This window comes from Lissotriton helveticus, chromosome 10 (genome assembly GCF_964261635.1).
Source record: "Lissotriton helveticus chromosome 10, aLisHel1.1, whole genome shotgun sequence".
In the NCBI taxonomy this organism is placed as follows: Eukaryota; Metazoa; Chordata; class Amphibia; order Caudata; family Salamandridae; genus Lissotriton; species Lissotriton helveticus.
The window spans coordinates 650,281,909-650,353,997 of NC_136071.1; positions in this window are offsets into that span (position 1 = coordinate 650,281,909).

Genomic DNA, 72,089 nt, shown 5'->3' on the forward strand with positions numbered 1-72,089 from the left:
CTGTCCTGTTCCTGTCCTTTATGCCTGATTAAAGCCTGTAAACTTCAGCTACCTCGAATCTTGACTCTTATTTATTGAGCTATCTGTTTATATTGTATCCAGTCAAAAATAGATCCGGTAATATTTATTTATTTACCACACCCGCCAGATAAATGCATTAAGAGCCTTTTGTTGGGTAATCCTAGACAACTCTAGATAACTCAGACATTTCATTAAGGCCTGTTAGAATGCTGTTAAATTTCATGATCAGGTATGCTTCTTTAGTCAGTAATATGGAGTCGATGTCTGCAGTAATTGTAGATGTGTTTACCGCCATCAAGACTGTCCATTTAAAATCATGCTCATAATGATTTTCTTTCACGAAATGGTCAACCATCGGGGCTGTAGACACTTTCTTTTTAATTCTGGAACGATGTTGTGTGATTCTTTGGTTAATTTGTTGGTTGGTTTTGCCAATGTAGATTTTTTGGCATGGGCAGACCACAGCATATATGACATTTCTTGTCTTGCAGTTCGTGAATGTTGAATGCTTCCATTTGACATTGTCATGATTAAAGACTGTTCCTTCTATTGTACTTGCGCAGGCAACACACTTTCCACATTTGTGGTGTCCCTCAACTGGTTTTAAACCCCATTTAGAGAGTAGATCTGTTTTCACATCCCTAGTGAAGATGTCAGCTCTTACCAATTCCTGCCCAAAGCTTTTGCTCTTCCTCATAGCAAACATTGGGCGCGGTATTTTGACCTCCATGTTTTCCAAGAGGTGCCAATTTTGCGTTATTATTTGTTTGAATTTGTTAGTCTGTGGTCCAAATGTGGTCACACAGACTAGCTTATCCAATGGTGACTTCTCTCTCTTTTCTAACAGTATCTCTCTTGGAGGATTCCATGCTCGTTTCTTTGCATGCTTAAGCATTTTTTTAGGGAAGCCCCTCATTAACATCTGGTCACAAAATACATCTGCATGGTAGTCAAAGTCATCTCTACATGAACACTTCCTGCGAATAGGCAGTAGCTGGCCGTAGGGGAGATTTTCTTTTAGACCTTTGGGGTGTGACCTCCCAAAATGTAGGATAGTGTTTTTGTCTGTCACCTTCCGGTGTAAAGTAACCGTGAGGTGCCCTTCCCTAGGGGCTACATCTACATCCAAGAATGTCAATTTAGTCTGGCTTTTAGAACAGCAAAATTTAATGCCCTTGTGTCGTTGTTGTTGAATTTGAAATAATTCATTTTAAGGGCAAGTGTTGCCAAGCTGAGAATGGAATGAACTCTGTTAGAACACTGTTGGAACTCTGTGGGGTCTTTCTCTTTTGTCCAAATACAATTCTATAACTTCAAGAGCCTCGTCTTGTGGTATTTGAGTATACAATGAGGTGACATCGAAGGTCACCATCCATGGTTCTTGGTCATTAAAGTCCACCGTTTCCACTTTGTGTATAAAGTCAGTGGTGTCCCTTAGGTACGAACGCACCCCTGTTAAAAAGGGTTTTAAGAAAACATCGACATACATTGATAAGGGATCTAGGGCGGAATCACACCCCGAGACGATAGGTCGTCCAGGTGGATTATTTAACTCTCGTGTATCTTTGGGAGGAAGTATAACACTGGCCCTCTGGGAAACTTCTTTGATAAATACTCAAATTCTTTGGGGCCCAACCAGCTTTGATCTAGGCCATGCTTGACAATCCCCGAAATCTGCTCTTGTATGTCTCTAGTCGAGTCATCATTGATTTGTCTATAGCACTCCTTGTTCTTTACATGGGACATCCCTTCCTTTATATAGATTTCTTTCGGCCAGACAACCAAGGCTCCCCCTTATCTGGCTGTTTGATTACGACAGAGTTGCCATTCTTCAGATCTACGAGTGCCTTTTGCTGCCCTGCTGTTATATTTCTCTTTAAATATTTAGATCGTTTCTCTAGTTGTGTCAGTGATGACATCACTGCTTGCTCGTACGCTCCAACTGCTTCTGGGACACTAGATGCAGGGGGAATGAACTTAGATTTGTTAGCCAGCCCTGTTGTTTAAGGTGTTGTTTGCATTCTTTATCCGCAAAAAAAGCCTTTAAACGGACCTTGCGGCAAAATTCTAATGTTTCCAATTTCAACTTTGTGAAGTCCATCATTCGATTGGGAACAAATTTTAGACCTAACTCTAACACTAAACGTTCACTTGGGGTCAGTATTTTTGTTGAAATGTTTACAATCAAACTTTTTTCTAAGATTTGTAAAACTGCCTCCTTGTTCGCATCTCCCACGGGACTTGCTTGTACCTCACTTTGTTTTTTTGCTGGCCCTTTTCTAAAAAATCAATTACTGCATAGTCGGCAGGTGTTCGCGGGTTGCACCCTCAACCATGATCGGCGGTTTATAATTGCTGGCAGTATTCCTAGCCTGCATTTTATGAATTTTACTTTTTTCTTCCTAGAGTATCCCAGGCTAAAGTATGCCTGTGTGCCAAATGAGTTGTATCCATTGATTGTCGTCCAGGCATGGCTTCTTTGAGCAAAGGCTGTGTTGTCTTCCCCAAAGGAGAGTTTCCTTATTGCCTTCTTGACTGCTTGCTTGAAGACTATATGAGTAGGATGAGTTTCCCAAAGGTCGGAAAGACCAGTGGTAGCCAGAGAGTCCTTTAAGAATTGTCTGGCTAGCGATGATGCTCTGAGCCAAAGCTCTTGCCAAAGCTGGTGATTCAATGTATTTGGAGGTGCATTCCTGCTTTTATGACAGCATATTAAGTAAGACCCTTGCCTTGCCAGAAGTTGTTTGGTTAAGGCAAACTCTAACAGGATCTGCACTGGAGAAGCGTAGGTTGGGATGTTAAACAAGACTCTGTAGGCCCTGGTCACGGTGGAATCCAAGATTTTTGCGTCCCTTCCCCTCAGGGCTTCACTCCCATTGGTGATGGTTGGTAGGATATTAACTCGGGCTACTCGGAGCAGAGGGGAGAAAATAGGGCCAGTTAGATTTGACTTTAACTGCCTTAGTGTTGTTGCTATGACCACCCCCTTTCTTCCGATCGTCTTGGGTTGGCTGGCAAATTGACCTCCTTGATGAGTACCCCTAGGTATTTGTAGACTGTGGTGTTTGTGATTGGAGTTTTTTTCAGGTGCCAGGTGAGGTTTCATAGCATACCATTGTTTTATTGCTAGGGTTTTTGTTTTCTCGTGGTTCACTTCTAGATGGTTTTTCACTGCGTATTCTCAATTTTATTGAGAAGGTGTTGCAGGCCCACTAGGGTGTGGTTTGCCATGACCACATCATCCAGTATAAAATACTTAGAAGTGGCTTTTCCCCCTAGTCGAGGGTCATGCGCATTGCATGAACGTAGGGTTGATGTCATGTCTGCCATGTAAAGATTAATCAGGGTTGGGGCAAGCACACAGCCCTCTTTGAGCCCCTTGATGGTTGGAATGCGCTTTGAAAGATGTGTGCCGTTGCCTAATTTCATCTGCACCAAAGCCATCTTCAGCCAGGATTGCGTGAATCCAGTGGCAAAGTGAGCAAGAGACTCACGTCTGAGCATACCCTGCTAACTTATGGTGAACAAAGCGGTACAAAAGGGGGTGGGGATGGACGGAGCATCTGAACGAATCAAACACTCACACCCAGTCAACAGATCTGGGTTTAATCCATCACCGTTCTTTAGCCCACTCTGCCACCCCAGTTCAGACATGGCCAAATGCAAATCAGTCTGGCCCTGTGCCTCATGGGAACATTCCAGCCCGAACTGCCACGCCATGCCTTCCCTGGACCGCTTTGTTCATCATAAGTTGGCAGGGTATGCTTAGACGTGAGTCCCTTGCTCACTTTGCCACTGGATTCAAGCAAGCCTGGTTGAAGACGACTGAAATGCCAGAAACCAATCCGAGGAAGATAGTTTCCGGTCCAGGGAAGGCATGGCTTGCCAGTTCGGGCTGGACTGTTCCCATGAGGTACAGGGTCAGACTGATTTGCATATGGCCATGTCTGAACTGGGGTGGCAGAGTGGTCTAAAGAACGGAAATATGGTTTCGCACAGAATTTTTTCACCTCTCAGTGGACCCTCAGGGTAATATACTTCCAAAGAGCACTATTATCTTTACCATATCAGTAATTCCAGGTGTAGGGAAATACCTCTCTATTGCTAGGGCCACATGCCATGAGGACCTTATTGATGTATCCATAGTTCCACTTGTGACAAACTGAAAATGTTTGTTGTGGTGGTTAATACAAGATCCTAGACATCAAAGTCTGCATCCTGGAAATAAGAGTAAGTGGAATATAAGGGGACAGGAGAACTACTACAGTTTGTAGACCCAGTCTGAGCTTCATGTATCTGGGGCAGGTACTTGGATTGAAACTCGATCTAGTCAATTTTTTCAAAAAAATTGTAATGCAGGTTTAAAACAAAAAATGTGGGAAAATTCAAAATATAATTATGCAGTCAGATCACGCCCACTGAACACTGTGCACCCATAACTGATTTTTAACAGACTTGAGTTGACAGTGTTAAACATTTAAGCGAGGAGCATGTCAAATTTGGTGCAGATTTTTGAAGGTCTATTAATACATTTAACAAATATTTCCACAGTAAACCTTTGCTGTATTGAATTATGAAAATGATGGCTGAATGTAAATTGCACGGCTGTTTTCCCAACATGTACTGCCTTATTTTGGTCTGGCAAATTATTCCAGTCATTTTAGAGATATAAGAAAATTATTAATTGTTTAATGAGTATTCACAAGAGTTGCATTTCTTGTAGAATGTTCATGATGCCTAGAAACAAATAGGTTAAAGCTCATTGCATACACCTACATATCTGCACCTAAACCACCAGACTTTTTTCATCTCAGCACCCAGGAACAACATCCATGTATCCAGTAGTACCACCCCAATGCTGCTCCAATTTAGAAAATAGTTAGACTAACCTCTCTAGATAACACCACATCACAAAGATGCAACTGTACACAACCTGCTTCCTTTTCTAACTCTTGTAGACCTTATGCTTGTAGTTGACCCTATACAGCTCTCAGCTGTCTTTTGGCTGGGATTACACTTTAGAAATACCATATACATACAAACATAAGTGCTGCATGTGCATTTCAAAACATAATTCAAATTAACGTAAACCTTATCATACACACACAAAACACATGTGCAAAAAAAAAACACACCCATAATGTCGGTGATTGCAGACAAACAAAGATGTAACATACACAAATACAAACACATGAATAGAAATTCCCATACATAGAACATAGTTACATACGAATTGCCACTAACTTTACTTCTAAAAAAGAAAACATCTGCACACAAAAGTCATAATGTGCACGTTGGATGTAGAATCATTGTACACTAACATTCCACAAATTGAGTCAATGTTGTTCATCGAACAAGTACTCATTCAGCGGCCTTGCCCGCGCGCAGTACCCACAATATTCATTTTACAACTTCTAGAAATATGCCTAACCAAAAACTTCTTCCTATTTAATGAGCAGTTTTACCGCCAAGTGCGGGGTACTTCAATGGGAGCAGTTTTTGCTCCCAATCTAGCTATCCTGTACATGGACGACCTCGAAATGAGAAGCATCCTTCATTCAAATTACCCCTTCCACAGTGGCATTACCCTGTGGAAGCGATATATAGACTACATATTTATGATTTGGAATGCCTCTACTGAGACACTTTTTCAGTTTCTTCACTGGCTCAATAACAACTGTAGCAGACTTAAATTCAACCTATTTGAAAGTAAGACCAGTATTGCCTTCCTGGATCTAAAAATTGAACACCATGATGGACAACTGACTACTAGTTTGTACTGTAAACCTACTGAGCGCAACACTTTGCTTAATTACAGCAGTCACCATCCCCGCGCCTTACATGACTCACTTCCCTATTCACAGTTCCTCCGAATTAGAAGGAATTGTTATTATAAAGAGGATTATTTTTGTGAAGCAAAAACATTAAGTGATAAACTGTGTAGCCGTGGATATCCACGCAAATTGGTTCACCGCTCCTTAAAGAGGGCTTGGTACTGTCCCAGGGATGTCCTACTGACACCTAAACCCAAAAAAGCCCAGGACAGACTGGTATGTGTCACCACCTACACCCGTGCATCCAATGCCATACGAAAGAGTGTCCTAAAACACTGAAAGTCTTAAATGCAGGGGTCCTGAACATTGAACGACCAATGTTTGCATTCAAACAAGCAAAAAATATCAAGGACCATCTGGTAAGGGCTGCTCTCCCCACCAATCCCCCTAAAAACACCCTCAATGACCTATGGGGTCTTCCATGCCTCTCGGGCCGCGCTAGATGCGGAGAGTGTATTGCATGTGACGCCACTGTGGAAGGCAAAGATTTCACCTTCAACCACATACAATTTGAAAGGAGGTACTTTTCGAATTGTAGCACTGCAAATGTTGTGTATGCCGTTTTTTGCCCCTGTTCAAAAATATATTTGGGACAAACAACTCAAAAGATCAGACTACAGATTGGACAGCATCGCAGCAGAATCCGCTGCAAAACTCCAAACGCACCACTTGTGGATCATTTCATGGAAACTGGACATAGCAAATTGGATTTCACGTGGACAATCATCACTCTAATCAAACCCCCACCAAGGGGTGCGGACATCAACCAACTACTTAATAAGGAGGAACTTAAGTGGATACTAAGAACTGACAGTATAAATAATGGCCTTAACCGCCTTGAGGATTGGACTTCACTATTTGTAGTACTGTATAAATAGTGGACCATCTTGGAAAATTGCCCTCTCTGAATGTATTTTCTGTTTTTAATCATGTCACTTCACTAATTTCACTGTTTTATAGCACTTTACTGCCTAAACGTCCATGCACTATTTTTCATAATACCCATACCTTCGGGTTTTCTAACACGCTTTATACCATGCCCTGGATGCCTTGACACCCCCTCCCCTTTCTTGGTATAATTTTATTGTTCACCTTCGCATCCTTATTGGAAGCGCTATGTAGTACTCCTTGCCCATTGTCCTGGATTACATACAGCTCCCCTACAAGATGGCCGCCTCATTCTCTCACCCCGGCCAACCTCTTCTCACCACATCATGTGCTAAGTGCCCTGACTTCATCATCCGGTTCGCCCTCCATGATTCACTCCCAGATCGACATCCGGCTGAAGTAGTCACTAATGGAAGTTGCGCAAGTATTTACTCGATGAGTGGTCAGATGCCCCTTTTGGCAGCCCCTTGGCCATGAATTTTCACCCGAGCCCTTAATTAATTCATCCCTTGTTGACCCTTAGGTTTGCCGACATCACTCTCTAACGGAAGCGGCAACCAACATCTAACCGTCCCACCTTCATTGTTAAGGGATCATATACTAACCTTTGCAGACTCCCGTTTTTTCTTCTTTATTTCGGCACCCCGGTAAGATTTACTACTTCGAATCTTGGGCTCCTTATTCTGAATGCGCCTATTCCCCTCCCTAACCGCCCTAACCTTGTAATTTCAGGCTTCCGATTCAGGCTTGGGAAGCTTCATTTTCCAATTGTTTTTACATTAACCCCTGGATTGACACGGTAAATTCCAAAGTTTAACTCTTAGTTTTTCACACTTGCCGTGCATGGCCACAATACACTCTATAGGCATCACCATGCTCTGTAACCTTTCCCGCGTTTTGTTTAAAAAACCCACCACCCGTCCTTTAAATACCACCACCACTCCTCACAATCTGTTCAAGGCTATCTCCCGCATCACGCACACTACTTGACTCAAGACTGCATGAATTGAAGTATGGTTGCTTCACTTTAGTGCCTCATTTGTTGGTCTCGTGACTCAGCTCACCATTTAGACTATTGACATCACCCATTGAGACTATTGACATCACCCTGTGCAGATGCCATTTTGTTAAATCTAAATCCCAAGTAGCTACCAGGCTTGCAAGAAAGGATTACTATCGGACATTGAAGGTAGCGAAAAAGGAGTGGGAGGAAAAGTTCTGGGCGGAACTTTTGCCAGCTAGTACAAGAAGGGATGCCAGGGGTTTTTGGAGCCTGGTCAGGAATAGGGATATTCCGGCAGCCACGTTGGTCACATGTACTATTCCAGCCCAGAGTTGGTACAACCATTTTGAGGCCTTGTATTCCATACCTGGCGGGGCTAACAATGATACTTTATCCACGGTGGTCGAGGCAATGGTTGACCTCCCCGATGCCTTTACCGCTAGGGAGGTCGAATCCGTAATAAAGACCCTGGTCCCGCTAAAAGCTGCAGGACCAGATGGGATTCCTGGAGACCTGATACGAGCCTTCCCCAAGGAATGGGGCAAGCTGGTTGCCTCCCTACTAAATGCAATTCTGGGGGGAGGTCCTGTACCCGACTCCTGGAAAGTGGCGGAGGTTGTCCCGATATTCAAAAAGGGGTGTCAGGACACCCCCGCCAACTACAGGTCCATAAGCCTCATAGACTCCTCCCAGAAGGTGGCAGGGAAGGCGATCCTGGGGAGGCTTCTTCAATGGGTAGATGATAATAAGATCTTGTCAGACCTCCAGGCGGGTTTCCGGTCGGGAACTGGAACCATCGAACAGGCCTTCAGATTAATGCTCCTGCACTGGAAGGTGGTGGTGCTGGGCAAGGGCAGTCTTCATCTGGCCTTTATAGACCTGAAGACTGCCTTTGACCTGGTACCTAGGGAGGAATTGTGGAGGGTCCTGCAGAAAATGGGGTTGCCCCCCTACCTTTTGTTGCTCCTAACCAAACTACACTCAGGAAACTATGCACAGGTGCGATGGGGCACAGGGGGGGGGAAAGACTGATAGGATCCCGGTGCGCAGGGGAGTCCACCAGGGATGTGTGCTAGCCCCCACCCTATTCTCTTTGTATGTGAATGGGGTGGTGGAGTATCTACAACAAGAACCGGCCGATGCACCCTCCCTGGCGGGCAAATGGATCCCTACCCTGCTTTTTGCGGATGATACTCTCCTCATTTCAAAGACCCCCCAAGGTCTGCAAAGGCTTCTCGATCGCTTCCAGGAGTTCTGCTCCCTGAGGGGACTGGTGATCAATATCGACAAAACCAAATATTTGGTCATGAATCCCCCCAGGAAATTAGGGCGTCCACCGGTGTTGAATAACTGTTCATTGGAGAAGGTAGCAGAGTTTGACTACCTGGGTATCCGGCTTAGAGATTCTATGAGCTGGTCCCCGCATATTAACAAAATGTTACTTAGCCACAAAAGGGTGGGTGGTGCGCTACTCAGGGAACACTGTTCTTCCCCCAAACATTGTTTGGCCCCTGTCATTGACATATATAAAGCCAGAGGGGTCACTGCTGCACTATATGGGGCTGAGCTGTGGGGTACTTGTAATTTGGAGGTACTAGCCAAAGCGGAGAGCAAATTTTAGAAAGACCTAATGGCTCTCCCTTTGAGCACACCCACAGTCCCTGTATTACTAGACCTGGGATGTAGATCGATTGTAGATCAGGCACGACTACGGCCCCTGTTGTTATGGGCTAGATTGTGGAGGGTCCCAGAACTCGCCTCATATGCTGAGGGCCTGTCCGAGGTGATGGCCATGGGGGGTTGGCATAGTATAAAGTGGTTAAGGGACGTCAAAAACCTTTTGGGGGAGTTGGGACTGGCCGAAGCTTGGGTTACTCGCTCCGCCCCACCCAAAGCCACCCTGAAGAAAGTGTACTGGGAGTGGGTTTCTTCTAAACTTATTAGTAACCCACAACACTGTAATTCCACTGCAGTTTTCTTACGAATCAAAGACGTGGTGGCTTATGAACCCTATCTTGATTTGATTTTCATCTCATTTGATAGGGGTCTGTACTTTAGGTTTAGGGTGGGTACCCTACCCGTAGGCCATTTGACATCGAGATGGAAATCTACCTCCCAGCTCTCCCCCTATTGTGCTTTATGTCCCTCGAGGGTGGAGACGGTTGCCCACATCCTTTTTGAATGTCCAGATTATTGTAACCCAAGAAAGCGCTGGCTTAAACCTGTGTGCAGATCACTTGGCACTCGCCATTATTCAGTAGCCCTACGCATTTTATTAACAGATACATCCCCTCTTGTAGTTTGTGGCGTCTCAAAATTTTTAAAATGGTCTTGGTTGATCCGATCAAATAGGCTTTCTGTATCCATTTAATTGCTTTTTAACTGTATATACTAATTCAATTCCTTTTTAATTGTACATATCCTAATGTTTTATTGTCCTTTTTATCTTATGGATGTATTGCTATGTGTATTTGCTGTATATCTTTTTTAACATACCTATTGCATGTATTGCTTTTAAGATATTTTCATGTATCGAAATAAAGCATATCAACCAAGATGCCATTTTGTAATGCTGATTGTTTGGTATGTCTCAATTGTGAGAAGTTGGCCTGGTATATGATGCTCACTAGTTCTAGTGATCACCTTGTACCATGCCAAGCAACCCTTATGGTGCAGGTTGTAAAGTCAACCTTATAGACAAGCTATCCTAGGGGTAGCATGGACTAAGCAGTCTTAGGCTAAACTCTGTAAAGGCATGTGAAGCAAGCTGTTTTACCATACACAATCCCTTGAATACCAAATGAAAGGACACCACACAGATATATATTGAAAATATATATAGATTTATTTCTACAATTAACCCTGATACTCTTTATGAGCACAGAAGCATATGCGTTAAAACAAAACACAGTTTAAATACACAAAAGTTGCACAATTATGGATGAGCCCTAGGGGCCACCTAAACCATATACTAAAATAGTGGTATAAGAACCAGTATGGGGAAAGTGAAGAGGCCTAGGGCCTGGGGAATCGCTGGAGCTGTTCGGGACTAGCAGTGAAGAAGTCGGGAAAGGCCCGCGGGACTCGGGTGCAGTGCGGAAAGTGCACGCAATACCAATGCAATGTCAATGGTGCGTAAAAGTTACAAAGTTAGTTAAAAAGGAACCTTCCGAGTGACCTAGAAGGATGAAACTTTAGACACAGACCCTAGAGGTGTGTACCAGTGTGGGAACACTGGCGGAGCTGAGTTACCTCACCCACAGGAAGCGGGTGCATAGGGTCGAAGTAGTGTCGGGTTTCGTCACGCAGGTCGATGGTGCTTGGAGCTGAAGATGCTGCAGGCGACTCGATGTGAAGAGTTCCGGTGGATCCAAGGGTGGATCTGAAGAGGTGAAGACCTGAAAGCAGAGGGGACAATGTTCAAAGTCACTAGCCAGTGACTACCAAGGAACCAGAGTGGAACCAGGCGATGTCGGGTGCAAACAGGCGTCGAGGTGTAGCTTCTCTCTGCAGCCACGTGGACACGAGGGGTCGTGGACGTCCAGGAGTCAATCACGAGCTGTCCCACGCAGGCTTCTCGCTGTTGGCGGTGTCAGCAACTTGATTGAAGCAAACAGGCCTTGGCTAAAGCAAGCCACGCAGGAATCAAAAAAGTCTTGTTACTCGGACCAGCAAGGTCAGAGCAGGGGCTCCTTTTTACAGGAGCGAGGGCAAGTCTGGAGCAACCAGACCCGCAGTGTAAGTGGAAGGTTTCGTCGCCAAGATGGCCGCTAGCCACGTGGCAAGTGGACGGGATGGCGCGTCGAGTGGCACGATGCAAAAGGGCCCCACGCAGATCGTGGAGATGCTGGGTGGCTGATCTTCGGTGCAAGGGCTGCTCGAGGTTGGGGCTTCTTAAACCCCAAAGCACAGCATCGAGGGTGCCTCTGATGCTGCGCAGTCAGCGTTTCGGGGGTCTTCCAAGAGGTCCGGTCCCACGTCTCTCGGTGCCTCCACGGGTCCCTTCTTTGCAAGGACTGTGGATCGGGTGGTGAGAAGTCTGGGAGTCTGGGTCTTGTCAGGCTCTGGGCTCGGGCTCCGACGGGAGGTGGCGGCAAAGCAGACGTCGAGTTGCTGGTTGGTGCCTGTGTTCACAGGGTGGTCACTCCTTGGCCACAAGGGAGATTCTCTTCCGTCTTCTGTGCAGCAGAATGTCGAAGTCCAGTCTTCTTCTGTATTTCAAGTTGATTCAGGATGATCTGAAGTCTCAGGACACAGCTCCCACTCTTATTCGAATCTGGGGGGCCGGATCACCTACTAGGTCCCTCCTCTGGGTGGAACCAGGAAGGGGGGTGGTTACACCCCCTTTCCTTTGTCCAGTTTCGCGCCAGGACTGGGGCTGGAAAGCCCCAGCACCGGTTTGAACTGGCCTATGCACAGGGACACCTTGTGTGCCCCAGGCATGTCTGATTCTATTCAGCCCTGTCCTACCCAATACACAAAATCCTGTCTGGAGTGGTGCTAGCACCTCCCCAGGCAGGAAACCCTTTGTCCAAGCTGTCCTCGCTGGAAGGACTCCCAGCAGCAGGAGGTCAGACTTGTGTCTGTGGTGGCAGCATCCATTTTGGGATGCTAAGGCTCTGTTTAACTTTAACCGGGGTTCAGGCTAGGTACATGTCGTGTCCCTCTAGAAGGGTGGAATGCTACCCCCGTCGCCAGAACTGGCGAGGGGGTAGTATTCCAATTCGTATGACACCTTACTCGACATGTTTTGATAAAGCCAAACCCAAGATAGCATTTAACCGCGAGGTTCATAATGCACTTAAGAGTATATGGTATGGCAGTATCATGAAACAGCTAAAGGACATGGTTCCGAAAGCTGCAGACAGGCTCAGCTCATGCCAGAGCACCATCTCACATGTTTCCAAGCACTCTGCCTCCAGGATTGATGAGGCCTTCCATAGGAGTGACTGATAGGAACATATGTGTCCATTTTAGGTTAGGTATAGGCATACTACACGTAAGTAAGGGGTGGTTACACCGACTTACCCCAGCTGAGTGATCAGCCAGTTGTGTCAAAATATGGAGGCCAGGCCAGGGGTGGCATAATACATGTTGCAGCCCCTGGTAGGCCTTGGAAGCACCTATGCCCTGGGTACCTGGGTACACTGTTACAGGGGCCAATAAGGTGAGCCAATTCCAATTGTGTATGTACCTAAGGTACATGGAGTCCATTTTAAGGAGAGAGCAATTAGCCTGGGGCCCTGAACAGCAGGATCCCAGGCCAACTATGTCAAAAACCAGCTAAACACCAGGCAAAAAGTTTGGGGGTAACCATAGTCAGATATCCACCTTCCTACATCAATGTCCACGCCGCCCTTTTTAATGGATTGTCAGTCATTAATTACCTACATGTTATTGCTGAACTGCACTTGTAATGTCTAGATGATTGTGTAACGGATGTTTGCGACACTGCGCCGTACTTTCCACACTTTCGTAAAAAATGGTTAGCCCTCACAAAACGAACATTATGAAATGTACAATGATTGAGTCACCTGTTCCCAACACTACGCCGCAATTTTTTCAATTATTCGCACTATAGTCACAGGAATTGTAAATATATGACATGCCCATAACATGCTTTAATGTATTATTTCTTCTACGCTTCTCTCCCCCTTATTTTTCCCTCTGTTTATAAATTGTATTTGCTGTCACACAGTAATTTGACAAACATGAATTACAAAGTTTGCACAAAGGCAGGTTTATTTTCACTGTCCTGAAGATGATCCCATGATTCTCCTTTAAGGAATCGAAACATCGTCGAGATCATATGTACCATATGTTTCCAATAGTTCTGGATTTCAAAATGCAATGGTACTCTTCTGTAAATTAAGTCTAAAATACTAGAGTACAGAGACTTTTCGTTCTTGCCTCAAACCCCACCCCTCCCCTCATTTTATGTTCCCCAAGTATGTTCTTAAGGTGGATGCAGGTCGCGTGTTACTTGATCCTTTTGTTTAAACAGTAATTAATGAATAACTACTGTCTGGCTGGACAAACAACATATTGTTCATTGAGCGTATGTTAACCGAGTGCACTTTAAAACTCTTTCCTGTCTAGGGACCACTGTCCTAAGTAAAAAAAAACACAAAAGTCATATAGGCACAAAAAAACATACACAAGCGCATAAATATGCATTCACCAATTGAAAGAATACACAAGCACAGTGACACACATACTGAGACATACAAAAACCCACACACAAAAGCTAGGCCTGGGCTAATTTGCAAATATGGTGTAGTATTCAGAGAGATTTAGGAAAATCCTACTCTAACAGCACATTTATGAGCACACACAAGTGGCTGCTCATGCTGTTGTGTTCTGTTTCAATTAGCACTATTTTGGGGGGCATTTCTGTGCTCAGAAATACAGCTAATTGCGGAATTATTCTTCTCGCGTAATACCGCAGAATCTTGCAGAATTCCAGGGGAATTCAGCATGATTACGCTACAAGGAATTGCACATGTAATGCATACCCCTAATAAAAGTATAAACCCACACAAAAACACAGACACAAACACAAAAGCATATACAGATACACGTATACACAAAAAATATACATAGAAGTACAAATGCATGCAGCCAAAAGAACATATGTGTATAAGATACACACTCCTCCACATGCGTTTACTCTGAACGAGCATGAATATAATTTATTTTTTAATAATAGACTTTACAAACATTAGAAACAATAACAAGATTTAACACATACATAAAATATAACAACTGTCCAGGGATAACAGGGTAAATGTGAAATTACATAAGGAGAAGACAGAACTCAGGAATGTGGCCCATATTCACTGTTACTGCATGTAGGGCACAAGAGCCAATGCCTGCCCAAAGCACTTTCACACATATTATCATTTTCAGCTGCTGAGCTGAGCTCAGTTTTGCAGATGTCGCAGACACATCGAAAATAGGCATCTTGGTCATCTCTACACCTGCAAGGTTCAGCAGAAGGCGTCACTGGTGCTTGGTTCACTGCATGTGCAGTTAGACATAAGGGGGCTAAAATAGAAGAGAAAGGACCCGCTTTTCTCTCACAGTTTGATTTGATTGGCCTAAACCAACCTGACAATTTCATTCAGGAAGAACCATCCTCTGCCCATTTGATAGCTGTAAGGATACATTATGTGTAATGCTGTTAAGCATTAAGGCATTAAGCAATGCAGTTTAACAATTCTCCACAACTGTCTTCACAATTGAGATACTCTTCTGCTTTGGTGACTGCCTACCATCAATGTCCCGCTTTCAAAAAACGCCTATACTTCCCTCTTCAGATAAGAACAAAATAAGTATTCATTCCTATTGTGTGCTACTCTAAAATTGACAAGTCAATTCGATTCAATTTCAATTTCAAAAGGCTTTATTCGGTTTGTGTAACAACCATAAAAGCAAAACAACATGATAATATAACATGCATTTAAAACGTTCATTACATATAGTGGTCCTCTAATAGTGCACTATATATATTCTAGCAGCAAATTGTACATAAAAATAATACAGGTAATTGTCAAGTATAATGGATTTCCTAGCAGAAAACTGTTAATAATAGTCTCCGGTTCATAAAATATTACAATTAATTGTCAAGTATAATGGATTTCCTAGCAGCAATAGATTTTAAAATATAAGAAGCAGTATAAAAACATACACCCGAGTTATTAAGCATCGCTAATAGATTCATGTCAGCGTGCGATGTTCTCACATTAAATTTAAAAAAAATTGGTTTTAGATGAAAACGTCTTAGATAGGAAGAGAATTTACAAAATAGTAAAAAGTGAAAAGTGCTTTGTTTAGAGATCCCGTTGCATGGACATAAGGTCTGTGGACACATTTTAAAGGTGGGAAAGGCAACAAGGTGATGGACAATACTTAATCTCAAACAAATCAAAACAAACCGATGAGATGGACTGGTTACTACTGACAAGTAATCTTGAAAGCCTCTTCTAGTCTCCAGCTGGTGATAAAATACAAAAGTTGGTTGCTTCCCAATTACTTTGTAACGATCTTCATTTTGTTGGGGTAAGAAGGAACTTTTGATCTCCTGTTTGGATACTAGTGCAATACACCTGGGATCATCCTGGTTTGGAAAATTAAATCAATTATTACACCAGTTCCGAATATTCTTCGACCAGGGGATCTTGAGACTTTTATCCAGAGATAGACAAACATTAATGATAGATTGGGTGAATTTAGTCTCCTCTTTTGCCCAAATGGATCTCCATAAAAGTTGTGGTCGTAAACCAATAAGATCTGATAAATAATTAATACCTACTTCACTGTGAATAATTTCAGTTGATGCTGATGGGGGTAGGCACAAAAGGCGTTTTAGAAACACATTTTCTTCTAGCTGGAGTGTCTGTACATGATTGTGGCCCCAGACACCTGCGCCATACAGGGCTATTGCGACACATCTGGCCTTATATATGTGACCATATCTTTAATGCGGCGGGAACCTACCTTGGCTGCAAATCTAAAAATCCCATGGGCACTCTTGACCATCTTAGAGCATACATTCATAAGTTCGTTTGACCAATTCCCATTTCCTGAGAAGGTTATGCCCAGATAACAAAAAGTATTTACCAATTCCACTGGAGAATTATTTATATAAAAAGATTTTTTTTTCTTTGTTTTTGGGCCACATACCATAACAAAGGTTTTGGTCTTATTTATTAGCAGCTTCCCATTCTTAATAAAGAGGTTAAACCTATCCATTAGGCGTTAAAGGCCAAGAGGGGTTCTGGAAAGCAACACCGCGTTGTCCGTGTAAAGCAAGACGGGAACGGGGTTTTCCAGCTATATGTGGTGCATCTGCCTTTATCAAACTTAGGGCTGTGTCTATTTCATTAATAAATAAGGAAAAAAGTAACGGTGCCAACACACAGCCCTGGCAAATGCCTCTTTTGACCTTAAAATATGGGGTACATTCTCCCCGTTGCCCATATCGTACCTTACTTGAGAGTTTCTGGTACAACCTGGCTAGGAAAAAAATGATTACTTCAGGAGCACCTGTAATAAGTAAAGTTGGCTATAAGATGGAGTGGTCGACAAGGTCGAACGCACAGATAAACTCTGCCCTCTTTGGTCTGGGTGTATTTCCCTATTAGGAGTTCTAAGTTAATGCATTGCTCCTGGGTTCATAGCCCTTTTCTAAAGCTGCACTGAACTGGGAGAGAGAATCTCTTTTTCAGTGACCCATTCTTCAAGTCTTAGCAAAAGGATTTTACTCATCACCTTGGCAGAAGAATCCAAGAGTGAGATGGGACGATAATTGTTTGCCTCGGTCTTGGTGCCTTTTTTAAAAATGGGGATTATAACAGAATGTCCCCATGACGACGGAATAGACACTGTTGCTGCAAAGTTAAATACTCTGGTTAAAATGGGGCTCCATAGAGCTATTTCACTTTTAAAAACATCAATGGGAACCCCATCAGGGCCAGGTGCTTTTCCTCCCTTGCTGTCAGTCAATCCTGCTCGAATTTCCTCTATAGTAATATTTAATGGCATCACCGGCCACTGGCTTCTATGTAAGTCTTGCGAGCAGGGTGAATTACAATCAGATGGATTAAAAATGCTAGAAAAATGTTCCACCCATGCCTCACAACTAACATGTGAGACTAATTCTGGGTAGGAATCATTCTTTAGGAAAGATGAATTAATAGTTTCCCGGAATAGCTTATTATTAGCTGTTTCAGCTGCCATGGCTAAATTATCCCAGGCTAGCTATTGGAGCTTCTTTTTTCTAGCCTTAAGAACCACCTTAGAGTATTATTCATTGTATCAAAATCTACAGTCGATTTTGGGCCCCAGCAAAGTGTTGACATAGAAATACTGTTATGGTAACTTAGTATCTGATTTGCGATCCATGGGGTGGAGCACAAATAATTGAAATGAAATAAGCATCTGATCAATAATAGAAGCAGCATTTCTACCAATAAATGTAGGAATTGGTACTCCAATTAAATCCCGTACACATGACAGTAATTCTAAATCATATTTAGCCATCATTAAGTTAAGAGCTACCCCATAATTGTTATGAATAAAGTGCATACTTTCAACTTCATCTCCATGGGAGTACCCACATACCTTGGTCGGTGAGAATGGGCAGTGTTGGATGTTAAAATGCCCTACCCATATTATAGTTATAGATGTTCTAATAATGCTTGTTAATTTATCCAGCTCTTTATCCAATTCCAACACCACATTGCTACGAGTAGAATCAAAAACATTATTATAATAATTGCCCACAATCGTGTCCCTTCCATCTTTACAATACAACCATAAAATCTGGGTGTGAGTTCCCAAAGCAACAATTCTTTTTACTCCGAGTACGGTTATTTTATTTGAAATAAGGGTCAGGAGCCCCCCCTTTTGCTCGACCCGCTGGCGAGGGTACAGCCGGTAGCCAGTATTTATTTTTATTTATTTATTTTGGGATTTGTAAAGCGCGTAGCTGCCACAGCGACGAGGTGTCCCAGCGCTATCAGAAACCCCAAAGGACCCGGGCCAATCAGTAAATGACAACAGATTAGACTACTTACAGGGAAAGAGCCAGGTCTTTAAGGCTTTACGAAATGCCAAATGATTCAACATTACTCTCATGGTGAAAGGGAGTGTATTCCAGAGTTTTGCGGCAAGATAACCGAAGGAACAACCACTGGCCTTCGCTCTCCAGATGCGTGGGACGTGGACCTAAGCAAGGTCAGCAGACCAAAGCAAGAGGCCCGGCTCATAATACTCCGGCAGATAGAATATCCCTGGAGGGGCCTGTCGTGACAAAATCTTGTGAGAGTAACAAAGTGCCTTAAACTCAATATGCTGATCAACTGGCAGCCAATAGAGTCTAGGAAGCACATGGGCAACTGAGTGAGATCTAGGCAGAGCAACCAAAAGCCGAGCCGCCGCATTCTGAGCCCTCTGAAGGCGTTTAATGCTCACTTTATTGGCGCCCAGGTAGAGACAGTTGGCGTAGTCCAATCTGGACATGATAGATGCCTGGATGATGGTCTGTTGCACCTTAGGGGGAGAGAAACCGAGCAGTGGCCTGAGAACACGTAAAAGTCCAAAGCAAGTCCCCGTGACAGCCTTCGACTGTTTATCAAAGGTCAGATTACTATTGAACCATATGCCAGGTTTTTCACTGCCTCTTTAGGGCAAGGGGGGGGCTTAAGGCGATCTGGCCAGCACTGGTCAGACCACAGCTCACGATCCCTGCCAAAGAGGAGAATCTCAGACTTGCTGGGGTTCAACTGTAAACAGTTAGCCGCCATCCAGTCCGAGATGGCCAGGAGGTCGTCCTTAACCTTGACCAAATTGAGAAAGCAAACACCAATTGGGTATCGTAGGCGTAAGACACCAGGGACAGCCCCCTGCTCTTAGTCACCTCGGCCAAGGGTCTGACGTACAAATTGAACAAGAGAGGACTCAGAACGGAGACCTGTGGGACTCCCCGATGTAGAGCATCCTCCCGAGAGTGGTATGGAGGAACTAGGACCTGAAAGGTCTTGTCTTTAAGAAAAGACCGAAACCAGGCCAGAGTCAGGTCTCTCAGTCCCACTTCCTTAAGACGTTTCAAAAGGATCTCATGGGAGACCGTATCGAAGGCGGCACTAAGGTCCAAAAGGACCAGTGCCGCAGAGTCCCCCACATCCAGACTACCTTGGATGTTCTCTAACACAGTGAGTAGCGCAGACTCAGTACTATGCCGCGGCCGAAAACCATGCTGAGTTGTATCAAGAATAGCATTCTGCTCAAGGATTTCGGACAGGATAGAGTTCACATAGGATTCCACCAACTTGGCAGAAAGGGGAGCTGGGAAATCGGTCGATAATTCCCAGGGTCACTCGGGTCCAGCAATGACTTTTTTAGTAATGGGACCACTTTAGCATGCTTCCATGCCCGAGGGACGAAAGCTGAGCTCAAGGATAGATTGGCAAGATCGAGACATACCGGGGAAATTGAAGAGTGTAGTTGACGAAGGAGGGCAGGTGGCAGAGGGTCCACCGGGGAGCAAGATCTAATTTTAGAACTCAAAGTCTCGTATCCTGGCAGGGTCAGAGGAGGGGAAGAGGACAGACTGACTGCCCCTGGGTTGCCAGGTGTATTTAACAACCCACCTTCCGAAGGGAAAGACATCGTCGGTAGCCCCCTATAGATCAACTCCACATTATTCAAAAAGTACTGACATAAACAGTATGACATAAACCCATTAACATAAATTGGTTCGGTACACCACGTCTCTTGAAGACAAACTATGTCTTGGTCGGAAGCTATAGAATCCTGCCAGGATGGTAGGTCCAGTTTTCCCCTTAGGCCTGCGATGTTCCAGGTAGTAATAATATACCCATTTTCTAGACTTTTACCAATGTTACCTCCTACTGGCTTGCTATTACTTCCTTTCATTATAGTTATTGGGGCAACCTCAGAGGACATAGACTCTATATCAATGAAATCTATGTACTCATTCTCGGGAAGTCGGGTATTACTAGACACCCTGCATAGTTATCTTTAACACATTCTTCATTAGGCATTGTTTCTAGTCTAAGATGGTTAGTACCCTTATGTCAATCTTTCTGGTCAAATGAACTCAGGGCTTGGTATCTGTTTCAAACTGGTAGGTCTTGATGGTATAGGATTGGAGTAGGTGAATTTATACTCCGGGAATTTATATCTTCACTCCTATTTTGTCTGTTCCTTAGATGTCTATAAAAATAGCCAAGTGGTAACAGTGTCATACTTAATTCAAATGGTAGCAATGGGGGTGTTCATGCCAGGGAATTTTTAGCCCAGCTAGGTTTTCGGAAGTTAATAATTATACAATCCCCTTTCAGGTTCTTAGAAAGGGGGCCAATCCAACCCACCCTTTGTGTCAGGAGAATCTCATTTGCACCTACCACAGGGAAATCGCAGTTCTTGTCGAGCCAGTGTACAATTTCGTTCTTTAAGGTATCACTGCTCTCCGTAAGTCCTGGTTGCAAGGGTGGTACGTTCACCATGACTGCGACATACGGGTAGCATTCTGGGGGGAGGTTAATGGGCGCGTCTGTTCTCTTCTCTTGGCTGGGGTTATGGCGTACATTATTTGTGGTAGCACTTGGGTGCTCTACCCCCGACCCCTTATTCTGGGCCCCACGGGATGAACGATGAAGATTACTCGGGGCTTCCGGACTTAGCGGTAAATGTGCTCCTAATTCTTTTACTCCTAAGCTTGTCATGTCCTTACATCCCCCATGAGGAACACGTCCTGATTCATTCATTGTACTATTTACACAAGTGATGGCCATCCTATTCTCCACCTTTATAGTTCCTCCCCGGGAGGCATCCTTCCTAGTCCTGTCACTGGTATTAAGATCCATGAGGGAATCACTAAGCTTGGACACTTCACAGGATAATTAGTCAATTCACTTGTGCAGCGGCCTTAGTAACTCCTCTATCTTGGTGGAAATTGTGGTTATGATTAATAGAGTTAGTGGATTGGCAGTATTATCTTGACCAACTTGAGTGTCATTTGTCAAATCTATGGAGTTCTGCATGGCTCATTTCTTGCCTTTCGAAATGCACCCTCCTGCTTGTCTCTTCTTACCGCCTTTCTTCCTCTTCGGTGATGGTGACCTGTCTGGGCTATGTATGGTGAGGCAATCAGATTGGGTGGGCAAATTGTGTGCAGGATCTAGAGCATTTATATGTGGGCTAGAAGTGTCAAGGTGAACACTAGGGGCAACTTCTACAGTTTGCTTAGGACCATCTTGATGAGAATTGCTATCATTACTTAATTGTTCGCCGACCACCATGCTAGAACCCGGCGATAAGCGGTGTTCGGTCCTGTCAATTTCATCGGAAATAGCACTAACCGCTCTCACTAAGAACCAATCTATTTTGTTGCATGGTTTATCGATTATAGTCTTAGGAATTCTGTGTCTTGCCTTAATACCTTCTTGGCAGTGTTAATATTAATATGAGTTGGTATAGTAAATGTAGCTGGGTATAGTTTGAGTAATCTTTAATCTGGCACCCCCTCAGCTAAGGAATAAGATGCAAAGTGTCTAGTACAATAGAAGGTGCTAGGAGTTATCAAAGTTCTAGTGCTAGGGCTATTATATGGTATACGGTACCAGCCCCTCTAAACAAGGATCTACACTCCGAAGGTGTAAAGTGCAGTATCAAGAGGCCCCTCTGTCTTTGAAAAGACACACAATACAATACAATACACAACACCACACAACCGAGCCCTTGAGAAATGACTCTGTAAGTAAAATACTTTCATTAAAAGAGAATTAAAAAAAATAGAATTTACATAAACCACGTCAGGTTTTAAAAAAAGGGATAATTGTCACTCAACTTGGCATCCTGATCTGCAATAATCCATAATGGCACCTCAGTATGAGGGCACGTAAATGAAGGTCCTCTCTGGGCCCATTCCACTTCTTGTAGCCGAACCACACTCCACCGCAGTCGGACATATTTTTTTACTTTGAAACTGTTATCACGTGACTAGATGTCTGTGGCTAGTTTTTACTAAAAGCTTTAATAATTCATAACTATGGTTCTACTGATTGGATTTTTGTCATTTTGGTGTCAAATAATTTATTAAAATGTACTCAATTGTTCATAAATGGTGTTTACACTTTATTACTGTGTGTGTGCTACATAAATACTTTGCACATTCCTTCAAAGTTAAGCCTGCCTGCTTTTTGTGCCAAGCTACCCAGGGTTAAGCACAGTTCAGTTTAGTGACTTTTGCGGTTCTCCCTGCAAGCAATTGTGGCTGTTGCTTGACCAGGGCTCATACTCTAGTCAACCAACAACACAATTTCTCACAAGAACTAAGTATCAGTAGCGGTTTAATTTTAAAAGGATGGTTAATGCTGCACATTGGAGCACTTATGAGACACTTGATGGGGAGCAGAGTTTGAAGGAGGAGAGCAGACCCTTGCACCAAAGCTCTCATACTAGCAATACAGTGTGGCTTTCTGGAAAAGGGCACCCTCTGTTGTTTAACAGGCAGAGGAAAAACAAGTACAGTACAGTGCAATACAAGGTTCAGCACATCTTGCAAGGCTTTGAATTTTTTGGTAGCTATTTGGTTATTTTGGATCACTCAGCATTTGCGTGGCTATTTCTCTCCAGCAGCTCTAGAGGCAGATTTCTTGGCAATAGATTCCAGGTCCTGGTCTCTCTTTAGCTTGATCTCTTCCTCCCAGTGTAGTAACAAAGACACTGTTAGGACACATCCATGTAATATGCTGAAACCTTTCAGTAATTTTGTGCATTATGATTTGAAAATCCTGGTAAGAATTAGAAGATTGGTTTTATAAGACTCAAGAGGTTGCCGTCACTTGACAAGCATTGGTCTTCATGAATTTTGTATGAGACTTGAGAGATGTGTGGCCCTGAACAGAGACCAGCAGTGAAAACAATGTGGAAGCCCTCGCCTAAGTTTAGGCTTTTTAACTGTAACTGCGGTTTTGTTTCCAGTTTGTAATTCTTCAAAGAATGGAGCATCAGAATGCCAGTGAGACAACGTTCTTCACCATTGCTCTGATAGTAAATATGTACGTTTCAGATTATGACAATATATCTGAGGCAATGTTTCAGTTACAATACCGTTTCTGTATTGCCAGAAAAAGAGCTCATATATGTATGATTCAAATACCTTGTGAAAATACAGAGGTATTCTACATTCCTTTTACTGTGGTATTATTTGCATTTCCCTTTTAAAACTGATGTGGTAAGTAGCAGACAGTAGAACCCACACTAACAGCCTATTCCTGTCATTCCTTATTTCCTTGCCCACAGTAACATCCCAGGCACACTTTCCCTCTTATGGCCACTCCAGTCATCTGGTGAGAATATCACAAAGTCAGTGCTGTCTGAAGTTGGTTTCCGTATGTGTTGCTCCCACGTAACTGAAGCCTGACACTTTCTACCACACTGTCATGGCCCAAATGATGCAGGGATTACTAAACATCCAAAACACGCCAGATGTGGCTTAAGTCATTCATTTCATTTCAAAAACTTTATTTCGATTTCGCATAGAAACCATAAAAGTAAACATAGCAAAAAAATGTTTAAAAGACAAATAAAATTAATCAAACATTTTACATATTTTACATACTTTTCTGAAAAACCAATTGCCATCAGTATCTGTTCCTAATCACCAGAGCTGATCTGATAAAACTTAGGACAGAATTACAAATATGTACAGTTGATAGGGACAACAAACAATCATACGCTTCTTTATAATAACGTGTATGAAATGATGCCAATAAAGGTTTAAGAAAAACATTTCTTGGGGCTTTATACAGAGTACAAAAAAACAGAAGATGGAGAGTATTTTGCGACACCTTATTGTTACAAGGGCAGTTGGGCAGCTTTTCCCACCATCCCCCCTGTTTAGGGAAAGCAAACAAAAAATGTAGGGTACCAAGGCGAAGTCTTGTTAAATAAAAGCGCCATTGTGTGTTCATGATATATGACAAATAAAACTGGCGGGCTGGTTTTCCTTGTACGCTCAGTAAACGGTCATTTGTCACAGGAGAACCCAGGCTAGATTTAAAAGCTTTCTTAATAATCTCCTTGGTATCCCTGCCAAATAGTTCTGGGTTTGTATACATTTTTTCTAGACCTATCTTAAAGAAGGTCTCTTTAACATATCGTAGCCACGGGATTTGGATAAAATAATCAAGTTTTTGGCAATCTTGAATAATGTCTTTTGTTAATTTCAAATTTTCTGATTGCCAAACCTTTGCCCATAATATCAGTGGGGCAACGTGAATAATATCACTTATAGACTCGATACCAACTTCCTCATGGCAAAATGTATTCGATGTACTCAATGGCACACATAACAAACGTTTAAGAAACTTATTCTCCACAATTTGTATTTTTCCGCATTTGTCCGAACCCCACACCCCTGAACCATAGGTCAAGACGGAAACACATTTGGCCTTATATAGTGATATAATTTCTGCAATGCGTCGCTGGCCCAGTTTGCTAGAAAAACGGAAAAGAGCTTCGATCAACTGGGCAGCCTTCTGAACCCTTGCTGTTGATAATGGTTCCCAGCTCAATTTTTTATTAAAAAGGTTGCCCAGATAACAGAAGTTATCCACCTTCTCAATGTTAGCATTCTTTACCATATATTTCCGTATCTTCACATTTTTTGGACCACAAGTCATGGCAAAGGACTTAGTAAAATTTACACCTAAATCTAAATTGCCCATGAATGTATCAAAAGCATTCAGTGAGATCTGCATGCTGTTTGGGGTGAGTGTCATTAGAACAGTGTCATCAGCATAAGACAACATTGGGATTCTTCTTCCATTTATTTTTGGGAAGTCAGCAGATGTCTCTAGCAAAAAACCCTCTAATCCGTTTGTATAAATCAAGAACAAAAAGGGTGCTAAAATGCATCCTTGTCGGACGCCTTCAGTGGATAAGATTGGTTTAGATTTTTCCCCACCACGGCCATATCTGACCTTTACCATTGTAGCAGTGCTTAAGTCATATCCATGTGCCATTTGCAAAACTGAAACAGAGACAATAAAGCATTTTGTCTATGCTCCCTAATTAGCAGTGCTACAGCTCTATTTTCATAAAAATCATGTGAATACCATTGAAATATCCACATGTGATGAATCACTCATTGAAACATTTGCAAACATTAAAATAATCGGAAAAGGTGCAGTCCTTAAAATAAATGACAATAAACATTAAGTGGCATATTTACAAGGAGCTTGTATCACCGCTGCATAATTTCTTTTACTCAGTGGCATAGCTTTCTTTGCTCTATATTTACAAGATGATGCATATAGGCAGTTGCGTCACTTTTCATAGGCCTACGTTGGTTTTAACCTCTATCAGAATTGGCTGTATCACTATGTTTTAATATATGAAAGGTAGGCATTCCCACCTAACCCCTCCCCTGTAAAACTGACGTAGGTGCTATTTATGACATTTTGCTAAAGTGACACATCCCCAGGAAGTGGGCCGTTGAGCTTGAGCTGCGTCAAAATTCTTAAGTCTCTAAAACCCAGGCATAGAAATGACTAATTGGGGGGCGTGGCTTGGCGCCCGATGGGAATGGCGGCTCCTGGGTGACGCTCTTCGGAGACCTTGGCAGGCTGTGTACTTTCGTGCCTCCTCAGCGCTACTTTTCGGATGTGAGGACGTCGGAACATCTACTCCTCCCTTTTGGATCTTTCCGGCTCTCCTACACGACGAATAAATACCTTTATCGACGATTTGAGTTTCTGCTTGCGTCGCTCCCGTGCGCCCGCCATTTTGTTTTTACTTTGGCGCTGAGATGCTGACCTTTCATATTTTCTGGAAAGACTGTGGCTTTTTTCTATCACGCTCATGTAACCCTTTCTAACTCAATTACTCCTCTTCGACCTGCTGGGCTTTTCTCCGAATCTACAAATATATCTATGATGCCTCTTCTTTGACTGACTTTGTTACGGCGGCCATTTTGTACTATCCTGCTCTTCGCAATATCTGCGTCATTTTTGGCCGTGTTTTTGTTTTCTCTCTTTATGGGCAGACTGAAAGGCACTCCCTCTTCGAAAGCTTCCACAAAGCATATTTTCATCAAGAATTTGAAGCTGTTTACCGAATTCTCCCGTTTACAGGACTCGCTATCTCCTCCTCAGGCAGACGATATGGGGGCATCGGATCCTACTACGGCGGCTTCAGGGAAATCCCTCACTAAACGCCTTAAACACAATCCTCCTTCCCCGCCTAAATCTACCTCCTCTGTCTCCATGGAGATTTTATTGGAAGAGATTAGGGCTCTGCGCCCTTTCATGGAAGAGACGAATGCAAAATTACAGGTTCTCACCGACAACTGGTCACAAATTGACAACAGGGTTACTGCGGTGGAACACTCTATTTCTTCCCTCACGGATACCTGTGCGAAGCTTTCTCCTCTTCAATCGCAAGTATTTACTCTTCAGCATCAAGTCGAGGAACTTGAAAACAGTAATAGACGCAATAACCTCCGTATTTATGGGCTAGCTGAAGGACAGGAGGCATCTGACCCTATTACTTTCTTCAAATCTTTCATCCCCAAAGTCCTTCATATGCCTGAAGATACCAATCTTAACATTCAAAGAGCGCACAGATTGGGTCATCCTTCCTCTCCTGCTTCACCCTCACAAAAACCAAGAGGAGTAATCCTATATTTTCTAGAATATACGGACTTATTGAAAGTTCTCTCTGCAGCTAAATCATCTCAGCGAGTTACTTGGTCCGGTTCTACTTTGTTTTTCGCCCAGGATTACGCCAAGGCTACTGCAAACAGAAGGAAGGCTTTCCTCAACATGAGACCCGCTCTTCGTGCCATGGGCGCTCGATACGGACTATTTCATCCTTGCTCCTTCAGAGTCACCTTTAACAACAGGACAACGACTTATGAAGACCCCCTTCGCCTTCAAAGCTTCATCAACGCCCACCATTCAAGCGACATGGATTCTTCGTCCTCAAATGCTGGCTGATATTTGTTCCTCATGTTTCTTTGTCGTACTACCTTGTCAATTTGCTAACTGAATTTTAACCTTTTGTGTCTTCACCGTTTTTTTATTACCTCCTTTCATGTTGTTCCCTTTCCTTCCACAGCTCTTCCCTTCTCATGACATGAAGCCTCCCGGTCCTCCGTCCTGTTCGTTCCCGGTTATACCGTTCATCCTGTCTGGTTCCTTCCCTCCCCTTACCTCCTTAAATCCTCCCCCTGTAGGTATGTTTTTCGGTCTGTTTTTCCCATGGTTGCTCATTTGTACTGTTTTTGTATTGTTCTCTCTCTTCTCTTTTACTTCTGCCCTTTCCGTTCCCTCTCCTTCTTTCTCTACCTTCTCTTCTTTTCCTTTTATTTGTTCCTCTCCTACACGATACTTCTATTCTTTTTCTTCTCCTTTATCTATTTTCTCCTTACCTGTTTTTCTCCTTTTTCAGCTTCTTTTCACCTTTCCCTTTTCCTTTTCTTGCATTTCTTATTCCACCTTTTCTTATTTCCTTCAAAATATTCCTTTATGGTTCAGTATTGCATTGTATGCAGCTTATGATTCTACGATTGCTTTTATTCTGTTACATTCAAAGTTACCTCATAGAATGTTAAAGGATTGAATAATCCCATTAAAAGACAACGTGTTTTATCCCACTTGGCCCGCTTAAAAACAGACATTGCCATGCTACAAGAGACCCATCTTTCGGACACTGAAGCTTCTAAATTGAAAAGACTTTGGGTCGGAAATGTATGCTTTTCTCCAGCCGTACGTAAAAAGAATGGGGTTGTTATTTTAATTCACAAAAAGTTTACTGTTTCTATTACTCATCAGGATGTTGACTCTGATGGTCGCTGGGTCATTACCAGACTATTGATTGATAATATACCCTTGGTTGTTTTTAATGTTTATGCACCAGTTTCAGTTGATAATACCTTTTGGCCACTTATTTCTGACACATTGGTTTCTCTTGACGATGAGTATATTATTTTTGGTGGCGATTGCAATCAAGTCCTTGACCCTATCCTTGATAGACATTCCCCCGTGAAATTTGTCCAGTCCAGAATGCATTCCCAATTTACCACTGCAATACGCCGCAAATCCCTTACTGATGTCTGGAGGCTCTGCCATCCTACCCTCCAGGAATTTAGTTTTTTCTCTCCTCCTCACAAATCTCAATCCCGCATTGATTATCTCTTTCTCAGTAAGTCCCTCACCCAGTGTACCCTTGCCTCAGACATAGGTTCTATCCTAATATCCGATCATGCCCCAATCAGTGTTGACCTTGACCTCATCCCCTTCTCCTCTTCTCAAGGCAGATGGCGTTTCAATAATTCTCTCCTAGCGGACCCTAAGTTTTCAGGCCAATTCAGTTCTTTCATTGAGGACTTTTTTCACACTAACACTACTTCTGACTCTTCCCCTTCTATGATTTGGGATTCCTTCAAGGCGACTGCCAGAGGATTTATAATGAATTACGTCTCCCACAAGAAAAAAGACTTTGAACGTCAATCATCCCAAATTCTTTCCAAAATTAAACAACTGAAATATTCCTATTATCGCTCCCCTACCGATTCCTCTTTAAAGGAGCTTATCTCTGGCAAAATTGATTTTAATAAAAAATCTACCGACGCAGCGGCTTCTTATCTTTTGAAAAGTAGTGCTAGGTATTATGGTGGCCAAAACAAAATGGGTAAGCTCTTGGCTACTTATCTAAAAACTCGTCGACGCAGATATCTTACAAGAATTCGTCACATTTTATAAACAATTGTACACCCCTGAATCCCTACCTCTTTCTTCTGAGCTGTCTTCCTACTTTCACTCCATCGCCCCTCCCTCGTCCTCCCATATTGACTTCACTCCGCTTGAGAATGATATCACTCTCAAGGAACTTTCCCATGCAGTCTCTGTCTTGCGACGTGGCAAGGCCCCTGGTCCTGATGGCTTCTCTATCGAGTTTTATGATCATTTTTCCAAACCTCTTCTTCCCCATATGCTCCTTCTATTTAATTCCTTTATTGCTCATGGTTCCTCCCTTGGCACTTTCCAGGAAGCCATGATCTGCCTTATCCCCAAAGATAATAAAGATCCCTCTTTTTGTAAGAACTATCGCCCCATTTCCCTTGTAAATACGGATTATAAAATCTTTGCTAAGTTGCTTGCTTTGCGTATTGATCCCATCCTTCCTGAACTCATTGGCCCCGAACAATCCGGTTTCGTCAAAGGTCGCCTGTCCTCTGATAACTCTAGAGTCTTCTTTAATGTGCTCAGTAACGCCTCTTCTTTATCATATCCGCTTGCAGCCATTACTCTTGACGCCGAAAAGGCTTTTGACAGGATTAGTTGGGATTTTATGTTTCGTGCCCTTACTTGGATTGGCGTCCCTCCTAAATTGATTTCCCTAATTTCCCTTTTATACTCTGGCCCTAGAGCTTCTATTTTCGCTAATGGGAAAGTCTCTGACTATTTTTCCCTCTCCAGAGGCGTTCGTCAAGGTTGCCCCCTTTCCCCCTTGTTATTTATTGTAGCGCTGGAACCCTTTCTTACAAAATTGCGACAAGATGCCCAAATCACTGGCTATAATCCTGGTCCCAACCAAGTCAAATTGTCTGTTTATGCAGACGATATTCTTTTATATTGTTCTAACCCAGAGTCCTCTCTACCTGCTTTTTTGCGTCAGGTTGACGCCTTCTCTATGGTCTCCGGTTACCGCCTTAATCGTGATAAATGCGAAGTTTTGCTCCTGAACCCCCTTTGCCTTCGACACTATTTTTCTCACACTGGGTTTTCCTGGCAACCAACCAAAGTCAAATATTTAGGGTTGTGGTTTTCCCCTTCTATCTCTGATACTTTAAAAGCTAATTTTGACTATATCACAAAAAAACGTACCGACTCTATTGCTAGATGGAATCCTCTCTTTCTTTCATGGTGGGGCAGATTAGATTCGATTAAAATGATGCTTGCCCCTGTCATCCTTTACTCACTCTCCATGATCCCTGTCCGTATACCTAATTATTATTTTAAAAGACTGGACTCACTCCTTCAGAAATTTCTTTGGAAAAACAAGCCTCCACGCATTGCTTTGTCCTCTCTAAAAAAGGATAAGATGGTTGGTGGTCTTAAGTTCCCGGATTTTAAATTCTATCACTGCTCTTTTACCCTTAAACAAGCTTCTCGTTGGCTTTCTTCGGACACTCCCACCCACCCTCCAGTCTGGTTGTCCTTGGAAAAATCCCTTATCTCGCCATTTGACTTTTCTGAAGCTCTTACTTTCTCTGCTAAATCCTCGATTCTCCACTCCCCAGTCATTGCTCATTCTTATCATCTCTTGTACCCACTTTTACCCTCTTCCTATCCTTCTCTCCTATCTTTATCCCAACAACCCATTTGGCACAATAAGCTTCTTCGTATCAAAAATCGTTCTTTTTTCTGGAAATCATGGAGATCCAAGGGTTTATTCTGGATCTCTCAACTTCTTTCCGATAACACTCCCTTATCTTTTCACGATCTTCAAACTCAATTTCTTCTTCCCACTTCTTCGCGAAAACAGTATGATCTTTTACTTCCCTCTCTTCTTCAATACCTTCACTCTCTAACTGCTTCTTCTGTCTTGCCTTCCTCCTCCTCCACACTCTTTCCTCTTTTGGATACCTCTCCTCCGGCTTCTCGCATTTACAAATGTCTTATCTCCTCCTCTGATCGTCCCAAATCAAAAACTGAGTTGGCCTGGGAACGGGATCTCTCAGTATCCTGGCCGGTCTCCTTGTGGGACAAAATGTGGTTAAAACTCCATAAAACGTCAAGAGCTGCCAATACTACCCAAACTCTCTATTTCCTTTACCAACGTTTACTATTTACCCCAACTAAACTAGCTTCGTTCTCCCCTGATCTCTCGCCCAAATGTTGGTCCTGTCCTTGTCACTCTGCAGACCTCCTCCACATGTTATTTTACTGTCCCCTCATTGCAACCTTCTGGAGTTCAGTTTGGTCCCGTATTAACATTATTTTTAACATATCCCTCCCCTTCTCCCTCTCTAATATTTTCCTAGGTTCCTTATCTCCAGATTTACCGAGGTCCCCTTCCCACTTTAAACTCCTAGACCTTTTTCTTGCGGTTGCTTTCCATTTGATCACCTCCAACTGGAAAGATCTCACAAAGGTCAATTATTCGGCCTGGTGGAACGGTATTTGTTTTCATCATTGCCTTGATACCAACTATGTCACCCCTGTCTCCGTTGAACTGTTACACGTAAGCCTCTCTCAATTTGAACTACCTCTAAACCTCCCCCGTCTTCGACCCTTTACTTTTTCTTCGCTTCGATCACCCTTTTTCACCGATCCCGGTTAAGGTTCTTTCTTACTTCCAACCACACCCCCCGGTCCCCGCTTGTACACGGGTTTGGTTTACTTGCATGCGACCACGTTTTCCAGCACGTTAATTTTCACTAGTTCACTCTCCTTTATTCACCATGAACCGTTGATCTAAGATGCATTTTTTTGTATCCTCCCCCGCAGCGCTCCTTGATAAAGGACTCCCGTAGTCCGAAATGCATCGGAGGATTCCTTTAAAACTTTGGATTATGTTGAAATCATTGAATTGCGTGATGTAACGCCATACTACAAGAAACTTTGAAATTAAAAATACAACAAATGTTGAAACTTCTTTATTGAACTTGGTTATTGAACTTTTTTCATTGAACTTCGTCAGAGTCAGCCTGTCGCTGAACCCCACAAGTGTGCCCAACTTACAGGGATGCGCCTACGCCTAAGTAGCGCACTCAACTCTGTTTACTAGTCAGACGCATTTGGACAGTTGCGTCACCTGTAGGAGCACCTTTACTTCCTCCAAACCAATCAGTACCTCCTCTCCTGTGAATTTGTTTAACTCCACGCTGTGCGCCTGTGCCTAAACACTTTGTTTCATTCACCCCTGTCTCCCTTGCCATAAAGAGAGATCTCCTATGGATTCCACTTACCACTTACCTTTCACCACTCTCCTCCCCATCTCCCATCACAATTGTTTCTCATGCCATGATTTCTTATTAGTTGTCTTTTTTCCTTTCAATTTTCCCCATGTATGATCACTGCCATGTATTTTGCCATTTTATGCTTTTCTTTGTTCTGTTTTTATATTGCATACGATGTTATACTCTTCAGATGCCTTATTTAGTTTTGTTTATTTCCTTGTTTTGTTTCCTCCTTCTCCCCCCTTTTTTCAGACTTAGATATAAGCGTTTATTGATTCCATTTCTATGCACCTTCTCTTTATTTCGACTTTGTTTTGTATCATCTCATTCTGCTTTACTGCATTTTCTCCTGTTTTTTATTATGCTTGGTTTCAATAAACTTGAACTTAAAAAAAAAAAAAAAATGACTAATTGGCCTTGGCATTGATATCTGACCAGCTGAAGTGACTTGAAACAATGCAATCAAGTCACATCTCCTCAACAAGTAAGTGCACACATAAAGTAGGTAACACAGCAAATATCACATCACACACCATCACAGACTTGTATGAACTCACATTGTACTTTCACATATGTCATTCATATGTAAGCGTAGTGATACACAAAAGTACACCATTCCTACTTGTATGCATGACATCCAGGGCCTATGTAATAAAATGCAATGTGAGTTTTTCACCTTTTCGTCCTATATTACATTGGTTCCTTGTGTCATTCAAAACTGATGCATCACCTCTGATTTCTGATGCATTGCTGTAGTTGCATCAGCCGTATGACCAACTACAGCAATGCTCCACTTTTTGACGGGTTGCCTTGCGGCATCCTACCCACAGATTGGGCACATTTACAAGGCCCCTATACCACCAGAGTGTCACTTTATTTGACACTCCGGTGGCGCCCAATGCTGAGCCATATTTACAAGGCCACACAAAGCCACCCTGCGTGGCTTTTCATGGCCTTGTAAATATGCCTCCCTTTCATGCTTTACTCTGCATGAAAGGAGCTTTTCATGGGTGTTGTTGTGGGTGTTCCCACGCAACACCCATGGATTCTGATGCATTCCCAGATTTACAAGGTTTCATAAACCTGGAAATGCGTCAGATTCTAACGCCTTCCCATGGGTAGTGTTAAAGTGGCACAAAAAGGAGAAATACCTTAATTTCTCCTCTTCACACATGCATCTCAAATTCCTTTAAAATAAAGGAGAAGCACCAATCCCTTGGTCCAGGTGGAAAGATAAATGTTTAACTTACATGAAGCCATAGAGACAGACAAAATACCAGTTATGAGCTGCAAATGTATTTTTCTTCATTGTCTCCACTCAGAGGGTAAGTGCTGACTAAAAATGACCACAGATTGTACCACAGAAAGGACAGGGGATCATCAATGAGTTTGATGAGGCACTACAGGGAATTGATAGGAGGTTTTAGCCTGATGTTAACATTGCATTGGATAGTTAAACATTTTAGACACAGGTGCAGAGGAAATGATAATGGCATTACAATTTCATAATTTTTGTGTTGTGGCTGACAACATGATTAGCGATCAAGGGCCAGCTGTAGGTGTCCAAATACCGGTCGGAAACGGCCGAAAATACCGATTTTCGCCCGTTTCGGACCGGTATTTGGACATTGCTATGTAGGGCTTTGAAAAACATACAGATTCGGTAATTTTACCGAATCGGTAATTTTACCGATCGGTAAAATTACCGAATCTGTATTTTCCTATGTAGGTAGCACTTTTTACATTGCAACAGGGCCTTTAGGATTCGTTATTTACCATGCAATACAATTGCATGGTAAATTACGAATTCATGTGTACATGCACATCTGTGCATGTACACCTGTGCCATGTGGCACACAGACATGCCCTAAGGGCATGTATGTGTACCACATGGCGCACAAGCCAGTTACAGGGGTGCAACAGGGTGTCAAAGTGACACCCTGTCCCCCTTTGCAATTCTGTATTTTTACCGATTCTGTAAATACCGAATCGGTATTTGCTATTAAATCCTATGGGCTTCAATGCCCATAGGATTCAATAGCAAATACCGATTCGGTATTTACAGAATCGGTAAATACCGAATCTTACCGAATCGGTAAAAATTACTGATTTTTTATCTACATCTGAGGTACCGATTCATAAATACCGAATCGGTAAAATTCGGTATTTATGAATCGGTAATTTAGATTGACCTTTATCTAGCCCTAGATGATTGTCAATGTTAGAAGTATAATAAATCTGGAGAAATTATAGGTAATGGGAGATCCTAAATTTCAATATGCTGTAAGCAAAAGAAGAGAACTCTGAATGGGGTGGAGGTGAAAGACATCTAGCTTGTTTAAAGTGTGTCCTGCCATTTGAAAGGAATGTAAAGATTGTGAGAAATATAGCATTTTCCAGAGTTTGTAGATAAATTAAAAAGGTGGTTAAGGGAAGATGGCCAAAGTTGCTTGTGTCTTCGGAAATAGGGTCAGCTGCTTGTATTGCAATTTCAAGCTTGAACCTGCACAACAGTGGGGAAAATGCTTGCACTCAACAACTTAGCAACTTAGCAGGCCTGGAAAAGAATCGTACTAAGTGTCCTCCATTTTCTTAAGTTTGAAACCTTAGGTAGATCTTTATAGCTGTTGGCAGGTTGCCTTAGACTATTATCAACAAAGATGTTTTTGCAGGCTCTTTGGAATGCTGATCCGAAAAAATAACTTTAAATCCTCTAATATTCAAACTATATATTTTGGTGGTGTCAAAATTGAGATGTTAGCTTTTGCCAGAGTGAAATTAATGTTCAAGTGTGGGAGTGATGATCTTAATTTACATGAAGCAATAAAGGGAGTCAATATACTAGCATAAAAATCTCAGTGGAAATTGGACATAATTCTTAATCCTAGAAACAAGGAGAGAGTAATTGGGGTGCAGGAGACTGAAAAGAATGAATAGCTCACAGAACAATCAAATACATCCTGGCTGTGTTTTCAGAAGAGTCAGGCTTACTGACTGGGTTTCTTGAAAGATGGCATGATCCATAGCTCTGACCCTCAAATTTGGTAACAAAATAAGATTATGTGTCAATCGGAATGTCTTAATTTCCACCACTGTTATCCATTGCCACCCACGTCCTAAAATTAGCAAACTGGTGTCCGTGCTGAGGGTGCTAGAAAACGTGCCACTTTGGAAGACTTTATGTGAGACTTCAACCCTCTGTCGAGTAAATTGGAAACAACATTGTCTTGAGAATATCTATTAGGATATAGCTTTAATTTTCTCAGTATGGGATAAGGCACTCAATTCTAACTATGCTAGCAACAAACAGGACATGCAAAAACTTCTGTCAAAAAAGAACTATAGGAAAAAAATCTAAGACATCTAAAAAAAAACGTGGTGCACTAATAGGAAGTACAAATATAAGCCTCTAAAACTCCATCGCAGAACAAATTTTACCCATAATCATCTAAGATAATTCAGAGGATCTCAAGTCCTCTGCGACTCCCTCGCCTCATTCTTCCATGACAAAATCGCCGACATTCATAACAGCTTTGACAACCAACCCGTAAACCAGTCTACCCCACTCACCTCCGTTCCTGTACCTCCTCCGAATAACCTTCTCAACTGGAACCCAATCACCACAGAAGACACCATTCGCCTGATGAACTCCATCCACTCAGGATCCCCCACAGACCCATGCCCTCATCACATCTTCAACAAAGCAAACTCCATTATCGCACCCCACCTCCGAGATGTCATCAACTGCTCCTTTCACTCCGCCACATTCCCAGAAGGCTGGAAACACGCCGAACTCAGCGCCCTTCTGAAGAAACCCACAGCTGACCCCACCGAACTCAAAAACTACCGCCCCATCTCGCTCCTCCCATTCCCTGCCAAAGTCATTGAGAAAGCCATCAACAATCAGCTCGCCGCCTTCCTCGAAACCAACAAATCACTCGACTCCTCACAATCTGGCTTCCGAGCCAAACACAGCACCGAGACCGCCCTCATCGCAGCAACAGACGACATTCGAACACTACTGGACAACGGAGACACAGTCGCCCTCATCCTCCTTGACCTCTCCGCAGCCTTCGACACAGTCTGCCATAGCACCCTGATACAACGCCTCAGAAACATCGGAATTCAAGGAAAAGCACTGGACTGGATCATTTCATTCCTCGCTGGAAGAACTCAGAGAGTCCGCCTCCCCCCTTTTAAGTCAGAGACCACCGAAGTCATCTGCGGCGTCCCGCAAGGATCATCACTCAGCCCCACCCTCTTCAACGTCTACATGAGCCCCCTCGCAACCATCGCACGTCAACACAACCTCAACATCATCTCCTACGCTGATGACACTCAGCTGATCCTCTCACTCACCAAAGACCCAACCACCGCCAAAACCAACCTACATGAAGGGATGAAGGAAGTAGCAGAATGGATGAAGCACAGCCGTCTGAAACTGAACTCAGACAAAACGGAAGTTCTCATCCTAGGTTCATCCCCTTCGGCCTGGGACGACTCTTGGTGGCCAACGGCCCTAGGAAAAGCCCCCATTCCGACGAACCACGCACGGAACCTGGGCATCATCCTGGACTCCTCACTATCGATGACCAGACAAGTCAACGCCGTCTCATCATCATGCTTCAACATCCTACGCATGCTCAAAAAAACATTCCGCTGGATCCCCACCGAAACAAGAAAAACGGTTACCCACGCACTAGTTACAAGCCGTCTTGACTACGGAAACACCCTTTACGCCGGTTCCACCGCAAAAGTGCAGAAAAAACTCCAATGCATCCAAAATGCTTCAGCCAGACTCATATTAGACATCCCCCGCACAGACCACATTTCCGTACACCTGAAAGACCTTCACTGGCTCCCCGTCAACAAGAGAATAACGTTCCGTCTCCTCACCCACGCTCACAAAGCCCTATACGAACTTGGACCTGATTGTCTCAACACGCGCCTCTCATTTTACACCCCCACCCGCCAGCTGCGTTCATCCAACCAAGCCCTCGCCGCTGTTCCGCGCATCCACAAAGCCACCATGGGGGGAAGATCCTTCTCCTACTTAGCTGCCAAAACCTGGAATTCCCTTCCCATCCACCTCCGCCTTACTCAAAACCACCTAGCCTTCAGAAAACAACTCAAAACCTGGATATTCGATAAGTAAACCTCCCCCCTTCCTCATGCGCCTTGAGACCCTCTGGGTATGTAGTGCGCTATATAAATTCTGACTTGAAATTCTGACTTGACTTGACTTGACAGATCTGCATAAACCAGAACTTAAAGTAGCCACAAACTGTGGCAATGATTGGGCCAAGAATCTTAATGATAAAAAAAACATGTATTTATGACATCATATATTAAGATTGGAAAAAATGCATCAGTGAACTATGTAATTATTCCCTAACTTCTGCATTTCATCTTTTATTTTCTCCACATGAATCTTGCCACAGTTCACAAAAAGAGATTTCTGACCTTATTAAAAAAAGAAAGCTGTAAATCATCTTGAGCACTATGACCCAATAGTATTCCAAAAACCTGAATAAGGAAAGATCTTGGGGGTCTGGAGTTATATAGTGTGATTTTTATTCATCATCATTTGACTTAATCGCTAAATCCCATATTACCAAAAGGCTCCTTTATCCAGCCATCTACAAACATGGACCAAACTAAGATCCAGATAGGTATTGACTAATTTAATTATTCAATGCAGATAGTAAAATTGCTGTCAAATTCTTCTTAAAAAAACAAGCAGTTAATAACAATTCCATGACCTTCTTCCAAACAGGATTAGTCAAGAGATCTGGGTTAGATCCATGATTCTTTTGCTCACTATACCACCCCAGTTTAGACCTGGCCATATGCAAATTAGCCTTGACCCTGTGCTCATGGGAATAGTCCAGCTCGAACTACCAAGCCAGGCCTTCCCTGGACAGCAAACAAGCATCCTAGGACCGGTTTCGGGGTGGCGTAGTGGGCAAAAGAACGATGGATTTAACCCAGATCTTTTGACTGGGGGAGAATATTTGCATTGTCAGCATTCCGTCCATCATTTTGTTACTGTAACACTTTTCGCCCTAAGTCGGATGGGTATGCCCAGACGTGAGTCCCTTGCTCACTGTGCCACTGGATTCAAGCTAGCCTGGTTGAAGAAGGGTGACATACCCTGAAATTGGTCCCAGGATGCTTGTTTCCGTTCCAGGGAGGACCTGGCCTGGCAGTTCGGTCTGGACCATTCCCATGGGGCACTGGGTCAAGACTGATTTGCATATGGCTGGGTCCAAACTGGTGTGGCGTAGTGGGCAAAAGAACGATGGATTTAACCCAGATCTTTTGACTGGGTTAGAATGTTTGCATTGTCAGCATTCCGTCCATCATTTGTTTGCTGTATATAAAATAAAGCTTAAAATTCTGCTTTATACGGGGTGGAACTGTGAGGTCACTCAAACTGTACATTGCTAACTGTGGTAGAGAATTGTTTTCTTAGACAACTGTTTAACTTCCCACAAAGCACTCCAATACTCCCCTTGCCACTGGACTTGGGCTCGTACCCAATACCCTTCACAACCCAGGTCAGACCCTTTTTGTTTTGGCATAGGCTCTGGATGACACCCGAATTGGACTCCTTTAGGGCCTCCGTTAGACATTTGCTGATGTCTCCAGATTACCTGAGAATTCCTTGTTTGTCATAATTAAAGAGGATGTTCAAATCTCTCTCCCTGGAAGCTTTATGGACTACTCCTGATGAAGCTGCCCAGATTTCTAAGCAGTTAATCAAAGATAGGTGCAGGGATTACCTTTGGGGTGAGCAAATACAAAAATGTTCTTTAGGAAGCATAACTGATATGTTTATAGATCATAAAATAATCCCCCTTTATGAAGAGTCTTTGAGTTCTATTCAGGGCTCTCTTTTAAAACAGCATTACGTGAAGCTTCGCTATGGAACACTCCCAGTGGCTGAATTTGTAGAGAGATGGAGGGATTCAAGTAATGGTAGTTATCACTGTCCATTGTGTAATGCTGGCAGCTACTCTATTGTCCATATTGTCTTTACATGCCCTGCCCTTAGACTGTCATGAAAAGAATTAATTTTCCCTGTGTGTCAGTTGCTTGGTTTAAGATTTCCCTAGCTAGCGTTAAGGATTCTTAAATCCGACACCAGGGAACTGGCAGTGATTAGTATCGCCAAGTATCTGCACTCAGCTTGGATTTAATGAAGTCATGTAGGCCTAGTGCCCGAACCAGCTCTTGTGGGTATGCAAAACCGTGGAATACCATTTGGTCAACTGTAAGCCCTAGCTGGCTATTAGCTAGGAAACATGGTTGTAATTAATGATGTAGTTTTAACTCATATTTATATTTTTTGTGGATTTTAACCGATTTTTAACGTATTCATCGTTTGAGATTGTCGTATTATTGAATTGTTGATGATGTATGTGTATGTGTTTTATGGATTTGTAATCCGAAATGAACAAATTTGAATGAATGAAGCAAAAAATAAAATTGTCCCCTCATAATGGGAGTCCTCTCCCGTGGCCAGGGGAGCATTTAGCAATTTTCACTGCCCCTTACCCCCAGGGTTTTTCTGTCAGCTAAATCTGACCTGTAATTTTACCCATATAAATCAGGTGAGTGGAATTACAGGTCTGCTTCTGATATCCCTTATTCTTTAGGGCAATCAGAGGCATTTAATCAAGGCAGAGATGGAGTAGTCTCCACCGTGATTAACCCTCTGGTCCAAATGCATCTATATTGGGTCGGTGGACTATTATTTTGGCGGATTGTATACACCATCGCCATTGCGACGAAATATACATACTGCCAATAAATAATATATAAATCAGGCCCATAGTTAGTGTGAAAAACATAAAAAGGTGCATAATTTAGATGAACACAAGCATAATTGGAGTATATGCATAGCACTATGTAGTATGCAGGTTTTGTACGAGCACTTGTGATAGTTCATATTTTACAGCACTATTTAGTTTCAGCCTTATCCTTTGTATTTATGTGTGATGTAATAGGTTTGTACTATGGAATTCCATTGTTTGAAACCTAGGCAGCATGAAATGTTATGGTTTCAAAAGGAGCAGTTGTTAGTGTCCAGCAGAGGAGATTGTACTGTGGCTTCTCAACCATGTGTGCTTCCTACAATAAAACTTGTGAAGTTAATTCCGCCCACCTCTGAGTCCTTACTTCACATATGTGGCGACGATCCGGCCACACGGTGGAACCTGCATGCCTTGTCCATAGAGCAGAGCTGCTGGCTATGTGGTAAGCTACGTGCCTGGTCCCCGGAGCAGAACTGCTGGCGAGCCGATGAACTGTCTTGCTTCCTGGAGGGTCCCTTTATTGTTTCCTGCCACAGCCTTGCATCTGAAGCAAGGAGGGGATTCACTGTGAGTACTTCCCTGTTCGCTACTGTAGCAACGTCATCCGGCAAATGTGCATGTGTGCTCAACCCCACCACCATATTGGGTGTACATGTTCCTGCTACTCTGTGAAAGTCGCACGCATTGGAATTTAACCTCAGTGCATCAGAGCAATGCCGCTTAGTCGTAAGGCACTGGTCAATGACTGGAGCTACGAGCAGTAGGCTTTACGTCAGTCTACCATACTCAAGTTTGAGTGTCTCTTCATTCAGGTATGCAGTGCATGCCACTAAATTTGTTTGACCATTTGTTTTCTCTTTGCTGTGTTTTCATGGTTTTGTTTCACTTGTGCCAGTCGACTCATGGTGATGTGCACACCCATGCTTTAGATCGTTAAGGTATACATCTAGGGACATTTTCATGACTAGTCCATCTTGCAGTCAGAGAATTCAGTGCATACACAGTGATATTCACACCTGCTCCAAAATATAGACATATTGTCTGTTCTTTCTTTGCTTCTCTTCCATTTGCATCTATGCATAGGCAGTGATGTGCACCTCCATGACTTAGATTGTTAAGGTGCACACCCACCTACATTTACGTGAATTGACGTCCCCTTTCTTTCTCTGTGCTATCAGCCTTGTTCAAGGGAATGTTCAAGTGCACATCTGCAGTGATGTACACACCTTTGTAGTTGGTCAAGTATTTATTATCACTTCACTAGTAGTTCTGAATTTGTTTAATTTTCATCTCGCAACATTTAAGGTCTAATTTTCAACATTTTTCCTTACATCTTTGTGTTCTGAGCCATGTGTACCATGTAGGGTGCCAATCCTCCTACTACGTTTTTTGACTGTCTGAGAGAACCCCCCTGTAAGGTGGGAGATTTGGCATGACACTTTTGAGACTTATCTGGGAACAATTGGGGCTCTCAGATTAGGAGCTGAAACAAAGAAGTGTTCTTCACTTGCTTGGATTCGAAGGCAGATCAATTTTTAAACATTTGCCAGATTTACCGCAAGATGATGTGGGTGATGTTGATGAATATCATGAGACTGTCCTGAAATTGAAGAATAGATTTGACAACCAACCAAACCTGATAGTCCTTAGACACACATTTTTCAAAGGAAGCAAAGTGATGGCAAAGATGTGGATGCTTACATATAAATGCTATGTAGATTGACCATCGATTGGTGTTTTGAGGCATTTTATGATTAATTGATCAGAGACCAATTTGTGTGTCACTGCAAAGACAAACAGATCAGGGAAAAGCTGTTGAAAATGGGCAATCCCACACTGCATGATACCATCAAGGTTAATAAAAGCATTGAGACTTTGTTATTATCTTTAAAAGAGCTAGATAATAAAACCATAGAAAGTGTGAACGTGATCGGGGGTTGTAAATCTAAACAAAAGACTGGACGCAGTATTAATATAGGTTGTCCCAAACCCATTAAAACTGATAGTACTTGTTATGTGAGTGGTAACAAGTGCATATGTTATGGCAACTTGCCTCACATCAAGGGTGGAAGGTGCCCTGCAGTTAGTGTTACATGCAGTTACTGTAAAAAAAAAAAAAGGAAATTTTGCTGAGGTTTGTTTGAAAAAGAAATCGTACAAAAGAAATGTTGCACTTGATTCTGAGGAAGAATCTGACTCTGAGGTGATCTGCATTATATTGGATGAGAAATTGGTCACAATTCAAGAAGATTGTTCTAGGCACACAACGATTAAGGGTGATTCAGCCTGTTGTGTGGATCCCATTGTGAAAGTTGCTGTTGGGGGCAAAACTTTGAACATGTTAGTAGATTCGGGAGCCAGAATCAGTATGATAACCCAAAAGTTCTTTGAGGAAGTGTGGGTTGAAAGACATTTGCTGCCCCCTGACTGTGCTCCTGTATTGTATGAAGTTCGTAAAATTGAACTGTTGAGCTAGCTTGAGGATGAATTGGAGTTAAAGTAAAAGAAGATCATAGGGAAGGTCTTTCTGGCTGTGAAAGGCCTCAACATCCTGGAGTGGTTCCACTAGGGGCCTTTTGAGATGATCTTATGACTTGGGGCAAGAGACCAATTCCTCGTAATTGACTGTGATGATGATGGGCAGAGATGGAGGAGTACGTTTCCCATGGTTTTTAGTAATGAATTAGGTGGAATTTACGGTTTCAAACACAAAATAATTATGAAAGAAGGTTCTCTCCCCATCAAACACAAACTCAGAAGGGTGCCTGTCAGCATAAGAGAAGATTTAGACAACGGGGCTAATTCCCCTGCCGTGCTCATGACGAGCTGGGCTCGTCACGACTCCGCCCACTTCTGTAGAACACCCGCACAGGCGGGGAATTAACCCCGCATGGACCATCTGCAGCAGTTATGACGAGCTTAGCTCGTCATGAGCACAGCTCCATTGTGCCTTATGACGAGCTGACCTCGTCATAAGCATGCAAGGGGTTTTAAAGGATGATCAGGAAACTCTTACAGTATCAGTTTGATGAAACACATATTTCAGGGGGCAAGAACAGAAGAGCAGATTTTCTGTCCCGTTTCCCTCTTGGAGCACGATGATGTCCAGTTGTGTGATTTTCTTGATGAAGATTGCAAGGATAGCTTGGCCTCAACCTTGGAAGTACCAGAAATCGATTGGGTTCAGAAAACAATTGGCTAGCTGCTTCCAACAATGACCAGGTTCTACAGGATGTGTGTGAGTTAGTCCAGACCGGTTGGCCCAGAGAGAAGGTTCTGTCTCCTCTTATGCAGCCCTACTGTAAAGTTGGGAGTGAGATTTCCTTAGAACGTCATATATTCTAATACCACCTCATTGTTTCAGATATGTCATAATCAATAAGGCCTATGATGGTCATTTGGGGGGCACCTTAACCAAACATCGTGTCAGGCAGATATTCTGGTGGCCAGACTTCGACTCTGAGATTGATGAGGTGGTAGCTTACTGCTGTGTGTATTGTTTGGATGAGTTTGAAGGGGATGACTCCTCCTCCCTTACATATCAAGTGTCCTGAGGGACCATGGGTAAACTTGGCATGGATGTGAAGGGGCCATACAACTCTCTGCCTGGAGGTTGCAGGGATATTCTTGCCCTCATGGATTACGCCTTCAAATGGCCTGAAGTCATGATGGTGAGGGAGTCCACTGCCAGTAATGTAATACAATTCCTTAATGAGGATTTCATGAGGGAAGGGTTTCTTGAGGTGATCATTACTGATAATGGTACATAATTTGTAAGCAGCGAGATGCGTGTTTTCCTTGAAAGTTGTGTGATCACTCATCTCAAGAGTTCCTTATATCATCCACAAATGAATTGCCTTGTAGAAAAGATGAACAGAGTTGTAGGTGAGGGTTTGAAGTGGACAAAGGTGTGTAATCATGATGTGTGCAATGCAATGAATAGCATGGTGTGGTACTACAGAAATACTCCCCATTCGGCTACTAAAGTTTCTCCTATCGAGCTGCTGAGGGAAGGAAAGGCGAACATCACTTTTAGATGAGGTTGGATGTCCAAGTGGCTTGAAACTTAATCTGATGTCAAACAGATGATGTTCATTGTGAGGGAAAACATGCCTCTGTCACAATAGAAACATAAAAAGTGGTATGATAGGAAAGTGGGTGCCAAAGTAGTTCCATTGGTCCCTGGAGTCAGTGTTCTGAACATCAAGGGTAATGCTGCACAAGCGGATGGAGGTCATTGGTGGAATCTGTCTAAAATTGACAAACTGAAACCCAGTTATGACCATGTGATGGCTAGGGACTGTGTGATATGCAACAATGTATAGGTATGAAGGAAGGTGTGTAATTCCAAGAAGAAGTTCTAGAGTCAGGGTCATTCTGAGTCGTTTCTTTGTGTATTTATTAAGTTTTCTTGTGTTTCTTTTTTGGGGGGCTCGGAAGAAGGATGGATATGTAGTATGTAGGTTTTTTACGTGCACTTGTGATAGTTCGTATTTTACAGCACTCTTTAGTTTCAGCCTTATCCTTTCTATTTTATGTCTGATGCAATGGATTTCTACTATCAAACAGTACATCTCAACAATAAATTAGGAGAACTGGTTATGACCTCATTTAAACAACATTCAAAGGGTTCAAATTCTTCTTATGTATACATATATGCATGTTCTTCTGACATAGTTAGAAACATGATTAATACTCTACTAAAATTCCTTCGCTCCTCAGCTCCAAGCCATGGGCGTTTTAAATAAAGAATATATTGTCAGTAATATATTGCACTGACATCCATGAGGTACACATCAAGACCCCATCAGTATCATCATACTAGGTATTTTATTAATTATTAACCACATACAACCTCTATAGTTGCATAGAATGCATCGTAACATAAACTATGTTTGTACTTCTAGTGCTCCCAGGTATGCCCAACAAGAAAGACGCTGCTGCAACAATAGTAGATTCAGCACAGGTACATTGGACATAAAATGAGTAACAAAATTATTTTAAGCCTTTTACTGGCAAACACCACATAGACCATTATGGTGAGTCTGTAACACTTTCGGAAAGAGTTCTATGACTATCGTCTATTTCCACATGTAACATAGGGTCCCTTTAATCGCTTTTTCTTTTTTCTCTACATAATTTCTCAACTTTTTAGCTTTTCTGATTTATTCATCTGCCCTAACTGCATCTATCTGACTAAACAAACTGTATATTATAAATAGGTGTATTTTACTCTGTTCTCTCTACATGATTTTAGAGATCAGCATTATCAATTTCAGCCATTAGATACACATCTTTTCATTCTTCATCACGCCCGCTCTCGGAATTTTGAAGTGGAAAATTTAATTATCTATTAAATGCCTTGCGCTAGTTTCATGGAAGTTACCAGAAAGAACCGAACATCAATGATCATGGACAGTGCTTAGAGTGCATGAGACTGTATGAATGCATACATAGATGGATTAGCATGATTGAGTCATTCCATTTAACTTTTTGTCAAATGATTCCCAATAAAATTACTTTTGTAATTTTCTAAGAAACACAGTTATGTTGGTTCTTTCTTCCCAATATTTGCCAATTGCATTACATTGACTGTAATATGATTGCTTTCTATATGTTGCCTTAAGTATTTACATTTAAATCGATTTCTACTGTAGCATTTAATTTGTTTATAACCTAGGTAGCATGGAATGTAATGCGTTGAAAAGGAGCAGTTCAGTTGTTAGTGTCCAGGGGAGGGGGTTGTACTGTGGCTCCCCAACCGTATAGCCTTTCTACAATAATAATAGTAAAATAGTAAATAATATGTCCATTTGTAAAGCACAATGGTTACACTAATGCAAGTGTGTCCCCACGCTGCGGTCAAGTCAGTCGGCAATCAGAAATCCAGAGCCCTAACCCACCTAAACTTGGGGAAAGAGAAAAGTTTTTAACTTTTTCCTTAAACATCTCGCCTGGGTCTCCATCCGGAGCTCCGTCGGGAGGGCATTCCATTGTTTAGCCGCCAGTAGTCGGAAAGACCGACCACCCATCCTGGCCTTTTTAATAGCAGGAACGTGTGGGAACATACGGGGAGAGGTGTTCAGACAGATACAGAGGGGACTTTCCCTGTAAGATCCGGTGGCAGATGCAGAGCGCCTTGAAAGTGACTCTTTCTTTAATCGGGAGCCAGTGGAGCGCCACCCGAGCTGCCCTGGCCGATGACCTACTCGGTCGCCTCAAAATAAGGCGGGCTGCTGCATTCTGCACTCCCTGTAGACGAAGCAGGCATTTGGTCGGTGCGCCTAGATAAAGAATGTTATCATAATCTAGGCGTGACGTCACCAGCGCGTGGACCAGAGTCTTCCTAACCGCCACGGGTAGGAGATCCAAGGTTTTACGCCCGCCTCCCAGTCCTTACTTCACACTGGTATTTGAATCATTCAAATCCAAACAAACAATTTAGCAAAAAACCTAAACAGAGAGCTGAATCATAACATCTAAGGCAGAAATGTAATCTGTAGTTGCACCCAGGTGAGACCTTAAGTTGCTCAAACCAATGGACTAACACTGGTTTATGGAATGAAAAATAACACACACATCACATAAATAAAATCACAATCTCAAGTGAGCCAAGTGAGATAGACAGCTGATTATCCAATGGGCAAAGAGGAATACAATTACCAATTGCAACCTAGAAAACAACTTCTAGAGAAGCAAGGACGCCTTTTACTGTGCTCCAATTAGGACTAAAGCTGGGCCCCTAGAGGGGACTCTATTATCCTGAGGCTTACCTTGCATATCTTGTTAGGTTCAAGGAAGTCCACTTCATTGCTGCCCCACTCATGTTGTGATCTGCAAAAAGCCAATTATGAGCCGATGTTCTTTATGTGTCCCGTGTGTTTTCCACCTCTATTCGGGCCACTATTAGTGAGCGAGTTCTCTTGCGACGTTTAAGATTTTGGTACCTATCTTGGGCTTTGCTAGTTATTTAATGCATGCTCAGGAGCTGAATGTATGACGTTACAACACATAAATTTACAATGCATGCCTTTACAACACATTCTTTTGCATAGCATGCCGTTAACTCGCATTTTCAGAAGCTACCTTTATAACGCATTCCATTATATCACATTATACCTTTACAACGCATACCATTACAATGCATACCATTACATTGCATTTAGGTAAGTGTTGGATAGTATAGGGGTAATAATTATTATTCTAACTCTAGTGAGTGCAACAGTAGGGTAAGTGTTGTATGGTGTAGGGGTAAAAATTACTATTCTAACTACAGTGAGTGCAACAGTAGGATAAGTGTTGGATGGTGTAAGGGTACTATGTGTTGTAATGCTATGCGTTGTCATGACTTGCGATGTAATGCCTGCGTTGTAGTGACATGAATTGTAATGACATGCGTTGTAGTGACATGCAATGTAATGGCTGCGTTGTAATGACATGCGATGTAAAGGATGTTGCGATCTAATGACTGCTATATGTAAAGGTAGTGCAATGTAATGACTGCGTTGTAAAGATTGTTTTCCTCAGGACCTAGACTGAACTTTCCTTTTAGGATCGAGCACTGAGAAGATAACACACTAATATGAATTGCTTGATTGTGAGAAAACAAGTAAAATAATGATAAATTAAAAAAATATTGAATGAATATGTCTGGGTCAGACTTGTTTGGATTAGTCCCAATTTTGTTATGATAATAGGTTAAGCTGGGCTTGTCTGTACTGACTGTGGTAAGAAACAACCTATTATAGTGGACTAATTCCAGAAAACCACATAAGTGTGGCATACAACTTTGCCTAAAAAAGAATTTGAAGCAAAAGAACAACACAAAATAACAAAACAAACACTGCAGAAAGATGCCCTGATTATAAATTCTGGTGATAAAATAAATTATATGAGCATGAAGGCACTGAGTTTTTTCAGAGAGACAACATCATTGTGTTTGCACTATATTAATACCTCGTTGCTATGTGATGGTAACAATTATTAATGATTTTTGTATCTATTTCAAAGAAGTCATAGTAGAACCGATCTCATGACACCAAGAAAAAAAATAATTGAATGCCAGTCAGGAGATATACTGCACAAATGCTCTGAGGTATCATCAGTACGATCTGTACATCATTCCCTTACCCTCTCCCCCTGATTCTTTGTTAAGTTTCCCATTTTTGAAGTGAGATTCAGACTGATGGAATGGGGCAAGTTGGAATCCACATTACTTTTGCATTGTCCTGGAACACAGCTTAGTTGTTTGATTGTGATATTCACAGTTTACACTAAGACCAGCATGGTCACTTAATATAAGTCTGATAGTAGAAAACAACAAAATAACTTATATTATAATAAATATAAAATAAATCCTTATTCGAGGAGCAGAGACTCAGTAATAGCTATTTCAAGCCAGGCTGCAAACAACTATTGTTACAGGCCCTGGTAACTGCATGATGAAATTAAATTGAATTTGGTATTCCAATTCCCGAGTTAAACTTTCATAAAGGCCTTGAAAAAGCCGTTCCCGCCACACTCCGTCAAGGTTTCAAACCTGAGAAGAGGGATGTGTGTGAAGGACCAAACCATAATGATCATGACATTAGAAAACCTGTATAACTGCACTTCTTTTTCAGAGTGGGCTGAGCAGTAAAGCTCTCATGAGTCCCATTCCTCTACCAAATAAGTACCTTTAAAGAATGATTTAAACAACTGCCTCAACTTTCTATTCCAGAGAAGGTTTTGTGTACCATCGCATACCCTGTGGATTTTAAATGATAAACCACTACATTCAGAAGTGAAATTATAAAAATATAGGAGAGGAGAAGCCACTCAAACAAACTGCACTGCTAGGTCTTAACTCACAGTTAATTGAAAACAAAAACACAAACCCATTAAAAAGGGAATACGAGAGGAAATACAGGTTGTTTGTCACTCTGTGTGCGCCCTGAAAATGGTATTAAGAGAGAGCTGGCAAAAATCTGCAAGGAATTGTGTTTCACTACCGTTATTATGGTTGCCCACGCCATCAGTGGCAACACAAAACCACAATAGATGCTAATCTGCTGCCATCCACCTTCTACCACCCACATGCCACCCGTTGCAGTGGTCCCAACCCTGGAACTCTGGCAGAGGGAAAGTTATGTGGTAAAAACAGCGGTTATGCTAAGCAACTTTCATGCAGTTTGTGTTCCTCCTCAGGGACAGCCATATTATTCAGTGCCCCCTCTTTTGTCCTCGCTTTTCATGGGGCAGCTGTCCCCAGACAATTATGTGATCATTACTAGAGAGGGGCTTTGACTTTTCCCATATGTGGGGAGCAGGGCCGGCGCTAGGCATGGGCAGCATGGGCAGCTGCCCAGGGCCTCGCACTCAGCCCACCAGCATGGGGTCACACACTGGTGAGGTGTCGCCTTGCAATTAAGGTCCTTCAGAGGGGCCCCTCTCCCCGGGACTCTCAGGGATGGTGTCTAGAGGCATAGGGGAGGGAGAAGCTCCCTTCAATTGCAAGGAGACCCATTCACAGACACGGTAGGAGGCCCATTATCCAGCATTTTTTGCGCCCCCACAGTTTTAACTTTTAGCCCACAAGCAATTCTCACACCTATCAACAGAAGGTGTGGAAAATGCTTGTGGGCTGAAAGTTAAAACTGTGGGGGGGGGCAAAATGCTGGACAATGGGCCTCCTACAGTGTCTGTGAATGGTCTCCTTGCAAGGGGCCACTTATCTACATTAGAGGGGCCTTGCAAATTCCATTTTAGCCCAGGGCCTCGCAAATCCTAGAACCGGCCCTGGTGGGGAGCCAGGAGTACATGTTTTGATTGGGCAGACGTTGTATACTTCAACATAAAAAGTGGTTGCCCACCACACAACTGTAATAAGTTGCACCTGTTGGCATTGCCAATGCTTGTTTATTTTTAGACTTTGCCAACTCTGTACTTCATAAAGTCGCGATGTTATGAAATGTTAAACTTTTCAGGTTTTTGGTTTGCACACATCTACCAAGGAGAAATTAGGAAAGAGAAATGGCATTATAGGCTTGTTGACTAAATATCTGTAAAATGATAAAACCATGACACTGCAAGAGAACTGTTTGTAAGTCTTATTCACCAAATAGCTCTCCTGCATTGGATGTATAAAAGATGCTTCAAATCAAGTGCATGGAAACCACAAATATAAAAATGTTGTAAAAAGAAAAGAAAAGCAGAATCTCTTTCAGGGTGCAAGGTGTGTTTGATTTCATTTAATCACAGCTTGCTGCAGAAGAATCCCATCATGGGTAATTTAATACATTGCTGATTTCTAAATGTTTAAGGACAAGCATGTTTTTACTCATGATTTCAAACGGAATGCATTAAGCCACGTTTTGTTTGCACATTGACATTTCAAACATTTTGAATATTTTAGCATGAAAAGTTGAAAACAAATTACGTAATTGACTCATTTGCTCCCAGGAAGAAAACGAAGTGAGAGCCCTTTTGTTTGGAGGATGAAAACAAAATTATTCGTGGAGTATGGCTGAATTAAGCTTTTAAAGTTCAAAGTCTCGAGCGTGCTGACGATGCAGGCAAGGATCAATACAGAAACAATTTACAATCTGGAAAGCCCAGCTCTGGCTATTAACTGTTAATTATACCACGTTTGCCGTTCCGTTGCGTTAACTGATTCCTGGGAACTGATGTGTAAGTGCTAAAAGTTATTAAGCTCAGGTAATAAACAAAGTTCCTTCTGAAAATACAGCCCTCAGAAATCTTGCCTCAAAAATAAATAATTGGAAATGTAGACTGTAAAAGCAGGCAATACAAAATATTCATCTACAAAAATACCACCCTCCTGAAAACGTTGAGACTGGGAAAAGTTACTCATCTAATTCTACTTCAAACACATTCGGAGTCAAACACTTGATGATGGAATTCGGTGTATGTCAATGTTGGATATTTTTGTACCCTTTGCTTTTAGGTCTTAATTTTTGTAATTTATGTTCATTACTCACATGCTACAGAGTAAAATTCACAACCCCACATAAAGAGAATTGCTCCTCTCCTATCTTTTCGACAAAGTTGTATGCCAGGGTTTGAATTTCTCCTCACACAGGAATATATTTTAGCAGCAAATGTGGCAGGAATCTAGGGCCGTATGTATATAACCACAAAAACTGGATTTTCTTGTGGACAAAGAACAAATTGCGAATCGGTCACATGTTACTATATATAAATATATACTTATATAAACACATATATACATGAAAATATATTCTATAAAATAACTAAGAAAAAATATTTATTTTACATTATATCAATTTTAAATATTTTAAAGTTTATACATATTGGTATATTATGCTACACTATATATATAGACGTATGCACCCACACATATATATTACATACATAATAAAACCATTATTACTATAAACAATATATTAATTCATGCACCCAATAAATAAAATATAAAAAATTGAAACATCAACAAAACATATTTACTAAAAATACTATAAACATAAAATACCGTATTTTCTGGAGTATAAGACGACTGGGCGTATAAGACGACCCCCTACTTTTCCTTTTAAAATATAGGGTTTGGGCTATATTCACTTGCTTATTAAATGATACCGGCGTATAAGATGACCCCCAACTTTTGAAAAGATTTTCAAGGGTTAAAAAGTCGTCTTATACGCCAGAAAATACGGTAAATATAAAAGTAGAAACAAATAATATAATTCTTTTTTTTTAAACAATCAATGTTATAAAATCTATTTAGTAAATATTAAGAAACTTTTGAATCCAATAATATTAAATATACTATTATAATTCTATTTTATGCAACAATAGGAAAAGTGTTGGACTTCGGAGGGATTAGATTTACTATTCCTAATCCAGTCACTTCAAAAATAGGGAACTCTAGACTTTAAAGGAGTTAGATTTACTGGAGAAGTGTGGCTCAATGGTTAGAGTGGCAGACCTTGATGCAGAACGCTGGCCAGGGACCAGGGTTCGATTCCCGCCTCGGCGGGGTCGGGCTTAAATTCCTCTGACCGGATATTCTCGCCTCAGTGCCGAATCTAAGCATGGGCCCCATGCTGCAACTCTGGGCAATAGCTTGCTTAGTCTCCACAACGGCCCCCGATGCACAAGGGATGCCTGGTTTCACCATGGGATGCCCAGGAGTGGACACCTCACAAGGAAAAGCCAGGAGGGGTTCCCTTGTGGTAGGAGTACAAGTGCAGGGATGCCTCTGGGTTACTGTTCGCGCTATACAAATACAACACATTTACATTTACATTCCTACTCCTGTTTGTGCAACGTAGGGAAAGCAATGGATTTCAGAGGGGTTAGATTTACTAGTCCCCCTCCAGTCTAAGTAACAGTTGGGAAAGGGTTAGACTGCGGAGTTGTGACATTTAGTATTCACACTCCAGTCTAAACAACAGTAGGGAAAACATTGGATTTCGGAGAGGTAAGATTTACTATTCCCACTCCAAACAGTGCAACATTAGGTAAAGTGTTGGACTTCAGAGGAGTAAAGTTTGATATTCCCACTTCAATCTGTGCAGTGCGAGGGTCCTTTGCCATGTGGCGTGCTGAGACCAGCAGGGAGCGCCAGAAGAATTCCCCAACATGGTAGGGCTTTGCTGCCTGGTGGGTCCTGGGTAGAGTCTGACCCACACAGTGGCAGTGAGACTGGCTGTGCAGCTAGCAGGCAGATTTGTGAGGACTTTGGCTGAGGCAATGTGCAGAGCCCAGGTCCGAGGACATTGAAAGATCCAGGCACAGTAGTGAGCTGCAGCGGTGATATTCTGGGCAAAAGCACAGTGGGGGTGATGAGAGCCCGCATCTCTGGGTACGGCTGGGAGGTCAGGTGAGCATTTGCACTTGTGAGGTCTGCAAGGAGGAGCAAGCCTAACTAGGTAACTGTGGAGTGCCCTTGGAAACTGGAATACTGTGCGGCATAGTTCAGCGTCTCAGGACTGAACAGGGCATGGTTGGGCTGTAAATAAGCTTGGAGGTGTTAGGAACATTAAATGAGCTTGGCCTGGCACTGAAACCTGATGGATGGTGTTGGGGGTGGACCATGAGGTGAGGATTCACATATTCATCACACAGTGTGTGGAATTAGAAGATGAGTGATAGACCAGAGAACCCTGAAAGAAACAGAAAAATCCAGGTGGGAAGTTAAACAGCGCAAGGATTGGAAGGGGGATACTGGGGAAGGCTGCCTGTGTCCAATGCCTGACACCCTGAGAGGGATGTAAGAAGCATAGGTTTGGTAACACATCATGGCTGAATTATGATGGGGAAAGACAAAGAAAACGCAGGACACCACAGCAACCCAATAGCCCAATATGCACAGACGCTGCAGCAGAGGATCACATGACAAGAGCAGGTCATGGAGAGAGAAACTGAACCATCGAGGGCGGAATTCTTGGCAGCACTACAGGGCACTTGCAGTTCTCTCAAGGGCAAAATAGACACTGTGCCAATAGAAGTGAGACTGCTTCAAGTGAACCACCGCAAGGTATCTGAGGAAGTGGCAGTGCAAGAACAAAGGATCGACAATGTTGCCACGGAGGTCAGCACTTTGAAAGAGCAGGTGGTGAAGTTGACAGCCATGGCAAAAACACCGGAAGATAGGATGGAGGACGCTGAGGGTAGGTCACACTGGAAAAATGTGTGCCTCTTGGCATTCCCGGAGAGGGTGAGTCTACTGAGTCCTTTCTGCATAATTGGATAAACAACATCCTTAGGCCTAAGCGACTGTCCCCAATGTTTGCGGTTGAAAGGGTGCATAGAGCATTATTGAGGCACCCCCTTGCCCGCGGCGCCGCCGCGGTCACTCAAAAGGCACATTTTTTACTTTCATGATAGGGACTGTATCCTCAGAGCACCAAGAGAAACTGGCACTCTTACATTTGAGAACCATAACATCATGATTTTCGCATACTACACACGGAAAGTACAAGTACAAAGGAAGTCCATTGTGGAAATAAAACAGAAACGTAGAGCAATGGGGCTGCAGTACATGCTTATATTCCCGGTGAAACTCTAGGTGGTAGCACAGGGGAAATCCCCTTTCTTTGAGAGACCTGAGAAGGTATGGGCATGGCTGGAAACCAGGGACAAGCTGCCACTGCGGGAGAGAGGCACCCAGAGAACCGGCAGGAGAATAACTGGGGGAGCATGGCGGACTGCCAACTGGAATATGTCACTGGAAAAATCGGCCGAAGAAGACACGTAAACACCCCGGATTGAAGTGCAGGATGATGGCTCACTGGTGGTGGTGCGGCCTAGGGATGATGATTCCTGTGCTGTGCAGAATGGTAGCGGGGACACTTTAGCCTCAGAGACATCAGGAACGGAAACACCAGAGGAGGCCAGTTGAAAAAACTCCATTACCCTGAAACCACACGGACTCTAGTGGAGGTACACTGGAGACAGGAAGGTGGGAATCCTTATATATCAGAAATGGGAGGCAGGACAATTGCACACATTATGACAGTTGTTGATTATACCATCAGCTAACTGCAAATGTAGTGGTAATGTTTGTTGAGTATCTTGCGTGTGAAAAGGGTAGGATAGCTGAGGAGAGACCCAGTGTGGTTACTTAGCTTTTTGGGGTAGGGGTGCCTGCTGGATGACACACCTCTACACAACGAGGGAGAATTTAGTGGACATTTGTAGTGGCTTAAGCTAACTGAGAGAAGTATGGGGTACCCTGGACTTCTCTCAGCCGCATTTGACACAGTGAGCTACATACAGTTGTTAGCCCATGTCCAGCAGCTGGGAGTCACTTGGATGGTCCTCCAATGGATTACCTCCTTCCAGGAGGACCGGTCCCAAAGAGTCCAAGTGGGAGATTGTACATCTAGGCAGGGCAGCCTACAACTTGGGGGTCCCACAGGGCTCCGCGTTGTCTCCTCTACTTTTTGATATCTACCTGCAGCCTTTGATAGACGCACTAGCTACAACATACTGTCAGGTGTTCAATTACGCTGACGATACCCGGCTAATTGTGCGTATTGACAACTCTCCTGCCTCACAGAGTAAGGTCCAAAATATCCTCAGGTTCACCATGAACTGGATGATTTCTAATTCTCTGAAGGTAAATCCAGACAAAACAGAAGTATCAGCTCTGACCACAGGGGTTTCGCCCTGGTCCAGTCTTTATTGGTCTCAAGAGCTGGGCTCCTCTCCAACTCCGGTGCCAGCAGTGAAGAGCCTAGGCATAAAGCTGGACACTGGACAAACCTGAAAAGCCAGGTATCTGCTGTTGTAGGGAGTTATATTGGCCAAATGCGGCAACTTCAGAAACTGGTGACCCTGTTGTCTTTCTCCACCATGCAGACTGTCGTGACAGCACTAATCCTGACACGCTTAGATTATGGAACGCAGTTTACATTGGGCATCCCGATATACTTCTGGGTAAGCTACCAGTGGTTATGAATGACGCAGCAAGGTTGATTTATAAGTTGCCAAGAAGAGCCCATGCTACCCCTCTGCTGCAGCAGTTACACTGGCTTCCCATCAAGCAAAGGCTTACATTCAAGGGGCTGTGCATCGCGCATAATTCCCAGTTTGGAGAGGCACCTAAATACATCAAAGATCACCTGAGACCTTATGTGCCCGATGGCACTCTCCGGTCTTCAGGTTCCTGTTTGTTACCCTGTCCACGTTTTAATAGAATGACCCTAGGGGGCCAGGCATTCTCGGTCACCATCCCCCAGATTTGGAATAAACTACCTGACAGTATGCATTAGGAAATCAGGCTATTACCATTCAGGAAGAGACTTAAAACCCTTCGGTTTACAAAGGCGTTTGGATAAGGTCCTTCCGGTGTGTGTTGTGGATAGTTGTTCGTAGGGATTCTGGACCTCTTGTTTCTGCTATAGTGCTCCGAGAACTTCCGATGATAGGCGCTCAACAAATACAATCTAATATTAACATTAACATGCCCAGGATGGTGTGCGACGTTAAAGTTACATTATTGTTCAGGTATGATTGTCCGGGGACTGATGGGGTGGGAAGTTCATCTGATGGTTATAGTTTATTTTCCTACAGTGCAGTGCGACACAGATTACATTTGGCAGGGCAAGAACTATGGGACCCATGCAGATGCAGTGTGCTGCATGATGGGAATCCACTACGACCAAGAAACAGGACATCCATTGCGTCGTTATTGCACAACACTTTAAGATAATCTCATGGGATGTTAGAGTTTTCGGCAGCCGTGGAACGAGGTACAGAATATACTCCTGTCTGAGACAAGCTGGCGTAAGAATAGCCTGCCTGCAGAACAAGCACCTCACAGATGAGGAAGCCCTGAAACAAAAGAAAAATGGAGGGACAATTATATACATCTACATTTTCCTTTCCCGCCGTAAGGGTAGCAAGATGGGTGGCCCTGGTATTTGGGTCCACCAGATCTATTCAGAGGCAGAGCCAAAGGACAGATACGTTCTGGTACAGGTGATGTTAGGTGGTACTGATGTGACTATACTTAATATATATGCACCCAATTTTGATGACAGAGAGTTCTTCCCCATAGTACAAAAACTGATCACTGACAAAATGATAGATAGACTGCTTTGAGTAGGGGTTTTTAAATACATGCTAGATGCTGCTATGTGCCTCCCTGCACAATCCAACTAGCAGGATATGGTGGGTAACCTTAATGAAGTCATGCTTTTTGACTGGAGGGAATGTTATACAGCACACAAGGAATATTCATGTTATTCGGCGATGCATGACACCTATAGTAGACTGGATGGAGCACTAGGCACCGCACATTTACAGGCAGAGATCCATAAGGCAGGTTACCTGGGCAGATATTTATCGGACCATACACCATTGTTTTTTTAATAAGGTGGGAAAACACACGGGCAGGGCGACAGATTTTCATGGTTATGGACAAATGTGCTGATGGATGCACCCTTCCTAGCAGGAGGTGACTACAAAAAATCACTGGACATATAGAGGGAAACGGGGGCACTGCCACCAGTACGGGTACAGAATTGGATGCATTAAAGGCCATTGTGAGGGGGGAATGTATGAGTAAATTCTGTGGAGTGCGGGGCAGCCTCAGTCTGAGTTGAAAGATTTGGAAACTGAACTCACTGAGGCTCAGAGGCAGGGAGAGAATAAACAGGAGAGTGCAGTGGTGCATTTTAAGAGACAGTTAGAACACACGTGGGACATACTAGAAAAACACAGAGATTACATAGAGAGGGGGATAAACCTAGTAAAATGTTGGCCTGGCTGCTCCAACGAGAGGCAGTTAGACACCCGATAGTAATGTGCATTTGCAGATGGGGTGGGACAACGGCCCCCACCCAGAAACTGATTAATGACACACTTTGAGATCATCTTCAAGAGGTATACACAGGGACATGGAACTGACGGGTCGGAGATAACGGAGTACATGGAGGGATCAGGGCTCCCTCGTATGGCTGAACTCACTAGAGAAGACATTGTTGCAGACTTCACCTTAGAGGAAGTAAATGGGGCAATCAAAGGTCTAAACAGGGGAAAGACACCAGGAAGCAATGGATTCCCTGTAGAGTTTTGACAGACATACATGGAGAAGTTGGCCAACCCACTGTTGGAAGTGTATACTAAAGCTAGGAGGAAGGGAGTTCTGCCTCAGACATTCAGGGATGGAGTGATCTCTATGGTGCCTAAACCAGGCAGGGATATTGCATACCCAGTAGCCTACCGACCCCTCACCATGCTAAATGTAGATGTTATGATGTTATGCATGACACAGGTGGGCAGCTTGACAGCAATGGTAGGGGCACTGGTACATCAGGATCAGTGTGGATCCATTCGGCCCTTAACCTGCCTAAACTAATGCATGTTATGCATGGGTGAAGGACAGTCAAGAGGAAATGGCCCTCCTGTTAGTAGATATTACAAAAGCATCTGATACGGTAGAATGGAGCTATCTGCAGCAGGTGTTAAGGCTCATGGGTTTTGGCCCAAAATACTGCCATGGGGTCAGGGTACTGTACATCTCGCGAAGGGTATGCAGTGGAGGATTCATGTCAGAAGAAGTATGAGGCAGAGTTGCCGACTCTCTCTGCTATTGTTCGGACTCAAACACCTGGCGTCCACACTTAGGAAGGAATGCAAGATAATGGGAGTGAGGGTGGGAGAAATGACACATCCGATCTCTTTGTATGCAGATGATGTGGTGTTTTACCTGCAAAGGCTACCAGAAAGAGTTCCACAGCTCTTGCAACATTTAGAGCTGTTTGGGAGAATTGAGGGGATTTGCGTTACTAAACATAAATTGTTGTTGTTCCCCTTGGGAGTGCTGGAGAGTGCTTCGGTGATGCAGTTGCCACAGGTCGGCCTTCACGGACATTGTTGTCCATCAGGTACCTGGGTATCGCCGTTGGCCACAGTCTGGAGGACAAGAAGCATTGTCGGATGAGTTCATTGGTGAGGAGACTGACAAGGTGAATCCAGTTCTGGTACACACTAATGCTCTCCATTATAGAGAGTGGAGATAGCTAAGATGGTGTTCCTCCAGAGGTGTCTTAATATTGTCGAGAACATAGTGTTCACTCTGCCCTGCAGCCTATCCTGGAAATTAGACAGTCTCTTGACATTGTTTGTGTGGGCAAGGAAGAGGAGGAGGGTTGCACTTTTACAGCTCATTCGAGATCCACAGGATGGGGGTGCAAGGCCTTCCAAACCTGGAGCTGTATTGCTACACTTCTAAGTTGCAATACGTGGCACAGTGGATGGGGGAGTAGGATAATGGTGAGGGGAGACTGCTGAGGGGCACACATGGTACACTCTCCTTGATGGAGCTGCTTATGCTTGTGAGGAGGGTCCTTCTAGGATGTCAAAGTGTGGAAATATGGAAGCGAGCAATAACAAGAGCATTTAAGAAACCACCCTTTGCTCTGGACCTGGATATATGGACCCTGCTTCCGTTCCGTCGTATTGACCAAGATATGACTATGACTCAGTGGAGGGACAGCGGCAGCTTCACACTGGGATATTTTTACCCTGGGGATATATGCCTGACATTCGAGGAGGAACAGGAGGTATTTGGTGTGGGACAGGGTTAGTTCCTCCAACATGGCAAAATAACACATACAGCAAGGAGAATATGGGCTTCATTCCCAAATGAAGGAAACTGTCACCTTATGACTATTATTAGTGGCAGGAGCAAGGAGACACATTGCAACCTTCCTATACAAAACATTACAGGAAGATAGGGTACAGAGGGGGACAGCTGCTAGACATGTGTGGGAGGAGGTCTAATGAGCCCAATTGGAGGATAATGCCTGGAATGCTGCATGCAAACTAGTTCCAAAAGTATCTTGCAATGCCCTTTTTAAATTGACTCATTTCAACTACCTGCACTGCACATACCTAACATCAATGAAACTTAGCAGGATGTAGATGGGATGAGGAGAAACTGGTCCCAGGTGTGGTGTGAATGGTGCAGCAGTCCTTCATATTGCTTCGGAATGCCTGGCAGTTCAGCAATTTTGGCAAAAAGAGACAGAATGGATGAGGGAAATGATTGGTCTGGTACAGACAGAAACCCCACAGGTGTGCTTGTTGGGTATTGTTAAGAACCCCAATGGGGGCAAGATGTGCAGAAAGTTCTTTGAATTGGCATCGGTGTTGGCATAATGGAGGGTGGCCATTGGATGGTCGAGGGCGAGGACACCATCTATAGAATTATGGTACAAAGACATGATGGAATGGGCTCTAGCAGAGGAAGTACATATGGAGCCGGCCTTTAGGTACAATAAACCGGAGAAGGATCTGGTAGATCAGGTAGTTCCTATGGGAAATATGTGTTTGAGCATGGGGAAAGAAGAAGATGAATTAGCAGAGAGTGCAAGTAGACAGGAAAGAGGCACACAAGACGTGTAGGCCAGTGAACTCTGACAAGTACTCCTGATGGTGTGATGGAAATAATATGTATAGAAGCATGGTTGAGTGGAAACTACATGGAGTGGATATGATGCTGGGGTCAAGCGGAATATATATGACCATCATGTGACCCAGGAGGGCGCTAATTGGGGCTATTTGATTGCACTGAACTTAATGCTGGCTTGGAGTATGCCTTTTATTTTAGTCTTGTTACTAAGCATGGGCGGCAAATCCGTTACATCCGCGGATTTTTCGGATTTTTGGTGAATACGCAATCCGTGTATTTTACGTATTTTCCACAAAATCCGAAAAAATCCACGGATGTAACGGGTTCAAAAGTTGAACCCCCACCCACTCATGTAATGGCGCTAGCAAGCTGCCAGCGCCGTTGTAAAATAGTTACAAAGTTAGCTTGCACAGGAACCACTAGATAAAACGAAGCAGGTGCTGCTTTATTTTATCTAAGTGCTTCCTGTGCAAGCTAACTTTGTAACTATTTTACAACGGCGCTGGCAGCTTGCTGGCGCCATTGTAAACACACACATGGTCGCTGGAACTAGTTGAAGCTCAAATGCAGTGACTCATTCATCAGCCCAGAAACAATCGAGAGCGTCGTCGAGGCTGGGCAATGTGCCTTCTTTACCACATCTACCGTCGAAAGTCAGCTGTGATGCTGGATAGAGGCCTTTGCATCCTTGACTTTCACGAGCACAATCCCTGTGCTGTTCCTGTGACCTGGAGTCTCTGTATCTTCATCTGCTGCTCTGATCGGCCTCTGACCTTTTATACACACAAGAGGCATGTGCAGCACAATCCCTGTGCTGTTCCTGTGACCAGGAGTCTCTGTATCTTCATCTGCTGCTCGGATCGGCCTCTGACCTTTTATACACACAAGAGGCATGTACAGCACAATCCCTGTGCTGTTCCTGTGACCAGGAGTCTCTGTATCTTCATCTGCTGCTCTGATCGGCCTCTGACCTTTTATACACACAAGAGGCATGTGCACTCGCATGGAAGCCCCGTCCGTTTGGCCATGAGTAGGCACATTGTGTTCGCACGGGTTTCTGCACGTTCGCGAGCGTTTTGTACAATAAAACCCTCGCGAACTTGCAGAAACCCATGCAAACACGCAAAAAAAATACGCTAGGATCCGCGGATTTTGCGTATTGTCGCAATCCGCAAATACGCAAATCCGCAGATCCGCGGATTGCCAATACGCAAAATCCGCTCATGCTTACTTGTTACTATGCCTTTGAGGTGCGAGCTTTTACAGGAAGAAAGTGGTATACATGTATGACAACACAGACTGCCAATGTATTACGCTTGTTACAAAATGCTGTATGATATGATATCTAATAAAAAGATTACACAAAAATAAATTTTTCTGAAAAGAACATCCCGGTTTCTGTATGATGGATTTTTATTGTTTTGGTTAATTGTATACATTGGTGTGAGCTTATTTTGGAGTGTTTTCACTGTATTACTGTGTGTGTAGTTACACATGCTTTACAGTTTGATTCTGAGATAGGCCTGACTGCTCGAACCAAGCTACCAAGGGGGTAAGGAGGGTTTATCTTAGCCGTGTGTCTCCCTTGCCCTGACTGGAGTGAGGGTCCCTACTTGGACAGGGTGCAAACCACTTCCAACTAGAGATACAATTTCTAACATTAGTTGTCAACAGTGAGGTTAGGGCTTGTGTTTGTACTTTACATACAGTGTTTGGTGTACACTAATCTATATCGCAGACCATTACGTACCAGCATACAGTTCTTGATTTTTCTCTTTTATTTCTTGCTTCCCTTGAGAATGATGCACAATTATGTCTCAGTCTGGTGAGCCATCAGCAGTATCTGCAGAGTTGATGTTTTGGGCAGGACAGGTTCGTGACTCAGATCAAAGAGTTCTACAGGGATTCCAAGTGTTCCTTTAAAGACCTCACTAGAGAGGTGAAGCTGCAAAAGGTACTGAATATTTACAACAAGGGGTGGTGATGGACAGAGTCTCTGAATTAAGCAGAATACTCTCACCCAGTCAAGAGATCAGGGCTGGATCCAACACCGTTTTTTAGCTCATTGCACCATCCCAGTTTCAGAACCTGGCTGTATGCAAATTAGTCTGTCCCTGGCCCAGTGCATCATGGGAACAGGGCAGACCAGACTACAAAAGCCAATTCTTACACTGGGAAGGAAACAAGCTTCCGGGGACCGGTTTCTGGCATTTTAGCCGTCTTCGGCCCGGCTTGCTTAAATCCTGTTGGTGCAATGAGCAAGGGACTCACATCTGAGTATACCCTTCCACGCTTAGGGTGGACAAAAATATTTACAACAAGGGGTGGTGATGGACAGAGTCTCTGAATTAAGCAGAATACTCTCACCTAGTCAAGAGATCAGGGCTGGATCCAACACCGTTTTTTAGCTCATTGCACCATCCCAGTTTCAGAACCTGGCTGTATGCAAATTAGTCTGTCCCTGGCCCAGTGCATCATGGGAACAGGGCAGACCAGACTACAAAAGCCAATTCTTACACTGGGAAGGAAACAAGCTTCCGGGGACCGGATTCTGGCATTTCAGGCGTCTTCGGCCCGGCTTGCTTGAATCCTGTTGGGGCACGTAGCGTAAGCGCGTCGGGTCATGTGACCTGAAAATAACACTTTCTATTGGTGCAGAACAGTTTTGGTTTCCAAATGAGTAGAGCCCGGGTCATATGACCTGAAAATAACACTTCTCATTGGTTCAGGACACTTTGTTTTTTGCAAATGATGAAAGACCCCACCTTCTTTCCTTATTCTGACTTTGTCCTTTGACTGAGGAAGACCTGTTTCAGCAATAGAGAGAGAACTATTTGGTACTTTCAAATGGCTACTGTAGCTGCAACAGCTGGAGCATCTGCACCACCACCACCACCACCGCCACCAAGAGGACCACCACAACAGTACATTGGTGGTCAAGAAGAGGAGGAGGAGGAAGAGGAAGAGGAGGAGGGGAGAAGATGGCTGGCTGAAGACAATACCCATACCAGCCAAGGCCACACATTGTATGGGAGGTTTTTTTCAATCCCAGAGGGCAAGAAAAAAGTGAATGCGGCCAAGGTAACTTGCCAAATCTGTGGCGAACAACTCTCAAGGGGCAACCCAAACAAAAAATATTCCTTTGGTAATAATACCATGATCAGACATATGACCCGCAAGCATCCAAACAACTACTCTGCTGCAGAGATGAGGGAACTGGCCAGTAACCTCCCCCAGTATTCAAGGACCTCCTCCAAAAGAAAGCAACCCAGTCCATTGGGACCAGAAACAATGGAGACGATGCCTTGTATTCAACCTCGATTTGCAAAATTTAGAATCACATGTATTGATTGTGGCAAGCTCATCTCCTATGGTGAAAAGAGCGTAAAGCTTGTCGTCCTTGCTGGAGACAATCACAAATGCCCCAAAGAAAAGTAATTTTTTTCATTTTTTGTTTTTTGCTCCAGTTGAGCCATTTTCAATTCCCCTTTTTTTGTTTTTCCCTATAAAAAATACAAAAAAATATAAAACTGTTTTGAAAAGCCAAAAAAGTACAAAATGTTCAAAAAACATTAGAAAAAATATAAAACAACAAACAGAAAAAAAACCAGTTCTTTTTAGAACTACCTTTAATGAAGGAGTTAGCATGAGGGTAGAACACAAAGAGAGTAATGTTAAGAGAAAGACAGCTACAGGATGAACACAGAGGGATTGTTTATTACATAGTAAAAAACAGAGAAGGTGTAATAGCATTAAAAAGTGAGAAAAGTAAAATGACTAAAGGAGCGAAAGAAGGGAAGAGAGAGGAAGAAGACTAAAGTAGAGATAGTGGGAGAATGTGAGTGGGTGTTGAAAGAAAAAGAAAGGACAGTAAATAATTGAGAATGAAGGGTAGTGGCGTAACCGGGATAAATGAAGAACGGTGAGTGAGGGTAAGAAAAGACCAGTTAGTGTAAGTAAAGAGGGGTGAAAGAGGGTGAAAAACTGAATTAGGATAAGACATGGGGAGTGACAAAGAGAAAGGACAAAGAGAGTAAAGAAAACAGTACCTGAATGGGTTTGAGTGAAACAGCAAATAAAGATAAGTAATGCAGTGTGTGTGACTAGGGAGTCAGTGGGTGTAGGACGGGGTGTGGCTGTGTGGGGTGTTTTGGTGTGGGTGGAGGTGAGGGTGTGTGAAGTATGTGTGAGGAGTGTATGGGTGTGGGGGTGTATATGTGTGCGATGTATGTGTGTATATGGAATGTGTGTGTGTATGTGAAGAGTGTGTGTGGGGGGATTTTTTGTGTGTATGAGGTGTGTGTGTGGTGTGTGTGTGGGGTGTATGTTAGAGGTGTGTGTATGTATTGAGAGGGGGATGAGGTGTGTGTGTAGGAGTAAGGTAAATAATTAAGAAAAACAGAATGAGTGAAGAAGCAAAGGAAGGGAACAGAGGGTAAGTGAAGTAAAGAATAGGGATTGAAAGAAGTTGAATATGAGAGGGGAAATAGGGAAATTGGAGTAAACATGGAGAATAAGAATAAGTGAGGGAAGCAGAATAAAGACACAGGAGTGAGGTTGGTTGAGAAAATATTAGTGAGCTTAAAGCAAAGGGTGATGACAAAATACATTTTTATAGTCATACTTACCATATAATAAATGTAACTTTAATTAATTTTTTTTACTACACTTTTTATCTGTGAAAGAGAGAAGAAAAATTAAGTTATAATTAGTAAAATGTGTATAGGTGTGTGTAGCTGTGCGGGGTATGTGGGTGTGGGTGGGGATGTGGGTGTGTAAGGTGTGTGTGTGGGTGTGGGTGTGTGGGGTGTTTGGGTGTAGGTGGGGGTGTGGGTGTGTGAGGTGTGTGTGAGGTGGGTGTGGGGGGTATGTGTGTAGAATGTGTGTGTATGTGTGGGATGTGTGGATGTGTCTGTGAGGTGTGTGTGTGTGGGGGGGGTGGAGGTGTGTGTGTGGGATGTGTGGGGTGTGTCTGTGAGATATCTGTGTGTGCGTGTGTGTGTTGGGGTGAGGAGTGTGTGTGAGTGAGGGTGTGTGGGATGTGGGTGTGGATGTGTAAGGTGTCGGTGTGGGGGTGTGGGGTGTTTGGGTGTGGGTGGAGGTGTGCGTGTGTGAGGTGTGTGTGGAGAGTGTGTGGGTGTGGGGGTGTGGGGTTGTGTGCATGTGGGTGTGTGTGGGACGTATTTGTAGGTACCTAAAACAGCCACAGAACCCAAAAGCTCTTTTCAGAGCTACCCTACCTGTAATCACTCAAAATGATTATTTTACACTATTATTTTCACTATGTTTCACCAAAGTACGCTCCCCGGTGAAAATCGAAAAAAAAAAAGAATTGTTTTTTGTCCCGCGGGACCCTTTTATGGCCCCCACATCAAACCTACAGGGTCAGGGGGGTCTACCCTGCCCCCTTATGGTCATTTCCCCCTTTGTTTTTGCCACCTCTTGTGTCTCTATCCTACCGAGACACAAGATGGCGGCCACTGCGGACTGTTTCGAATGTTTACAGACACCCGAGAGCCAATCAGCTTTCCGTGCGCAAGTCGCATAGTGCGCCCGGTGCGCTCCCAGGTGCGCGTACCGGGGCGTGGCTATAGATATATATATTTTTTTTAACCTAAATTACTCAAAATCTTCTGGAGCACATATCTTGAGACATAGCAAAGGCACATCGGGCTACCAGTCCCTACAATTTTGCCAAGTTTTGTGAAAATCCATTCAGCCGTTCGAGCTGAAAGTGAGTTCGACCGCCCTATGGAAATTAACATGGGGGAAAACACGTTGTGGGATCCCCCGTTTATCTCGGCCCCCGCTTTACAAATGCCTCCCAAACTTTCAGGGAAGGAGCGGGGCGCCGCGAGGCAAAGTTGAGGACAATTTCAGGCACATTCCTCCACCGGCGCCAAAGTTATTCCCAATAGAATGTTACGATTTCCCTATGGAAATCAATCCTAACTATAACTACCTACTGGCGACGGCCAGTAGGTAATATATATATATGTATGTATATGTATGTATATGTATATATATAAATATATATATATATATATATATATATATATATATATATATATATATATATATATATATATATATATATATATCCCGGACTAAAATGATTGCTTCTTCCACGTAAATAAATGTTGTAGTGCAACTTTACCAGGTTTTTGTGTGTGGACTCATTTACAAGCAAAAGTTGGGATATATATATAACTTTCCTGCTTGTGGCTCTTCTGAATGGGGTAACTCGTTTTTGGTTGGATGTTTTACGGCCTGTCCCGGTCGTGGAAGAGCCCTGCCTTCAAGTTTGGACCGAGCTGCAGTCAACCGACTAGCAGCTCAATGGGCAGGAAAGGTCGCCCTTTGCAAGCGTTTACTGGCAGCCTAGAGTTTGTGTGACACTTTCCAGATCCACATGGATGTTATTTTTTCACACTGATGCACGGCGCAGGAGCAGCTCACTGTAGCGCTATTCTAGGCACTATGAATCCCAGCAGGCTGTGAGAGAGCCAACGCCCACTGAGGCAGGTGCCAAACACTATTTAATTACCAGTGCTCCGTGCTGTGCTCGAATCAAGCCTCTGAAGAAATGCTTCACAGCATGAAACGCGTCAGGCTCTTTGATTATTTGGACAGTTGTTTCCTTCCCTGCGCTGTTACTTGCAAATAAATGAAGACTTAACTTTCCTGCTTGTGGCTCTTCTGAATGGGGTAACTCATTTTTGGTTGGATGTTTTACGGCCTGTCCCGGTCGTGGAAGAGCCCTGCCTTCAAGTTTGGACCGAGCTGCAGTCAACCGACTAGCAGCTCAATGGGCAGGAAAGGTCGCCCTTTGCAAGCGTTTACTGGCAGCCTAGAGTTTGTGTGACACTTTCCAGATCCACATGGATGTTATTTTTTCACACTGATGTACGGCGCAGGAGCAGCTCACTGTAGCGCTATTCTAGGCGCTATGAATCCCAGCAGGCTGTGAGAGAGCCAACGCCCACTGAGGCAGGTGCCAAACACTATTTAATTACCAGTGCTCCGTGCTGTGCTCGAATCAAGCCTCTGAAGAAATGCTTCACAGCATGAAACGCGTCAGGCTCTTTGATTATTTGGACAGTTGTTTCCTTCCCTGCGCTGTTACTTGCAAATAAATGAAGACTTAACTTTCCTGCTTGTGGCTCTTCTGAATGGGGTAACTCGTTTTTGGTTGGATATATATATATATATATATATATATATATATATATATATATATATATATATATATATATATATATATATATATATATATCCAACCAAAATTGGCTCAACACCGTACCCGTGGTGCTTCTCCTTTTGGTGCGGTATTCACGGCAGAGCCACGCCATAATCATATATATCCAAACACTCCCTCACATGGAGAAAGTAATAAATACCGCACTCGCAGGTCTCACATTGTGTCCAAAACAACTTCTTTATTGCATTGTCCATATACAAAGCAACTCCCAGGTCTACTAAAAGAACCGACACGTTTCGTTATGCCCTGATAACTTGCTCACGGTTAACGAAACGTGTTGGTTCTTTTATATATATATATATATATATTACCTACTGGCGGTCGCCAGTAGGTAGTTATAGTTAGGACCTAGTTTCCATAGGAAATCCTCAACATTCTATTTGGATTAACTTTGGCCCTGGTGGATGAATCTTTGCGAATTTCTCAAAGAAGATGGCTCGGTCCGCTGCGCTCCTTCCCTGAAAGTTTGGGGGGGATTGGTGAAGTGGGGGCTGAGATAAAAGGGGGTCCCAAAACGTGTTTTCTCCATGTTATTTTCCATAGGACGTTTAGACACGGCTACAGGTCGAACGGCTGAATGGATTTATAAGAAATTTGGCAAAACTGTAGAGTCCGGCTCGCAGATTACGCTTTTTTGGAATGGTGTAAATCCGTTCAGTAGTTGATGAGAAAATTAAAGTTAAAGTCAATTATATATCTGTAAGCGCGGACGGGTGCGCGCACTCAAGCGGCTGCGCGCGAGCGGAATTTTTTTTTGCTGCGTGACGTCTGTTAACTTTCGATTCGAAGGAAATCAGGAAGTGTTGACCGCCATTTTGTCACTGCGAGTAAATATATTGTCATTTCAAAGCGTTGGAACATGGAAAGGGGAGAAGGTAGAGATTGTTTTGCTGCATAGGTTCTCTCAGGGTGTGCAGTAAGGCCCTTAAACGCGAAAATATATATATATATATTTTTTTTAAAGTTGCGGGGTGCACGCACCCGGGCGCGCACACCTATTTACAAGAGTGTGAAAATGGAGATAAATCAGAAGTTTGAGAGCTTTGATATAAGGTGGCTCTGAAAAGAGCCCTTGTGTTAATTGAGTTTTTTCTGCATTTATAAGTAAGTACCGATGCAGAGTCTGATGTTGCAAAGGAAGATTCTGTTTCCCTCATCCGTGAAATGAACACCATCTGTCCTATAGATGTCTTGCATGTGGTAACGCAAGTTGTTGTGGTAAATAGAACCCATGCTATAATCTCTGAGGAAAGCAGAAACAGATTTATTAACATGTCTCCTTGCTTTCTCAATTTGTGCACAATGTTGATTGGACTAATTCCATTTCTGTCTTTGGCATATATTGGAATATACCAAGGCAGTTCTGGCTTCGTTATTACGAGCACTAGAAAACAAGACATTCTGGGCAATACCATCCTTGACGCAGCCTTTTATTCTACAAGATGGTGTCTTTCAAAAGCCAGGGGTATAGGAGTATGTAACAAGCGAGCCATTTAATTGAAAAAACTAAACGTGACAAACGGTTGCAGGATCAGTGAAGGTTGATTTTTTAATTGAAAGTATAACAGGATCAGTTACAATAAAATCGTCAATACGCATACCATGGGCGAGTATCATGGGTAACATTATTTCGAAGCTTTATTAATACAATAATCAATAATGAAAAATCGACATCAATAGGGTTGTCCGTATTCCTAGTCAGTACCCTTCCCCGCCCGCAATGTGCATAAAGACCGCATACATCCCCCATAACATCAAGGCTAAGTAACTAGAACGTCATAAGGAGTTGCAATTCGCTCCCATACTGGCGCCATTTTGGTCGAGGTCAGGCAGGACCAGAGTATAGTTCAATGTGTCCAATAAGTAGCGGCAGGACCAGAATCCCTTTCGGCAGTTCTGGCTTCGTCATTACGAGCACTAGAAAACAAGACATTCTGGGCAATACCACCCTTGACGCGGCCCTTTATGCTACAAGATGGTGTCTTCCATTCAGAAAATATTGTTGGCAGCATTTTGAAAGGAAAGATAAACGGCCGTTCTCCTAGTGAGTCTCACATTGTTACATTTATGAAGAAAAAGCCTGAAGAATGTACAAACTGAAAACCAGTTTTTGTCTGCATAGCTTCAGCAGCAACACTTGAGTCAACTTTGTGCGAAGCCGCCATCTTGATGCAATCAATACCGTCCCCCTGCACACATTCAGGGACCAGGCCGCATTGCGAGGGCACCGCAGGACGTGTCTTCAGGTCAAACGGATTGTGGGACAAGGTCCAGAAGACAAGAGTCACCAAAAGGCTAAAAGTCCCGCCGGACCCCGGGAGCCGGCCGCCTATGTCGGGGGCGATCTCAGATGGTGTCTTCCATTCAGAAAATATTGTTGGCAGCATTTTGAAAGGAAAGATAAACGGCCGTTCTCCTAGTGAGTCTCACATTGTTAAATTTATGAAGAAAAAGCCTGAAGAATGTACAAACTGAAAACCAGTTTTTGTCTGCATAGCATCAGCAGCAACACTTGAGTCAGCTTTGTGTGAAGCCGCCATCTTGATCCAATCAATACCGTCCCCCTGCACACATTCAGGGAGCAGGCCGCATTGCGAGGGCACCGCAGGACGTGTCTTCAGGTCAAACGGATTGTGGGACAAGGTCCAGAAGACAAGAGTCACCAAAAGGCTAAAAGTCCCGCCGGACCCCGGGGGCCGGCCGCCTATGTCGGGGGCGATCTCAGATGGTGTCTTCCTTTCAGAAAATATTGTTGGCAGCATTTTGAAAGGAAAGATAAACGGCCGTTCTCCTAGTGAGTCTCACATTGTTACATTTATGAAGATATAGCCTGAAGAATGTACAAACTGAAAACCAGTTTTTGTCTGCATAGCATCAGCAGCAACACTTGAGTCAGCTTTGTGTGAAGCCGCCATCTTGATCCAATCAATACCGTCCCCCTGCACACATTCAGGGAGCAGGCCGCATTGCGAGGGCACCGCAGGACGTGTCTTCAGATCAAACGGATTGTGGGACAAGGTCCAGAAGACAAGAGTCACCAAAAGGCTAAAAGTCCCGCCGGACCCCGGGGGCCGGCCGCCTATGTCGGGGGCGATCTCAGATGGTGTCTTCCATTCAGAAAATATTGTTGGCAGCATTTTGAAAGGAAAGATAAACGGCCGTTCTCCTAGTGAGTCTCATATTGTTACATTTATGAAGAAAAAGCCTGAAGAATGTACAAACTGAAAACCAGTTTTTGTCTGCATAGCATCAGCAGCAACACTTGAGTCAGCTTTGTGTGAAGCCGCCATCTTGATCTAATCAATACCGTCCCCCTGCACACATTCAGGGAGCAGGACGCATTGCGAGGGCACCGCAGGACGTGTCTTCAGATCAAACGGATTGTGGGACAAGGTCCAGAAGACAAGAGTCACCAAAAGGCTAAAAGTCCCGCCGGACCCCGGGGGCCGGCCGCCTATGTCGGGGGCGATCTCAGATGGTGTCTTCCATTCAGAAAATATTGTTGGCAGCATTTTGAAAGGAAAGATAAACGGCCGTTCTCCTAGTGAGTCTCATATTGTTACATTTATGAAGAAAAAGCCTGAAGAATGTACAAACTGAAAACCAGTTTTTGTCTGCATAGCATCAGCAGCAACACTTGAGTCAGCTTTGTGTGAAGCCGCCATCTTGATCCAATCAATACCATCCCCCTGCACACATTCAGGGACCAGGCCGCATTGCGAGGGCACCGCAGGACGTGTCTTCAGGTCAAACGGATTGTGGGACAAGGTCCAGAAGACAAGAGTCACCAAAAGGCTAAAAGTTCCGCCGGACCCCGGGAGCCGGCCGCTTATGTTGGGGGCGATCTCAGGCCACACCAGGGCAACAAGACTGAGATCAATTTGCTCATACTGATCCATAACGCCCTGGCCTCTCCATGTCGTAGGCCGCAAGAGTGGGCGAAACTCAGCTGGCCGAGCGAGACTTGGGGAGGGCGCAGGAGCCAAGCGCCCCATCCCAGTCCGCGCTACCACACCGTCCCTCGGGGGCCTCCGTTAAGCTGTTCAGGGAGGCATCGCAGGCAGCGGTTCTTTAGATCAGTGGATCTCACCGGCAAGGCTCCCCTCCGTCAGCAGCGATCGTTGGCGCTGTGGTTGTGGCCGGAGGCTCCTTCTAGTCAACGCCCCGGCCTCTCCATGTCGTAGGTCGCAAGAGTGGGCGAAACTCAGCTGGCCGAGCGAGACTTGGGGAGGGCGCAGGAGCCAAGCAACCCTTGTCAGTCCGCGCCACCACACCACACCGCCCCTCGTGGGCCTCCGTCTAGCGGCTCATGGGGGCACCGCAGGCAGCGGTTCTTCAGATCAGTGGCTCTCACCGGCAAGGCTCCCCTCCGTCAGCAGCGATCGTTGGCGCTGTGGTTGCGGCCGGAGATCCCGCCTAGTCAACGCCTCGGCCTCTCCATGTCGTAGGCCGCAAGAGTGATCGGAACTCAGCTGGCCAAGCGAGACTTGGGGACGGGGTAGGAGATAAGCGCCCCCTCCCAGTTCGCGCCACCACACCGCCCCTCGGGGGCCTCCATTAAGCGGTTCTGTGAGGCACCGCAGGCAGCGGTTCTTCAGATCACAACAGAGTCTCATGCTCGATCGATTGAGCTGGCCGAATCAGGCAACATGAAGATGGGGAGGGGGGGCACCTCTTGCTCAACCACCACCTGAGGAGGTGTGGTTTAGTTCTAAACCAATGAAAAGTGTTACTTTTAGGTCACATGACCTAGCCTACATCATTAGGAAACCAAAAGTGAAATGAACCAATGAAAAGTTTTATTAACAAGTCACATGACCTGTTATGCTTACGTTACGCGCTTCGCGCCACGCCCCGGATCGCTTCCGGGAAGCT